This window comes from Zingiber officinale, chromosome 5B (assembly GCF_018446385.1).
Source record: "Zingiber officinale cultivar Zhangliang chromosome 5B, Zo_v1.1, whole genome shotgun sequence".
Taxonomy (NCBI): Eukaryota; Viridiplantae; Streptophyta; class Magnoliopsida; order Zingiberales; family Zingiberaceae; genus Zingiber; species Zingiber officinale.
Genome location: NC_055995.1, coordinates 82,588,320 through 82,660,408, shown reverse-complemented (window position 1 = coordinate 82,660,408; position 72,089 = coordinate 82,588,320). Strand labels below are relative to the sequence as shown.

At 40.8% G+C, this 72,089-nt stretch overlaps 3 protein-coding genes across 7 annotated transcripts; 2 read left to right on the top strand and 1 right to left on the bottom strand.

The window, feature by feature from the left end:
- The first annotated feature begins 20,765 nt into the window (after positions 1–20,765).
- On the top strand, positions 20,766–23,500 carry LOC121984709 (catalase isozyme A). Its single transcript, XM_042537804.1, has 8 exons — positions 20,766–20,906; positions 21,379–21,475; positions 21,559–21,836; positions 21,933–22,709; positions 22,783–22,872; positions 22,947–23,014; positions 23,085–23,178; positions 23,259–23,500. The coding sequence occupies exons 1-8, from the start codon at positions 20,892–20,894 to the stop codon at positions 23,316–23,318; spliced, it is 1,479 nt and encodes a 492-aa protein (XP_042393738.1). The 5' UTR covers positions 20,766–20,891; the 3' UTR covers positions 23,319–23,500.
- Positions 23,501–37,180: 13,680 nt separating this feature from the next.
- LOC121984707 lies at positions 37,181–48,525 on the top strand. Of its 5 annotated transcripts, XM_042537802.1 has the most exons (9): positions 37,181–37,511; positions 37,582–37,669; positions 39,221–39,346; positions 39,440–39,483; positions 41,147–41,445; positions 41,899–44,176; positions 45,122–45,226; positions 45,331–45,505; positions 48,085–48,525. In XM_042537802.1, exons 3-9 carry the CDS (start codon positions 39,233–39,235, stop codon positions 48,280–48,282), a joined length of 3,213 nt encoding a protein of 1,070 aa, XP_042393736.1. In that variant the 5' UTR covers positions 37,181–37,511; positions 37,582–37,669; positions 39,221–39,232; the 3' UTR covers positions 48,283–48,525. The 5 variants fall into 5 exon arrangements, with proteins under 5 accessions (XP_042393736.1, XP_042393731.1, XP_042393732.1 ...); XM_042537797.1 differs by having other exon boundaries at positions 41,147–44,176; XM_042537798.1 differs by having other exon boundaries at positions 37,582–37,754; positions 41,147–44,176.
- Positions 48,526–48,600: 75 nt separating this feature from the next.
- On the bottom strand, positions 48,601–52,170 carry LOC121984708 (protein EARLY-RESPONSIVE TO DEHYDRATION 7, chloroplastic-like). Its single transcript, XM_042537803.1, has 4 exons — positions 51,010–52,170; positions 50,509–50,675; positions 49,417–49,501; positions 48,601–48,972 (listed from the first exon to the last, which is right to left on the bottom strand). The coding sequence occupies exons 1-4, from the start codon at positions 51,930–51,932 to the stop codon at positions 48,783–48,785; spliced, it is 1,365 nt and encodes a 454-aa protein (XP_042393737.1). The 5' UTR covers positions 51,933–52,170; the 3' UTR covers positions 48,601–48,782.
- Between the last annotated feature and the right edge of the window lie 19,919 nt (positions 52,171–72,089).

Genomic DNA, 72,089 nt, shown 5'->3' with positions numbered 1-72,089 from the left:
TATAAATTTTAATTATAATAATTTAATTTTTGGTTAAAAATTCAAACTTAATCAATTATAACCATCTACCTTTTAATTATGACACAATGAATAAAAAATTTAAAAATAAATACCAAAACTCTAGAAAATATATCTACAAATTTCAATAAGCCAAATCCAAATTGAAATCAAATCAAATTAAATAATCAAAACTTAATTAAACTTAACCTTAATAATGGGAACTAATTAATAAATTTCTACCTAATGTAATAATAATAAAATTATAAAAATTAAAATGTTTCAAAGTGTTGACATATTCGTAGGTTCATATGAAATATATTAAATTGAGAATTTGATGCGTTATTAGACATCAATTTAATCTGTTTAACTTAATTAACCCCTGCGTAATTGTCATGAACATGCATATACTTAATTAATTATTTATAAATGTCATGTTATCATTCTAACTTTACTTTCATGCTTAATCTAGAATGACTTAGCTTGTTAGGAAAAAAAATGGTCTGACACTTGCCTAACATAGAACCAGGTAGGATGAGATGATAATATCTTAGGAAAACTTAGTTTAGGTAATCAAGTGGGGGTAAGGAGTACCGTACTTGATTTACTAAGCTAAGTGGAGTTAATCGAAGCTATCTCGTCATATCCTAGACTAGTTAGACAAAGATTTTTCAATAGGAAGGTTAAATATATAATTTTTAAAAAGATTTTGTCTAGAAGTAGCGGTTGTTACGTTCTGATACCCAAGAAGATCCTTGTGCCTTGCCATAACCTAAAAGCTAATTTTTGAAATGTTTATTTAACTGGCTAATAGTTAAACCTAAATTTAATACAAGGTCGAACAATCTATAAAACTCAAATTAAATTAAGTAAAATTGACAAATTATCTCACAAAACAAATAAGTTTATTATGCTTGATTGTACTGAGACACTTAGAACTGGTGAGATGATAAGGACACTTAAATTGAAAATATTTTGAAAAAGTTTTCAAAATTTATAGATTATTTTTCAAAACCCTATTTTTAAAATAATGCTTCAACATATTAGTTATTAATGGAATTCATGCTTCATTGAGTGTACTTATAAATAGTTTTCAAAAACTCATATATCTTCGAAAATTAGTTAACTAATACTTAGCCATAGACTCTCTAGGTCAACACTAAGTTTCATAGGCACCTAGGTAGAGTTCGTTGTGCCTAACAAAATAACCAAGAGATGTCAAGTTAAGGGGAGGCAACTTTACAAATTACTCAAAATGTTTTCTTAAATGTCATTGAAAAATATTTTGAAAAATAGTTTGAAAAACTACTTTGAAAATTCATATTTTGAAAAATATACTTTAATTGTTCTTTTCATTTGGATAATCCCTAAGACACATAGGTAGTTTTTCTTATGGTTAACAAGAATTTCTAAGTGTGTGTCATGTTAAAAAGGAGTCTTAATTGAAAGAGAAAACATACTTTTTAAAATTATTTCAAAAATCAATTTTGTAAATTTTTGAAAGTTATTTGGAAAATCTTAAAAACGGCTTTGAAAAAGTTTTTGAAATTATCTTCCAATGAAAAAACATTTTGCAAAATTTTTAAAATATTTTTTCAAAGTTCACAAGTGCTGTTGGAAATATTTTGAAAGACAATTTTAAAAAAGGACATTTTCAAAAATAATTCATATATTCAAACAAAAAGGGGGTTAAAGAATAATTTTTACTATGGTAACCCTTTATATTATTGGTACAAAACTTAGAAAATTGTCCATTTGTTTTATATCTATCGAAGGAGGAGTATGACCTTAAGTTAAACAATCTAGTAACCCTCCGATATTGATAAAAACCATTAAGACCCAAGTTTAACCTAAGAAAATTAAACTAGTTGTTCAGTTGACTGAACTAATGATTCCATAGATCTAATGGGTTCAGCAGACCAATCCCAAGGATTAGTAAATCAATCGGGTTCGATTGTGGATAAGATAAGACTTGATCTAGATAAGAGTTGATCCAAATAAGAATATGATCCAACTCTATAAAAGGAGATGAAGGTTCTACGTTCAAGAACAACAATTCTATACTTCCCTTCTGTTGGAGATCGGATGGTCGGCTAGAAGGGGGTTAGATAAATGGTGTCCCAAATCACTTTTCTACGTATTCGTTAGCACAGCGGAATACAAAGAATACAAATACGAATACGAAAGCTAATCTAAATACAAAGCTAAATATAATAAGGAAGAATGTAAACCGCTAACACGTTTTCTTTAATGTTGTTCAGAGATTAGGGCTCCTACTCCACGGTTGTCCATAATGTGGACGATTCATATCCGTCAGTGGATTAGTCCCTGAAAATTTCGGCTAGCACAATCCTCCTTGTCGGTGAAGAAACCTCGCCACAACTCTACCAAGAACACACAGATTGTTGTGTAGGCTTGGAGACTCTAATTAGACTTTAACCAAGTCCAATTTCGTCAACCAAAACCAGCCACCACAAGCTCCATTATATAGAGCTTGAGAAAATAGCTAAGCTAAAACTATTGTTACCAGTCGACTGGTCCTTTGTTGATTTCGGCCGTTATAACTCTAACGGCTCGATACCAATCAACTAGTGCAAAGACTAGTCAACTAATCCACTTCGGTTGAGAGAACAGAATACTTCTGTTCTCTCCAGCTCAACTGTCAGTCGACTGGTACATACACTAGTCGACTGATACAATCCTAAACCTAGGGTTCCCCTTCCTGAGTACATTTCTCTTAGCACTCGTACCCTCATGACTCACTTGACTCTTCTTTTGTAGCTTTGACCTCTTGCCTTTAAACCTACTTCCTTTGGCTCTCATCCCTCTCGGATGCATCCAAGCGTGCGGCTCGTCCCAGTCCCATTCTTTGTGTATGCCTCAAGTTGCTTCCATTGGCTCTTGTCCTTGCTGCCTTATCCACGATCCCTCGGATGTTCCATCCTTCAGTACCGGACCTGAAGCCATCAAGTTGAGTCATATGTGTATCCAAACCTGCACACTCATATACACATATTAAATACAAGGATAAATCTAACTTAAATCCTTTGCCCAAACATCAAAACACATGGTTGCACAGACCATTGGGATTGCTCCAACATCTTCTACTATGCGCTCAAAGAAAATCCATTACGAAGCTCTACGACCGGGGAAGATCTAAGAGGGGTGTGTTACACTCAATACTTCCGAATTTACTCACTATTGTTAATTTGTTTTTAATTACAAGTTGTACTTCATTTTATATCTTATTTTGTGCTTGTATTATCAAATTGTAAGATGGGTTTTTTCGTCTCCGAAAAATTTTCAGAAAGGAGACCATTAGTGGACTCATGCTGTGTGCGTAGGCCTTAGACGTACTGATCCTGGGGAATTGGAAACTAAGTAAATCAACAAATGTTATTTTTTTTATTTATTATTATTATTATTCTATTGCATATTAACATTTTATAGAAAGAACGAACGATAAAAATATAATAAAAATTGACGATCAATATTCGACGCGCAACAATTCTACAATAGCAACTATAAATCCTTCTTTTTAGCGTCTTATGTCCATTTTAAGCATCTATTTTGATATTTATTGAATAATCCTCTCTCTCTCTCTCTCTCTCTCTCTCTATATATATATATATATATATATATATATATATATATATATATATATATATATATATATATATATATATATATATATGACAATTAAAAAAAAATGTGGTCATGAGCGCAATCATCATCTCCCGACCAGTTTGATGAAAAGAGGTAACGTAGTGACACCTTAAATGAGGGTTATTTGTCATAATCACGATTCAAATTCTTACCCATTAATATTGTAAGCACCCTGGGTTAATTTTGATGTGATCAACTGAGTTAAGTTAGGTTATATTAATTTGATGTCTTGTGTCTAAGTATGCAGAGACTTAGAGTTATAAGAAGTTAAGCGAAAGATGCAACGAGAGAGAAGGATAACACGGGAAGAGAGTCAATGGGCTCGGTGCATCCAAAGGATGAGAAGATGTGGAAGAGTATACAGGTGGACGAGAATAACGAGCATGGTGCATCCAAGGGATAAGAAGTCAGGAGGAAGTTTACTCGAAGAGAATGTCATAATTATATTTGAGTGAGCTCAACTCTGGATGGTCGGAGTATCACGCACCCAAGTGACTGGATGAGAAAACAGTCAACTTCTGAGTTGATCGTTTCTAAACGCTTGGACTCCAAGTGCTTGGATCCTTTCCAAGTGCCCGGGAAGGGCAGCCACGTTAGCATAGCCATTGTGGAGTAAATTGACTGGACTGAGTAAGGTACCCAGACTAGGTCCAGGCACCCAGAAAGTGTCACATCATTAAACTGCTAGATTCAACTAATAAACTATAAATATTAGAGCCCTGGTGCTTGAAGTTCAAAATAACACACTTGTACTTTAAATTTGTAATTTGATTTTAAGTCTAAGCTTTCAAAGTCTATTAGAAGCTACTCTGACTTCAACAAAAGAGACTTTTTTATAGAGCTTTCACTGTTTTGGATTAGCAATCTGCTTAGTTGTAAACCAAGTAAATTTGATATGCCTCTTAATTTAATTTATGTTATTTGTTTTTATCTTAATTAAAGTGTGTCCTTGCTAAGTTCAATAGCAAGAGAAAATTCTAACTTGATTTGCAGGGCTATTCACCCCGGACCTACAATTGGTATAAGAGCCCAGCCGTTTTAAAAGAACTATTCGTCAATTGAAGTAACAAGGAGATGATCGGATCTAGCATCTACCCGCTAAAGTTTGAAGAGAAGTTCACGCTTTGGAGGTATTTTTTAAAACCGATTTCAATATTTTATTAACAATTAAATATGATTTTAAAGCACCCATGGACAAGAATGGAGAAGAACTCGAAGAATATCGTTGGTCCAAAAATAGAGAGACAAATTTATAGGAAATGTTAAGACTGAGTTCCATCTTATGATCGTACAACTGGCAAAGGAATTCCTTCGAACTTGATAGAATCGGCACATACACTTCCAATAAAGCTCTCTGGTATAAGATTTTGGAACTCCACGAAGAACCAAAAGAAGATGAATCTGATTATTCAATGGATATTGATTCATCTTTAGAAGAGTCTGAGACCGAGGTGATTGCCGAAACAGCACTAATAGTCGAACACCTACCTGAAGACAATGAAAGTACTTCAGAAGAGAGCATCAATGAAGGAAGAGCTTCTACCGACAAGTCCGACACGGTAAGTGAAGTACGTCTTCTATCTCCAAACTAAATGTATGATGATGATCCTGTCCGAACCAGGAGTCAACGGACACTGGGCACGTGGCGCTCCCTGCTGGATCCTCGAGTGCTCCGGCGAACCTGCAGCAAAACCGAGCCGGGAGGGACGCTCAAGTTAGGCGAGGAATAACAAAAAGGTGGCCTCAGGATGAAGACTTGCGTACCTCCGGTGAAGAAATGAAGACCTTATATAGACCTCTCGAAGGAGCCTGGGCGCGCCAATCAAAGCAATCACCTGCTTTCGACCATGCCCAGGTATGGGTCTGTCAGAAAGACGTCCATAAGGCCATACCGCTACTGTATCAACCTCTCCATGATGTGACGGCGAGATCCTCCATCGTGGACTTTTGTGTACGGCGTAATCATCAGACATGCCTTTGCTGACATCCCATATCCTGAGCCGAACGAATAGGCCACTCGGCTAACCCTCGTACCCTCGCCCTTATCCTGGCCGAACGGACCACCCGCTCGGCCCTTCGGTCCCAGCCGGGCAGACGCCCCGCTCGGCCATTCGGTTCTCCCGTCTTGGCGTCGGAAACCCAAGCCCATGGCTGGGTTATCTTTGGTTCCGCTCGGACCTACTCAACCACTCAGCGCGGCCATTAACCGCTTAGTCAGCCCTTCATCTGTCTTCAAGCTGAGACCCTTTAGGAAGTGGATCCCCCAATCTTACCGCCGGATCACTTGCCTTCCCTTCAAGTCTAGTCGAAGGAGGTAGTGAGTCCGACTGACTGGACTATGTGTCCGAGCGGGCGGTCGTCGCTTTACCGTCGCTTATAATATCCCTTGAGCCGTTCGGCTCTCATGCCAAATTCAGCCGCTCGGCTCTTCGTTTTGATTGTCTTGTCGCTCAACGGGGACATTTGCTTGTCTAAATCTTCTCGAAAATCACGCAAATCCTCTTCATTAAGCCGAAGCATGCGCGGTATGGGCGCCTTAATTGCGACTGGTGACAGAGCGCCACGTGGCTCTCCTTGCGTGGCGGTGATGATCCGTACGATGGGACGCCGATTACTTTGAAATGGACGGTTAGATGATGACCTCGTCTTTCGTGACCTGCATCAGACGGCGGAGGCCGACCGGCCTCAGCCGTATAAAGCCTTCGTCTCCTTCCTTCGCCGCATGCTTGCTTGCGCGTTGTCCCTCTGCCTCTTCTGCCGCCGCGACCTCCGACGATCCAGTTCCTGTTTTTCGGCGGCTACCATCCCACCGGTGATCTTTTCCGCCCGTTTCCTTCTCAGTGAGTCTTCTCCCTTTGTTTACAAGGTCTTCCCAACTCGTTTTGCCTCTTTCGTTCCCATTCTTTCGGTTTCTTGTTATCTTTTTGCTTCTCAGAGATGGCAAGCTCCTCCGAACCCGCTGTTGACGTTCATGGCCCTTGGTATCAGACCATGGAGAGTCGATTTGATGAAGAGGGGGCTCGGCGTCTTGTTCGGACGTATGGGATCCCTGATGACCATGAAATAATTATAGCCGACCCGACCGACCGACCCCATGACCCGCCGATCGGCACCGTTTGTTTCTTTTTAGACCAATTCCAGGGCGGCCTTAGATTTCCTACCCATCCATTTATTTTGGAGGTTTGTAATTATTTCCGCATCCCGCTCGGCCAGCTTGTGCCGAATTCCTTTAGGCTGCTGAGTGGGGTGGTCATCCTCTTTAAGCTGCACAGTATACCTCTTGACCCCAAAATATTCCACTTCTTCTTCTACCCCAAACAATCTGATTTGGGCACTTTTATTTTCCAAAGTAGAATAGGCTTTAAATTTTTTGATAATATGCCGACCTCCAACAAGCACTGGAAGGAGTTTTTCTTCTATATCCGAATCAAGTGGCAGACCGCCGTGCCGACCCAGCCGGAGCTCGGCAAATTCAGAAGCAATCCGGCCTACCTTCATGCGGCTAACTGGTTGTCTGGTCAGCGGTACAAGATCGACCAGCTGCTTCTCAAGGGGGTGTTGTATATTTTTGAGTTATCTCCCGTTCGGGCCAATCTCCCCTACCGCATGGGTAAGGACTCTTTACTCCCTTAGCCTTTTTTTGTCTAACTGATTTTAATTTCTTCCACTGCAGCTGAAGTCATGTGGCGCTCCAAGGCTACCGCTCATCTGAAACTGAAGGTCGTGGAAATTGAGGCGACTACCAAAAAAGAGCTCGCCGAGCGGGGTCTCATCCCCAGCCGCCCGGCAGATGCAGGAGAGGGGGGGCGTAGTCCGCCCCTGAAACAGAAGCTGCCCCATCCGCTTCAACGGAGGTTGAGGCGGATCCTGTTTCCTCGGCCCCCGCCGAGCTGGGAGTCCCTCAGGTCGGGGATCCACCACTGGAAGTTCGGCGAAAACGTCGAAGAGACTCCAGCCTTCCGCCGACCCAGGAGGACGAGCCACAGGCGCCGATCGGGGTCGCTTTGCCAGATCACACGCCGTCGCGGATCGGGACCCCGGTGACCTCACCCACCGCACAGCCCTCTGGCTCTCCTCCACGGACTCGTCGCCGCTTACGACGGTTGGGCGAAACTTCCACCATAGGGGAGTCCTCGTGTCAGGCGACCGAGGCTGAAAAAGCGCCGGCCGACCACCCGACCATCAAGACCACCCTCCGATTCCCATCGGAGGAATATCTATAGTCCGCCGATCGGCCATCGAGCCCCGTTCACGAAATAACCCTGACGGGTCCGCTTGCCAAGCTCTTCGAGGACGCCCAGATTCAGGTGGCCCTCATGACGCCCAAGCAGCTGGGCGATAACAACATGCAGCAGGCCACTCAGGTACGTTCATTTTTCTTCCCGTGCCATGCTACTGTTTGGCTCCTGATCTTATTATTTCCCTTATAGCGTTGGGCTGAGCAAATCGCCACTAGCCATCGGCTAGCCGAGTTGGAGGATCTCCTGGAAAAACTCCAAGTGTCGGGAGGTCCAACGGCCGAGCGGGAGAAACAAGCCCTCGAGGCCGAACAGAAGAAGTCCGCCGACCTGTCTACAGAGGTGGCTCGGCTAGAGGGCCAAGTCAAGAAGCGCGAGGCGGATGCCAAACGCGCTACTGCCCGGAAGAAGCGAGCGATAGCTGATCTGGACAAGATGAAAGTAGATGTCCGTGCGCTAGATCAGCGATCCCAGGATCTGGAGGCCCAGCTGAACGCCGAGCGGGAGGTCCGTTCGGCTGAACGCACAAAGGCTGAGATGGACTTGAAGGCAGTCCAAGATTCCTTAACCGCCTCCCGGGCGGTGCTCAAAAAATATAAGGAGGGAGAGCCGAGTCGCTTAGCAGCAGCGCGCCAAGAATACCTCCGCTCGGAACGGTTCGGCGCAAAATTCGGCGACAACGTCTCCTCAACTTTCGCCGAGGCGGTCAAGGTCACCATGGCGTACTTGAAGAAGGGTGGCCACCTTCCTACGGGAATGCATATTCCCGCCTCCGACCTGGCGGCCATGATAGATGATATCCCGGACGCCTTTTTTAATTTTGAGGACCCAGAGTGAGGCGAGCTCTTCTAAGTACTTTCTGTATTTCATCCGCTTTGCGAATATAAAACTTTTGTACGTGCCGTTCGGCATAATTGTGTTCTTTTACTTGTATTTTTGTTTGCCCTTCATTGCCCCTTCTTATTCTGTCTGATGCTCATTCATAGAATCAATTAGGCTCCGCGTGTTTCTCACTAGGCGACCGGTCAGGTTAATCGATTGGCTCGTTTTCCTCCAAATCGTTTAGCGCTTGGCCATACTGTTTGCGTTCAGCGAATATGAAGTATTGACAAACTGACGGCCGATCGGCCTTAATCAATTTAGTACTTGCGAACGCTCGTTATTTGGCGTCCTTAGTTCTGTCCAAGAAGTTCACAGTCGCGGGTTCGGCACTCGATCTTTGACGGAGCTCGTCGGCTTTCCGCTCGGACATTTATAGACGCCGGCTCGTCTCTCGATCTTTAACGTCGGAGCTCGACGGCGCGGATATTTATAGCCGGTCGGTGTGGCTCTCGATCTTTAACGAAGGGGCTCGTCGACTTTCCGCTCGGACGTTTATAGACGCCGGCTCGTCTCTCGATCTTTAACGTCAGAGCTCGACGGCGCGGATATTTATAGCCGGTCGGCGCGGCTCTCGATCTTTAACGACGGGGCTCGTCGACTTTCCGCTCGGACGTTTATAGACGCCGGCTCGTCTCTCGATCTTTAACGTCGGAGCTCGACGGCGCGGATATTTATAGCCGGTCGGCGCGGCTCTCGATCTTTAACGACGGGGCTCGTCGACCTTCCGCTCGGACGTTTATAGACGTCGGCTCATCTCTTGATCTTTAACGTCGGAGCTCGACGGCGCGGATATTTATAGCCGGTCGGCGCGGCTCTCGATCTTTAAGGACGGGGCTCGTCGACTTTCCACTCGGACGTTTATAGACGCCGGCTCGTCTCTCGATCTTTAACGTCGGAGCTCGACGGCACGGATATTTATAGCCGTCGGCGCGGCTCGATCTTTAACGACGGGGCTCGTCGACTTTCCGCTCGGACGTTTATAGACGTCGGCTCGTCTCTCGATCTTTAACGTCGGAGTTCGACGGCGCGGATATTTATAGCCGGTCGCGGCTCGATCTTTAACGACGGGGCTCGTCGACTTTCCGCTCGGACGTAGACGCCGGCTCGTCTCGATCTTTAACGCCGGAGCTCGGGGCGGATATTTATAGCCGATCGGCGCGGCTCTCGATCTTAACGACGGGGCTCGTCGACTTTCCGCCGGACGTTTATAGACGCCGACTCGTCTCGATCTTTAACGTCCGAGCTCGACGGCGCGGATATTTATAGCCGGTCGGCGCGGCGCTTCGATCTTTAACGACGGGCTCATCGACCTTCCGCTCGGACGTTTATAGACGCCGGCTCGTCTCTTGATCTTTAACGCCGGAGCTCGGCGGCGCGGATATTTATAGCCGGCGGGCGCGGCTCTACGGGGTTCGTCGACTTTCCGCTCGGACGTTTATAGACGCCGGCTCGTCTCTCGATCTTTAACGTCGGAGCTCGACGGCGCGGATATTTATAGCCGGTCGGCGCGGCTCTCGATCTTTAACGACGGGGCTCGTCGACCTTCCGCTCGGACGTTTATAGACGCCGGCTCGTCTCTTGATCTTTAACGTCGGAGCTCGACGGCGCGGATATTTATAGCCGGTCGGCGCGGCTCTCCGGTTTAACGTCTGGGCTAGACGGGCTTTTTAAGCCTAATTTGGACAACGTTTACCTGGCCGAACGGCACAGGGTCTTCGGAATTGAGCTTTTGGCTCGTACAATATACCTCCGGCTGAGCAGCTCGGGGCCTTCGATCCTTGTTGACGATGCCTTATATTTGTTTTCTTGATTTTTCATTTCTGCATTTCAAGTATTCAGTCGAAAAAAGTACACAGGATGATTTACATAGGCACACCTTTCACCCTGCCCGGTAAGGCTGGAGGTGGTTCGTGCTCCACGGCCTATCTAGCTGCCGACCTTCCTCATCTTCCAAATAATCGCACCCGAGCGAAGCTTCTCGATGATTTTGAAGGGACCTGCCCACGGAGCTTCAAGCTTGCCGACGTCGCCGACCGGCTTGACTTTCTTCCAGACAAGATCGCCAACCTGGAATGACCTGGGAATGACGCGCCGGTTGTAGTTTTGCTTCATCCGCTGACGGTATGCCATCAGCCGAACGGACGCCTTTGCCCTCTCCTCTTCTACCAAATCCAGCTCCATGTTTCTCCGTTCGGCGTTGTCATCATCGTAGCTCTGGATCCGGGCGGACTCAACGCCGACTTCAACCGGAATGACGGCCTCGCCGCCATATACCAAATGGAACGGTGTGACTCCTGTCCCTTCTTTTGGCGTCGTTCGGATGGCCCACAAGACGCTCGGCACTTCATCCGGCCAACTTCCTCCCAAATGGTCGAGCCGAGCGCGCAGAATACGGAGAATTTCCCGGTTGGCCACTTCAGCTTGACCGTTGCTCTGAGGATAGGCCACGGACGTGAAATGTTGCTCAATGCCGTAGCTTTTGCACCAATCCTCTAACATCTTCCCTGTGAACTGCCGCCCGTTGTCGGACACTAGTCGGCGAGGGATGCCGAACCGACAAATGATGTGTTGCCAGATGAATTTTTTAACCATTTGTTCAGTGATCTTTGCTAGCGGCTCGGCCTCCACCCACTTGGAGAAATAGTCTACCGCCACTAGTAAGAATTTCCTCTGCCCGGCCGCCATCGGAAATGGACCGACAATATTCATTCCCCATTGGTCGAACGGGCATGAAACGCTTGACGCCTTCATTTCTTCGGCCGGTCGGTGGGAGAAGTTGTGATACTTCTGGCATGAAAGGCAGGTAGATAGTGTCCGAGCGACATCTGTTTGTAAAGTTGGCCAAAAGTATCCGGGCAAGAGGATCTTCTTGGCCAACGAGCGCCCGCCCGGATGACCCCCGCATGATCCTTGATGTACTTCCTGGAGGATGTAAGCTGAGTCCTCCGAGCTTACACATTTCAGCAACGGGCGCGAGAAAGCTTTCTTGTAAAGCTGATCTCCGATGAGTGTAAACCGACCGGCTCTTCTTCTGAGGAGCCGGGCTGCATATTCATCGGAGGGTGTGGTGCCCGAACGGAGAAATTCTATAATAGGTGTCCTCCAGTCGCTTGGAAACGTGAGGCCTTGCATCCGGTCGACGTGCGCCACCAGCAGTACTTTTTCAATTGGTTGCTGAATGGCAACTGGCGTTATTGAACTCGCGAGTTTGGCTAACTCATCGTCTGCCTGGTTCTCCGTTCGGGGAATCTTCTGAATAAGAACCTCTCGGAAAGTAGCTTTGAGCTTTTCAAAGGCCTCAACGTAGAGTTTAAGCCGAAAGGTGCCAGAAAGTTGTTGAGCGGCCAACCGTGAATCCGAATAGAGAGTCACCCGACCGCACCCACATGCCGTGCCGCCTGCAATCCGGGCCTCATACTCCGCTTCATTGTTGGTAGCTTTGTAATCCAGGACGGATAGGTGCATCTTTTCTTCTTGAGGTGAGAGCAACAATATTCCAATCCCACCGAGTGGAGGACCCATCCACATATATTCTCCACATAGCTTCCTGCTCTGCACTTCGATCACAAAATCAGCCAAGGATTGCGCTTTGATCGCTGAGCGGGGCTGGTATTGGATGTCGAATTCACTTAGTTCTGTTGTCCACTTAATGAGCCGTCCGGACGCTTCTGGATTCAACAGTACTCTTCCTAGTGGACTGTTCGTCCGGACAATGATGGTGTGAGCCAAGAAATATGGTCGAAGGCGCCGAGCGGCTAGAACCAAAGCAAAGGCCAACTTCTCGAGCCCGGTGTAACGAGATTCAGCATCTTTTAAAATGTGGCTCAGAAAATACACCGGCTGTTCCTCGCCGCTGGACCTTACAAGTGCCGAGCCTACAACATGCTCGGTTGAAGACAGATAAACATAAAGTGACTCACCCCCGATCGGCTTGGCTAGTACAGGCAGAGAATTAAGATATGTCTTCAATTCTTCGAATGCTCGGTCGCATTCCTCGCCCCAGTGAAATTTAGTGGCTTTGCGTTAAATTTTGAAGAAAGGGAGGCTCCGGTCGGCAGTTTTGGAGATGAATCTGGACAATGCAGTTATCCGACCGGTCAACCGCTGTACTTCCCTTGTATTTCTTGGAGGCGGCATGTCTTGTAGAGCTTTCACCTTGCTGGGATTTGCTTCGATTCCCCGCTCGGTCACTATGTACCCCAAGAAACGCCCTCCTTTTGCTCCGAACAGGCACTTCTGGGGATTTAGCTTGACTTCATATTTGCGAAGCGTTCGGAAGGTTTCTTCCATGTCCTTGAAGAGATCGGCCGCTCGGACGGATTTGATAAGAATGTCGTCCACATAGACTTCCAGATTACGCCCGATCTGCTCCCTGAACACTTTGTTCATCAAGCGTTGATAGGTGGCCCCGACATTCTTCAATCTGAACGGCATCACATTATAGCAATATGTGCCGTTACGAAGCTTACTTTTTCTTGATCTTCCCGGGCGAGCGGCACTTGATGATATCCTTGGTAGGCGTCAAGCATGCAAATTAATTCGCAGCCGGCCGTAGAGTCCACCAGCTGATCTATCCGGGGCAGGGGATAAAAATCTTTGGGGCATGCTTTGTTTAAGTCCCGAAAGTCGATGCAGACTCTCCACTTGCCGCCCGGCTTGGAGACCAATACTACGTTGGCCAGCCAGCTTGGGAACTGCACCTCGCGTATGTGGCCGGCCTCCAGAAGTTTCTCTACTTCCGCCCGGATGATGGCATTCTGCTCGGCACTGAAATCCCTTTTTCTCTGCTTCACTGGCCGAGCATCCGGTCGGACATGCAACTCATGCTGCGCTAGGTTCGGCGAAATTCCGGGCAACTCATGTGTCGACCAGACGAAGACATCATGATTTCGTTGGAGGCATTGGATCAGTTCCTCCTTTTGCTTCTCCTCCAGATCAGAGGCGATAAAAGTCGTGGCCTCCGATCGGGTCGGATGGATCTGAACCTCCTCCTTTTCATCATAAATTAAAGCAAGAGGTTTCTCAGTTATGGCGTGTACCTCGATTCGGGGCGCCTTCCGAGCGGAATTAGCTTCTGCTCTGACCATTTCGATGTAACATCGCCGAGCTGCTAGCTGGTCTCCTCGTACTTCTCCCACTTTGTCCTCCACGGGGAACTTGATCTTCTGATGGAAGGTTGAGACGATCGCTCGGAATTCGCTGAGCGCCGGTCGTCCCAAAATGACGTTGTAGGACGAGGGAGAGTCGACCACCTCGAAGTTTGTTGTCCTTGTCCTCCTGAGCGGCTCCTCTCCCAGCGAGGTAGCCAGCCGGATCTGTCCGATCGGCTGAACTTCGTTGCCCGTAAACCCGTATAGCGGGGTCATCATGGGCAGCAACTTGGCTCGATCAATTTGCAGCTGATCGAACGCCTTCTTGAACATGATGTTGACCGAGCTCCCTGTGTCAACGAATATGCGATGAATAGTGTAATTTGCTATTACCGCTTTAATGAGCAGAGTGTCGTCGTGGGGCACTTCAACTCCTTCTAAGTCCCCAGGCCCGAAAGTGATCTCCGGTCCACATGCTCGCTCTTGGCTGCAACCGACTGCGTGGATTTGGAGTTGCCGGACGCCCGCCTTTCTGGCTCGGTTGGAGTCTCCTTCGGTTGGCCCACCAGCAATAACATTGATCTCACCTCGGGAAGTATTGCCTCTGTTTTCCTCTTCCTGAGCGGACGGTCGGGACCGTTCTCTGGACGCTCGGCGATTCTCCTGGCTTAGAGAACGATGACGATCGGGCGTATGTTGATGTCGCCTCTCGGGGCGGGTCCGGTCGGCTTCATGGGTCCTTTGTCTCCTGTCGCTGGGAGGAGACCGTCGTTCGGCATTCTTTGGAACGGGATTAGCCACGAAGGGAAGACTTCAACAATCTTTCGTGTTGTGCGTATCCGTCCGGTGGAAGGAGCAGAACATAGGGGTCCATCTCTTCTTTGGCTTGGGCCGAGCGGCAGCTACTTCTTGAACTTGGGACCTCCCACGAGGGGAGCGGACTGCTTCGGCCTTTGGTCCTCTAGGCGGCTGCTAAGCGTCGTGCTGTTTCCGTTCGGCATGCATAGGTGCCCGCTCGGTTGGAGTTTCCTTTTTCCGGGCGACTTGCGCTTCTTCCACGTTTATGTATTCGTTAGCCCGATGTAGCATGTGATCATAATCTCGGGGCGGCTTTCGGATGAGCGACCGGAAGAAGTCCCCATCCACAAGGCCTTGCGTGAAGGCATTCATCATCGTCTCTGATGTGGCCGTTGGGATATCCATCGCCACTTGGTTGAATCGCTGGATGTAAGCTCGAAGCGATTCTCTCGGCTCTTGCTTGATGGCGAACAAGCTGACGCTTGTCTTCTGATAACGCCGACTGCTGGCGAAGTGGTGGAGGAAGGCCGTTCGGAAGTCCTTGAAGCTAGTGATGGATCCATCCGGCAGCCTCCGAAACCATCGTTGAGCCGATCCCGAGAGAGTGGTAAGAAAGACTCGGCACTTTACTCCATCTGTATATTGATGGAGCGTAGCTGTGTTATCGAACTTACCCAGATGATCATCTGGGTCTGTTGTTCCATTGTACTCGCCGATCGTCGGAGGCACGTAGTGCTTGGGCAGAGGGTCTCGTAGAATAGCCTCCGAAAATTGGCGATTGATCCGCTCGGGAGATGAGTCCGCTCGGGGAGCTTTCCCCTTTCTGTCGTCTCGCCTAGGCATTTCGTCGGAAGAAGATCCTCTATCTCTTCGAGTCGGTACGGCTTCAGGGGTGCGAAATAAGGCCCGATGGAATGCGACGGTGGCTGGAGGTGCTTCCGCTCGGCCACCCGACGCAGATGTTGCTTGTTGCTCCGGCCGCTCGGCCGCTGCTTTCTGTTTTTGCTCCACAAGTTTGGCGGCCCTCATCTCGACCAGAGCGTCGAGTTCTTCTGTTGAAAGCGCCACCGTGTGTTGTCGTCCAGCCTCGTCCATCGTTTCCGTTCGGATACAGGTGCGTTCCCACAGACGGCGCCAATTTGATCCTGTCCGAACCAGGAGTCAACGGACACTGGGCACGTGGCGCTCCCTGCTGGATCCTCGAGTGCTCCGGCGAACCTGCAGCAAAACCGAGCCGGGAGGGGTGCCCCGGCGACGGCCCTCCGACGCTCAAGTTAGGCGAGGAATAACAAAAAGGTGGCCTCAGGATGAAGACTTGCGTACCTCCGGTGAAGAAATAGAGACCTTATATAGACCTCTCGAAGGAGCCTGGGCGCGCCAATCAAAGCAATCACCTGCTTTCGACCATGCCCAGGTATGGGTCTGTCAGAAAGACGTCCATAAGGCCATACCGCTACTGTATCAACCTCTCCATGATGTGACGGCGAGATCCTCCATCGTGGACTTTTGTGTACGGCGTAATCATCAGACATGCTTTGCTGACATCCCATATCCTGAGCCGAACGAATAGGCCACTCGGCTAACCCTCGTACCCTCGCCCTTATCCTGGCCGAACGGACCACCCGCTCGGCCCTTCGGTCCCAGCCGGGCAGACGCCCCGCTCGGCCATTCGGTTCTCCCGCCTTGGCGTCGGAAACCCAAGCTCATGGCTGGGTTATCTTTGGTTCCGCTTGGACCTACTCAACCACTCGGCGCGGCCATTAACCGCTTAGTCAGCCCTTCATCTGTCTTCAAGCTGAGACCCTTTAGGAAGTGGATCCTCCAATTTTACCGTCGGATCAGATGCATTAAAGATGTTATCTAGATCAATATGTAAATTACTAACCAAATATGTGAATTTAAAAGGATAATATTGAGTTAAAAATTAACTTAGTTAATACATGTCCAATAGAATACTTTGACAAAATTCAAACTTAAAATGTAAAACTGAAAGATAAAATAGAATTATTAGAATTTGAATTTTTTCTGAGTTTTAAATTTTATAAATTATGGAAGACTTAATTGGTATTTACGAAATCATATGGACCAAATTATAAAAGTACCTAGAAATTATATTTCTAAAAATTATTTAATTAATCCAATATGTAACAATTTATTTTAATCCGAAAATCAGTTCTAAACTATTAAATTAATTTTTATATGCATGCTTGAATTTATTATAGTTGATTTTAATTGCTCGGTATAGGTTTTAATTTTTGAATTTGTTATCTATCAGTATAAAAGGAATTTTTATACCGTTAAATAATTTTCTATAAATTTTTTAACAAAAAATATATTTCTAAAATTAAAAATTTTAAAGGATTGATTTAAAAAAAAACTTAATTTTTCTATAGGTAATCATTATATTTTTAATGTTAAGAAAAATTATTAAGATTTTTTTAAGTCAAATGTTTTTAAGTATTTATATTAAAAAATAACTATTTTTTACAAAGATATTTATTTTGGTTAAAATAAAAATATTTTATTCATTAAAATTTTTATCATGATAAAAATGCTTCAGTTTGACATTGAATAAAATTTTTAGGATTTTTTTGAAAATTAAAAATATTTTTTCAAATTAATTTTGGTAAAATTAAGCTTTAATTGTTAAAAATTATTTTATGTGAAAAATAATTTGGGTAAAAATATATATTCTTGAATATTCTGTGTACAACCCCTAGAATTTTTTATTTTGTTTTTTTTGCTTTTACCCTTTTTGTTGGAATGATCACATAGAGAAAAAAATTAGAAGGGTTAAGTTGAGGGAGAATTTGTAACATTATTTTCGTAAACATGAACTTTATTGTAAAATTTAATATTATACTTTTTATAATTTAACTATCATTATTTGCTTGTTAGCCCTAACTTAACTTAGATTGATAGTTGATACACATTAAAAAGAGAGAGATTGTAAGTATCTTGAGTTACTTTTTGATGTGAACAACCCAGTTAAGTTAAGCTCTGCGAATTTGATGATTTATGTCTAAGTGTGCAAGAACTTAGGAACTCAAGAAGTTGAGGGGAAGATGCAGCAAGCGAGAAGGATGACACGAGAAGGGAGTTGACAAGCTCGGTGCATCCGAGAGACGAGAAGCTATGGAAGAGTACACCGGTGGACGAGAATGACGCGCGCAACGCATCTGAGGGACGAAAAGTTGGGAGGAAGTTTGCTCGAAGAGAAGGCCAGAGTTGGGTTCAGCTAAACTCAACTCTGTATGGCCAAAGTATCATCCAAGCGACCAGACGAGAAAATGATCAACTTCTGAGTTGACTTTTTCCAAGCATCTGGACTAAGTCTAAGCGCTCAGACTCTAGATGTCTAGATCCTTTCTATGCACCAGGAAGGGCGACCACATCAATATTGTTGTTGTCGAAGAGGATCAGCATGGGATCCAAGTCAGCAGACTCCAAGCACTCAGACCGGATCCAGGCGCTCGGACCGGGTATAAGTGCCCGAGAAGTTTAGAATTGTTGGAGAAAGTCGTTGTGGAGTGGATCAACTTAATTAAGTCCAGACGCTCAGATCAGATCCTAGTGTCTGGGAAGTGCCACGTTAGCAAACAGCTAAATTCAATCAGTAGACTATAAATAGAGCTCTGATACCCGAAGCTCAAAATAACACATTTATACTTTTAATTCATAATTTAATTTTAAGTCTTAATTTTAAAAGTATGTAAGAGACTATTCCGCTTTTAATAAAAGATACCTTTTTAGTGGAGCTTTCACTATTGTAGACTAATTATTTTTTTTAATGGTAAACCAACTAAATATATTGTGCCTATTATATCTAATTTATGTTATTAAGGACCGAAGATATTTATATGAGACAACATTTAATGGACCCAAGAAATCAAAAATTTTCCCACTCTTTATTAAAATGACGCCTAATTCACCTCTCTATTTCCCTTTTTATTTATCTATTTATTATTTAGAAGAAAAACCAATTAAAAGTTGTGTCATGCACACTCTGTTTTAGACAATAATCCAAATTTGATTGATCTCCAACCCTCTTTGTCTATATTTTTCCTTTTTTTTTGAAAAAAATATATGGAGGTGGTGTCACCCACATGGACTTGTAAAAGAGATGGCGATTGGCATGATTGATATAGATGCCAAGGAGCTATTCTTCTTACTAGTTCAACTAGTCAATTATCGTGTTTTACTTTATTAGTAGTCTTATATCATGCATTAAGGAAATAAGTGGTGTAATCCATGTGTCATGCTCATTCAATAATCATGTTAAAGTGATATCTAAGTTGGCATCTAACCTCCCATATAAACAGCCGTTGTGATATGTCAAAGCGCTACCAATCTTTACCTATATATATATATATATATATATATATATATATATATATATATATATATATATATATATATATATATATATATATATATATTATAGAAATTATTTTTGTTTATATTGTTATTTGTATTGTTATCTAGAATCATTCGAGTGCATTTGCAATTGGTAGCTTAAGGATAAGGCAGAGGCTCAAGAGTCATTCAGATAACGATTGTGTGGAGCATCTCATAATTAGTTATTTTATTAAACTTTAATTCCAATATGAAAAAAAATATCACACAATTGGTAAAATTCCAACAAGAGTAACTCAAAAATTACAAGGAGCTCTTTATTATTATTTTCGTGAAAAATCACTATAATTTTTAAAAAATATTTTTATTTTTTATCCCTCTTATTTCATTATTATTATAGTAATTTTATTCAAAATTATTATAATATATACTAATATTATAATAAGGATATTTTTGATAAAAAAAAATTTATTTATATATTTTTAAAATTTGGATTTTTTTTATGATAATAAAGAAAATAAGAGGTTGATGAGATATAATCTTATAAAATCTCATCTCAATCAAATCTAATGAAATCTACCGCTAAAATAATTTTGTCTAGTCAAGATCAAGAAAATGATCTAATCAACCCCATCCTAATTTTTTTCTTCTTGTTTTTTTCCCCCTTGACAATTACCTTTCATAAACTTGACTTATCTCCTCATCTCTCATTCATGTGGGTGTAACGGTGAGAAATATGATGAGAATTTTTATCAAATCTAGAACACTGGAGCCACTTGGGACGAACTCATTAGCCTAAGAGTTAGAACATATTGGAAATGACAAGAGATTTGGAGAAATGTCCTTGTCAGCTTTAGTGGATGGTGTGGCCAATTTCAAGTTGATGATAGATCAGATGTAGATGGTGAATCAATAACATAATAAAATAATCTATATAGTACAATTTTGATAAAATCTACCCTGCTTTAATTCAAAGCAATAATGATAAATAAATAAACAAAAGTAAGAATGCATGATTGACACAGTGATCAGTGCCAATAATTGAGGAGACATGCGGTCATTGTGTCAAGGCCAAAAAATAAAAGATACCTGATTAAATTTATACTACAACAAAGAAAATATCTTTATTATTTATACACTTATTTTACAAGAGATGAGAATCTAGTTGAAAAGTATAAGCTGCAAGAATTTTCTTGACAGGAATATCTAACCTAATTTGATCCATCAATTGCCCCTTCTTTTGGGTAATTAGGTATCAAAATCTCCCCTTTGAATTGTCGTCCAACAAGAAGATAAAATTTGCTTTTGCCCTTTAGTTGGAAAAAATCAGAACTTGACATGAAATTAATTTCATATTAATTATTTTTTTAGTTTTTTAGGGTAATTAATGAGTTGGCATTCTTGATCATATCTATCCTTCACTGGACTTGGAACGTGCAGTGGACTAACTACAGTGAGACAGACACTGCCAATGCCTAGCCTGGTCCCCAATTAAGTGTACCAGATGATAATGTTGTCACATGCATTTTCCAAAGTAATATTCTAAGAATATTTTTTTATTATTATTTTTATATCAATTAAGAAAAAAATTATATTTAGCTTCCAATAAAAATTCTTTATTTGATTTGTCCTTTAGGAAAACAGGGCAGTAAGCTTATCGGTACTCTCATGCTGGCTGGCTGGCATGCATGCACACTACAGAAATCCGTCAGCATCTCAATGAAGAAGGAAGAAAGAGGGGCCAAGACTAAGCGGTGCAATCACCTGGCGGTTACGAGAACCACGGCTCCCTTCTATTTAAAGACCCAAAGGAGCTCTTCAAATCTTGTAAAGGCACTCACAACTCTTACCTTTTTCTCTCTCAATGGATCCCTACAAGGTAGGCAATCTTAATGATCTTTAATTTAGCTATTTTTTCTCACTTGGAAAAAAAATAATTTCTTTCAATTTCATTAATTTTATTTCTTTGGGATGTGTAAATCAATCGTGCATGGGAACGTTGAATTCTTTAATTTCGTATGTATGTCTCGATGCTTACGTACGATCCGCTGTGGTCGATGATACAGGAAGGATCGGGAAGTAACAGCTCATTGGTCCAAACAGGGGCCCCACAATCCTAAACCGAGAGTATAGATCGTGCGGATCGTGGATCCTCGTGTTTGGACCAATGGCTGCCGCGCCCGATCCGCGACGGGAACCGAACGCTCGTAGTTGTCGTAGTAGACTTCGTAGTCGTCGTTGGTCAAACAAATTTCAAATTTGTATTTTTTAAAAAAAAAAATTACTGGAGATTGTAAGTATTGTTTATTTATTTATTTACTTAATTAATTTATTTTAAAATCTGTTGATAGTTCCGTCCCTCGAGCTCCTTCGACACCAACTTCACCACCACCAACGCCGGTGGGCCTGTGTGGAATGATGACGTGGCGCTCACTGTCGGATCTAGAGGTATGATTGTCTACTTTCTATCAGTATTTTTTAAAAAAATTATAAATTTTTTATAATTTATTTATTTATTTTTGAATTTTTAGGCCCGATTTTACTGGAGGACTACCATCTGATCGAGAAGATCGGGCACTTCGCCCGGGAGCGGATCCCGGAGCGGGTGGTGCACGCGCGCGGCGCCAGCGCCAAGGGCTTCTTCGAGTGCACGCATGACGTCACCAACCTCACCTGCGCCGACTTCCTCCGCGCCCCCGGCGTCCAGGTTCCGGTCATCGTCCGCTTCTCCACCGTCATCCACGAGCGCGGCAGCCCCGAAACCATCCGCGACCCCCGCGGCTTCGCCGTCAAGTTCTACACCCGGGAGGTCTGCAGTCGCGCGCCAACTGTTCGATGGAGTGTCTGAAAGAATTTTTTAACCTGATTTTTTTTTTTTTTTGTTTCTCTGCTCGTCGTCGAACAGGGGAACTGGGACCTGCTCGGGAACAACTTCCCGGTGTTCTTCATCCGCGACGGCATCAAGTTCCCGGACGTGATCCACGCCTTCAAGCCCAACCCCAAGTCCCACATCCAGGAATACTGGCGGGTGTTCGACTTCCTGTCGCACCACCCGGAGAGCCTCCACACCTTCTTCTTCCTCTTCGACGACGTCGGCGTTCCCACCAACTACCGCCACATGGAGGGCTTCGGCGTCAACACCTACACCTTCATCAACCGCGAAGGCAAAGTGAACTACGTCAAGTTCCACTGGAAGCCCACCTGCGGCGTCAAGTGCCTGCTCGAGGACGAGGCCATCGTCGTCGGCGGGAAGAACCACAGCCACGCGACGCAGGACCTCTACGACTCCATCGCCGCCGGAAACTACCCGGAGTGGAAGCTGTTCGTTCAGGTGATGGATCCGGACACGGAGGAAAAGTACGACTTCGATCCGCTGGACGACACGAAGACGTGGCCGGAGGACCTGCTGCCGCTGCAGCCGGTGGGCAGGCTGGTGCTCAACCGGAACATCGACAACTTCTTCGCGGAGAATGAGCAGCTGGCCTTCGGGCCGGGCCTCGTCGTGCCGGGCATCCACTACTCCGACGACAAGATGCTGCAGTGCAGGGTGTTTGCCTACGCTGACACGCAGCGGTACCGGCTCGGCCCCAACTACCTGATGCTGCCGGTGAACGCCCCCAAGTGCGCCCACCACAACAACCACTACGACGGACTCATGAACTTCATGCACAGGGATGAAGAGGTGCTCGACTATATCCAAGATCCATCTTTAATCTTCAGCAGATCCTAAAATTGTTCTTGCTCTTGTTGTCCAGGTGGATTACTATCCTTCCAGGCACTCTACGCTCCGGCATGCAGAGAGATTCCCAATTCCAAACCGCATAATTACTGGCAGGCGTGAGAAGGTCAGTCTTTCTTTTTTCTTCTTGTTCTTCTTCTTCTTCTTGCAGAGTATCTATATGTTGTCTCATGAACGCAGACTATTATTCCCAAGCAAAATGATTTCAAGCAACCTGGAGAGAGATACCGCACCTGGGCACCTGACAGGTAAAACTGCTCAGTGATCTTTTTGTTTTCTGCAATCAAAATCTAAGCTTTAGTTCTCGCCATGCCTCAGGCAAGAGCGTTTTGTCCAGCGATGGGTAGAGGGACTATCCCACCCCAAGGTCAGCCACGAGCTCCGCAGCATCTGGGTCAACTATCTGTCACAGGTAAGAACTCCCACCTCAGAGCAGAGATGAATTAACAGTTGGATTTGCATAGATTAACACTCTGTTAAATGTGGTTGCAGTGCGATGCGTCTCTGGGGCAGAAAGTGGGAAATCGCCTCAACATCAAACCGAACATGTGAGGAGGATGATACAGAGACATCATGAACAGCACTTTGAGCATGTGAAGCCAGGGGAGTGGAGAGACAGTCTTGCTTGTTCCATTACGAATAATATTACTGCTAGTTCCGTGTAATCAGCCAAGCATGTTTACTTGGCTTTATTTGTACTATGAAACAAAATGATCATAATAATGTTTATATAATTACGGTCGTGGTTGAACTTGTCCATTTCGTAATATTACTTAATTCAATAATCAACCATTTCATGGTTCCTTGAGCAACTCCTGAAACAATGAACGGTTTCCAAGAGCTGTGATGTGCAATCCGTCCCTGCACATACGACAATTCAATCGAGTTAATCTTTTTATAACATTCTGAATTGAAAGTGGGAAGTAATAGCTTAAACACGATGGAGGCCGTCCATTATAAGAATTTGAGGAATGAGATGAATGCTAAATGTCTTCTCCCAGTTTGAAAATTGTTGTATCTTCGTCCGTATGTCAATGAGGCCAAATTGTTTGGCGACGGTACTGCATGCTCTTGCGTAAGTTGCCGTGGCTGGATTAACTTTTTCTGGTAGCACGGCTGCATTAACTTTTTCTGGTAGTCCTGATCTGTTTCTATAAGGGAATCTGTATGAAATCATTCGATGATATTGCAGAAATTTTTAAAAAGATAAATAGTTGCAGACGGTAGATGTAGAATATATAGTACTTACCGGAGCAGTGTGATAAGAATCACTAGAGCTGTGTGATAAATGCCTCGTGTGATATGTCATTAGAGTTTTGTCCCTCGGATAGCGCATGAAGTGTTATTATTATGAAGTATGAGGTTTGAATGTCGATAAAATCAAAGTAAATATCTTCCTTATGTATTAGTCATTATTCCAAAGGTTAATAATCACCTGTGATTTACCTCCTCCATGTTGACCCTGAGACGGATTGACAAGGATGCTAAGAGTAAATGTATTCATCTTTTACCACCACTAAAACTGTGTGATAAGAATCACCAAAATCAAGGCCATTTTGGCTGAAACGACATGCATGATCATGATTTCTGACGATTAATGATTAAATCCATCAATAATTTTTTTTAGAATTTTCAATATACCATATTAATAATACATCATAAATATAAAAATTTCTTAGGACATTCTCAATAGTTAAACTTATCAATGATTTTTTTTATAATTTTTAATATACCACATTAATAACATATCACATGTATAAAATTTTACTATTCTCTCCGTAATTAAAAATCTTCATGCAATTTTTTTTATGTATCCCACATTATAAATCACATATTTTTATTTATTATTTTCTCATTTAATATCTTTATATAATTTTTATTTGATATTTTAGTTAATCAGGATCTTTAATTTTATTTATTTATTATTTATAATTTATAATTAATAAATTAATTAATTTTTTATTTTAAATTTAATTAAATATATAATTTTTATTAATATTTAATTTACTTATAAATTTAATTAAATTACAATAATTTGTATATATTTTTTAACTTATCTCAAATGTATTTATTTTCAAAAAAAACCATTTTAATTATTACTAACTACTTATAAAATAAAATATTATAATTAAATATTTTATCAAATAATTTATTTTTTAATTATTTGGAATGAGTTAATCATGTACATTAATTACGGACTCCACAAGAGGAAAAAAATAAGTTTAAAAATTTAAACCTGCTCTTGAATTAAAAATCTCAAACCTCTTGTACACAATTATAAAAGTTTTTGTATTAAAATTTTTTAATTTTATAAACTTTTGACAAAGCTTACATTAGAGATGCTCTTGCTCTGATTTAGGTTAAGCAAATTAAAGGCATCTAAAATAAAAAGTTAAACAAAAAAGTTCTAATCATTGTTGGTGCAATATTTGAAGTTTGTATTTCAAAAGCAACAATGAAATTTTAAAGTTACTTTTTTCTTGAAATTGATGTAATATGTATGTAATTATACAATTATATGTTATTAATTAGACCATTAAAAATTATTTAGAACTTTGACTAGAGATATTTTTTTTAGAATATTAATGTGCTCTGATATCATATATTAGAATCATATTTTTTTTTTTTTTGAATTCTAACAAGGATAATGCTAAATGGCCAGAATCTGGCTAGTTAAAATCAATACATACAAATGTACACATGGGTATTTTAGTAATATCATCTGTGTATATTAATTACATGCATGTACATGTATATATTTTAATTGAAGGATAAAAAATTTTAATTGATCAGATTCTTACCAACAACAATTACTCAAACCTTGCGTGAGGGAATTTAATAGTGTACTCAAAGAGAGGGTGTACTCAAACCTTGCGTGAGGGAATTGCTAAACAAAACCACCTCGAAACACGACGCCATCTCCTATGGCTAACTTCTGTTTTTTACCATTCTCAGATTAAAAATTCAAGACACGCCAGTCAGCAGTATATATATAAATTATAAGCTCGAATTATTCGAATTAGTAGAAACGGACAATGCCTTCTTAAATCACACAATAATTACAGTTAGAATTAGAATTGGAAATTAATTTTAAATTATAATGTGTACAACTTTTAAATAGGAGAAAATCAACTCTAATTGAAATAATTACTATTATAAAATCAACTCTAATATTGTGAATAAAGACCTATAATATAACATATTGTGAGTGACTCGAAAGGTAAGATGGACTTGATAGTCAAACTGATGTGACGATCAAAGTGAAACTAAAATAGTAGTTAAAGTTAGGGTATATGTATCAAGATGAACCATCTCTCAGAAGTAGATATCTCAGCATGAACTTGGGTGGCCCTAGAGCCGGTCGAATATACGGGGTTTAGATTCCCACTTCTCCTGTGTAAGTCTCTCAGCTTACAATAGGTCGGGTCCTAGAGCCAATCGGACATACGAGACTTAGATTCCCACTTCTCCCGTGCAAGTCTCTTAGCATACAACCTTTCGAACTCTAGAACCGGCTATACATACGAGGCTTAGCTCCCCACTTCTCTTGGGCAAGTTTCTCAGCATATAGCCAGACATAGGAGGCTTAGCTCCCCACTTCTCTTGTGCAAGTCTCTCAACATATAGCCGGTTGGGGCCTATTTTTAGCCGGACATATGGGACTTAGCTCTCCACTTCTCCTATGTAAGTCTCTCAGCAAACAGTCGATTGAGCCCTATAGTCGGTCGGACATACGAGGTTTGACTCCACACTTCTCTTGGATGCGACTTTCAGTTATATCTGTCTAGTCCTAGAGCCAGTTGGATCTTCTCTAGAAGGCATTGTCAAAGAATCATAATAACTTGTCAGGGGATAACAGTTAGTCGCCAGAGAATATTTCCTTATTTTTACATATACATGCAATGGAGCCTTCTTCTACCTTGAGGAGGACTACTATACATACTTATTACTCGACATATTCTGACACATGACGTTCTCTGTCACCTCATTATTACAAAGGTTACGAGAAGCAGTATAAAAAGGGGTACTCTCCATTAGCCAGGTACACGGAGATACTCAAACGCTCACGCGTACACACACACACATCCATACTACTGTTCTACTATTCATCTTCTTCTGCATTCTGCTCAGTTACTGTTCTGACTTAAGCGTCAGAGTACTTGTTGATGCAGCGGGACTGACAAGAGGGGGTGAATTGCCTATAAAATAAAAATTAACCTTTCTTGATCTAACAACTCGGATTAGTAGCACAATTATAACAATAGAAATTTGAACAACTAAAAATAGAAGAGGCCAAGAAATTAACACTACTATAAATGAGCCTAAGGTATTACTTTGGGAGCAACACTTTAGTAAATTATTATCATATATCAAGTTTTAGAAAAAACATGCAATACTTTCAAATAAATGTTGCATTATAACTAAAATGCAACACATTTTTTAGAAGTGTTGCAGTTGATATTAGAAAAGGCAACACTTTTGTAAAAGTGTTGCAATAGTGCAGGAATACGTAACACTTTTTAAATGTGTTGCGGTAGTAGTAATATCTATAGCAACCGGGATGAATGGCATGTTTATTTTTCGCAAACTGCCAGCAACTATTTTTCACCAAACAGAGCTCCCATGCGTGAACAAAACTCGTGACTCCCTCCCTAAACTTGCGACCTCCCTCACGCGAACCTAAACCCGCAACCTCCCTCACGCGAACCCTAGAATTGTGTGTTCCTCCCCTCCATCCACCGAACTTCTCTGCTCTAACCCTAAACTCGCAACCTCCTCCTCATGCTCACTCGATAAATTTTTTCTGTTGCACACCAACCTAAACTCTGTCTCCATTGAACATCTCTGGCGAAGCCCTCTCCACGAACGTCTCTAGCGAATTGAACATCTTCGTCAGGTGTATAATCGTGTGAGAAGTGAGGGGTTTGTGGAAAATTATTATTTGTGGATTTTTCATGGAGATGATCCATTATCATTGAAAACTACAAGAGATTTAGATGATGATATTGTTAGGACCTTTGTGTATGGCTAGAGGAGGGGTGAATAACCTTTTTTTGATTTTTCACCTATAATTTGTTAGCGGAAGCACAAATAGAAATGAAATTGAAAAATAATAAGAGAACAAGGCTAACTCCTCGATTTACTTGGTCTCCACCTCCTTGAGGTGACTAATCCAAGGCACGCACACACCCAATCAAGTTTTACTAAGACCTTCTCCTTTTCAATCCAAGAGTGACAGTGGAGAAACCTTTACAAAATGATCTCCTCCTTTTACAAGATTTTTAATGAGCTTAGGGAGGAGAGAATAAGAGTAGTAAGGCTTGGAGATCACTTGGAAAGCTTAAACAGTAATTTTGAATCGGTTAAGTTGTTCTCTCCAAGCTTCCAACTTTATATACAGTATGTTGGAATTCCTGATACCAGTCGACTGATGAAACATACAGTCGACTGGTAGCACACAACGACTACTGTTTTGTTTAAATCTGTGGAGATCCTGTGCGTCATCATCCCAACGGTATTATACCAGTCGACTGCTAAAACATGCAGACGATTGGTGCAGTCGACTGCATGTTTCAGCAGTCGACTGGTGACTGTGGACTAAGCGAACAAAGACATTCTGTTCGCTCCCAGTCGACTGCATCAGTCGACTGGTGTCCGGAGTTGCCCTTGAAGTCTTCCTCCTCAGCCTTTGTCCCTCAGATGCACTCAAGCTTGCAGCTATTCTTCGTGCCATCCTTCACATTGCTTTGAGGTTCACTTCCCTTCACTCCGTTTGTTTCTTGTCCATGGTCCCTCGGATGCACCATCCTTCACCAATCTTCAAGAGCCTGAGCCATGAGACTTTCCAAGCTTGTGCAATCTACCAAGTCCTGCACAACTTAAGTATATATTAAAACCAATATAAAGCTTAACTTAAACCCTTTGACACACACATCAAAAACAAAGATCACCCTATTTAATCCTAGGTCGATTGTATCAACAGATATTTCAAGAATTCATGAAAATATTAATGAATTATTACAAGATACGATAATTAAATAATAAATAGTATTAATGAAATAAATTTATAAATTTTTTAAAAATATTTTAGAGATTTTTAGAGATTTAAATAAAGTTACTAAAACGTGTCTCGAAAGAAATCTTATTTGAATAATAATTAAATTGGAATTAATTGACTTCATTAAATTATTTAAATCTACGTATGTATATAATGAAAACTAAGTTCCATACCCTAATTCCTCTCCCAATTTCCCTTTCTCACTCGACGTTGCCATCCGTCCCTCTCTCTCTCTCTCTCTCTCTCTCTCTCACTCACCGCGCCACCCCTATCGTCGACGTCACTGCCCTTGCAGCACCACTGATCATCGTCTCCGGTTATCACCCAGCCCAAGTAGTCGTAGGCTGTGTCCTAGCTTCCTTTCGCCGCACTGCCACCATCCCTTCCTCCTCGAGTCAATACCGCCGACCGTGGTGTGAGCGTCGTTGCTGACCCCTCTTCGGCCACAAGCGAGAGCCGCCGGCCTCCCATGTGTGATGCCCTCTCTCCCTCTTGCGCGGCGCTCATCGCGCCTTCGAAGTCACCTATGCCCAATCTCCCGACAAAGTCGTCGTCACCGCTTCGCCTACCTCCACCCTTTTTACCATCACGGAAGGGGGCTACAGACGACTGTTGTGGGTTGTCATCGGAGAGCCGAGACACTGTAGGAAGGAAAGCCACCATCATCTCATGACACGCCACTTGACATCACCATCGCCTCCCCACAACCGATCTCCTCGGAAGTCTACGGGCATCGCCTTCACATCATCGAAGTTGTCATAGCTAGATTGCTCACGATGCAGTTGCCCCGTCGGCCACAGTGAGCCGCCACCATAGAGGAAGGAAGTCGGCTGTCTAATTTGGGTAACAAATCTCTTAACCTAATTTTTGTTGATCTATGTTATCTCTGATTAGAAGTTGAAATTTGGTTGTAGTATATTGATTTGGGTAAATATGGATTGATCAGTGGGTTAAGGATAGACTTATTATCCAATTGATCGTGTTGATGAATTTGGTATGTTTTCATCATGAAAGATTGCTATGATTTAGTTGCTTGAAGGTAGCTTTAACTAATGTTCTCTTGGAATTGTCATCACCTACTACTTTTCAATCCATCTATGAACTAAATTTTATCTTTCAACAATATGAGTAGCTCTAAAATTTTGAACTATCCCTTTCTTTTATCCACCTGTTATGTATAGGACTTATTTTTATTTTTTTCACTAGTTGAACTCTTAATGATTGGACATGATTATTTAGTTTTTTAGTGAAATGTGATTGTTTATTTGAAAAAAAAATACATATGAATGAGCTATACCTATTTACAACGGTTCAATCATGCATGTGTTTGGATATAATACATATTTTTTTATGTTTTGAATGACTTCCAATGATTCAATATGTAATGCAAGACTTCATAATCATAGAAAAGCGTTTCATTTTGACTATGGAAATTACCCACTTGCTACAATTTGATGCTTGAGGTTTAGTTCTTCCTGATGTGGCTTTGTTGGTAGCCATTTATTATTGCTATTGACTTTGCAAGTTTGATGCTCAATTATATAATTTTTTGCTCTGAATTATGATAAGTTTAGCGTCTAATTGCAAATTTATAGCATGAGAGATTACTTGGACTAGTAACATGTGAGTCTTTCGTTGTGTTTATATATATTTTACCTCTTGCTTTTCGCTAACACCCATTTCACTACTATTTCCTTTATTTTCCAAAATTTCTAAGACCAATGTGCTTTCACATGCATTTTTCTCATATAATAGTACTTAGTTTATCATTCTTTATATGGTTGGTTCCTAGTTGTGCTATGAGGTTTGGTACTTCTTTGCAGTTGAGCACAAAGGTTATTTTCCAGTTGAAGGTTGGTGGTTGGATAAGGTGTGTTTAGATATATTGTTAGTTGAGCACAAAGGTTATTACTTTTGCTACATGATCAAATCTCTATTCTTAATTTTATTGTCCACATTGTGATGTTTTTCTTGTAGGCGGCAAGCATTTTGGATAGCTAAGCAGCCATTATAGTTGCGAATGGGAATGAGTGTTACATTTTGGATACTTATGTGATTTTTTTTAAGACAAGCAAAGAGTTTGTATTGTTGGTTTTTTGTAAATGTATAGTTACCTTATTTGGGGGATTCATGAAGGTATTAATTGGTGGCTTTTGTGTAGTGCTTTAGTTGGTTATATATTTGTAGAGGTTAGTTGTTGGGTTTTTGTAAAATTCTTAAGCAGAATATAATGTGGTACAACTTTTGTAATATAATGATCATATTTTGAATAATCTATTTTATATAAATGTGTTTGATTGGATAATAAAATTGCATTATCAATAATATATTGATGAAAAAATAAGTGTTACTACTAATGGGTAAACGTATTACATTTAAAAAAAACACACAAATATAAGTGTTGCATATGAATGAAAAGTGTTGCATATTAGGTTAAAAAAATTATAAAAAGTGTTGTTATTAATAGTCAAAAGTGTTGCAATTGTTTAAGAGTAACAAAAGAATAAGTGTTGTTGTTGGAAGAAAAAAGTGTCGCATATAGAGAAGTGTTGCCTTTGCTATATATCACGACAGTTCAAAAAAGTATTGCATAAAATGATAAAAGTGTTGCATTATATCTACCATGACAGGACCTGATAAGATAGAATGAAAAGCGTTACCTTAGGTATAATGCAACAGTTATATGGTCAAAAACAACACTTTAGGGGTGATGTCTTAACCTCAATTTGTAGTAGTGTAACTTGGTTACAACCTAGATGGTTGTTAATCTAAGACAATGAAGAGTACCAGTATATCTCCTTCGTTGCAGGCGGAGAAGCCTCCTACAGACGTTGACAGCTCAGAAAATAGATTAGGAAAGATTACAAGAGTTGTAGTTACAGTTGTTGTTTATTTCCTAGCTCTAAGGGTCATTTTATAGCTCATGAAAAATCTTATCCAAAAGTGGAAGACGCCTTTAATCGGTTAAGTTTTATCTGAGTGAAGATAAAACTTTATCTTCGCTAACGACTGTCGGAAGGCGCCTTCAAGGGCCGGAAGGCGCATTCGTACTGTTCATTGAAGGCGCCTTCCAAGCATTTGAAGGTGTCGTCCAAGCATTTGAAGGCACCTTCAGTACTGTTCACAAAAGGCTCCTTCAAAGCCTTTGAAGGCGCCTTCAGCACTGCTCATCCGGAAATGGTTAACTTCCCTTGTTAACCATTTTTCACTCCGTTCGCTTGCTCCGGCCATCCGAAATTTAGCCCACCCTAACCCAACTCCGGCCTTCTCCTCGAACAACCTTTCTCCCCGACTTCTCATCCCTCAGACTGCCGCACACGTCCTTCTCATCCGTCGGTGTAATCTTCCACAGCACTTCGTCCTTCGGATGCATCAAGCCTGTCGACTCCCTTCCTGTACCATCTTTCTCGTTGGCTGCGTCTTCCGCTCGACTTCTTGTGTTCCTAAGCTCATGCACACTTAGACACAAGGATCAAATATAACAGAACTTAACTGAACTTGGTTGACCACATCAAAGCTACCCGGGGTACTTACAATCTCCCCTTTTTGATGTGCATCAACTCAAGTTCAAGTTAGGATAAAAAATTATAGTAAAATAAAAGTGATAACAAATTACTTGCAAAATAAGTAAAAAAATAAATTGATTGAAAACAAATAAATAAAAATTCTAAATCCTAACTCCCCTTGAACTTGTACCTGCTTCTCCCCCTTTGATCACATCAAAAAAAAATTAAGAAAAATAAAATAAACTTTTTAGAAAATTTGAAATATTTCTCTAGGGTTACTTTACGCAAATGATCCTGTCCGAATGCTGAATCAACGGACGCTGGGCACGTGGCGCTCCCCGGCTGCTGACGTTGATCTTCGATTGGTAGCGTGAACCTCCGGCGATCCTGCACAGAAGTCGGGTCGGGAAGGGGTTCCCGGCGGCGACCCTCCGACGATCAAGTCAGGCAAGCAAATAGTGAATGAGTGGCTCCCAAAATATCAGAATGCATACCTCCGACGAAGGATGAGGGCCTTTATATAGGGCAGCGGAGAAGCGAGTGTACACATACCAAGGTGTACACGTGTCCGCGGCCCATACCCCAGTGAGGGCTTGTCAGTGAGCTTACCTGACCCATACTGCTACAGTCCAAGTATGTCCTCGATAAGACAGAGGAACCTCCTGTCATAAGATTCGGAGTATGGCCTACATGTGGAACATACCCGCTGTCAGGGAAAGATCTTTTCCCCTTTGCTCGCGATCTAGCGTCCGGCCGGCCAGCTTCCGCTACATCCGGTCGGACGTATGCGGTGGTTTACTTGAGGAGATTCTCAATCACACGATTTGTGGAAACTATTAGCAGTATGCTACCTTATGGCTTTGGCCAAGCGTGCAGTCCGTTCGGCCCTGCTATCTTGTCCACTGAGCGCCGGAACCCTGTTTTTCGACAGGGCGCCTTGAACCATCAACCAGACACCGGCTGACCGGCCGGCCGGTCGGACCCACCCCTCTCCGGCCGGCCTCCTGCCACTTTGACTTCCACATGGCGTTGACTCCACTGGACGGGGGTCCCCTGTTCTTATAACCGAATCAGCAAATATCTGGAAAGAATTTTCAGTAGAAGTTTAAGGGAGAGAAAAAAATCAAGAAGTTTTTAGAATTTTGAAAAAAATCTGAAAATTTTTATACCAGTTGAATGACCATAAAAAAAATTAAACAATATTAAAATTATTTTAAGAGAAAAATAAAGACTGAAAAAAAATTTCTATTTCAGTTAGTTAATTAAATATTTATTTCAATAATTAACTTCCAGGCTGTTGCGAGACACTAGACCTTCTTGGATATTGTAACAACAACTATTTCTATACACAACCTTTTAAAAAAATTAAATATTCAATTTTCCTCTTGAACATTCTTGGTCTATTTCTCAAATATAACACTTTAATCTAAGCATATTTTTGGAATCCAATATAAGTTCCTACTAATTAAAAATTTCTTATGGATATATTTCTGTGATATTTTTCTAATTTAACCTGTGATTTATAATGTACCAGTTGATTTTATCATAATTTCTAAATCTTTATTTTTTTATAGTAATTAGAACATGCATGATTATCTTTCAATCTCTATATTTGTATTTTTAATTTTTAATTTTCTAATTTTAAATTATTAAACAATTTTAGTGAGCATTCATTGGCTAATTGTCTTGTTAAGTCCATATATATTTTTTTAATTTGCACATGTTTTTAGAAAATATTTTGATAAATTCAAAAGATTGTTTGGGAGATAGTGCACGTGCCTTCACTTACCTCGTGTTCTGATGCTCCCCTTTCATCGCAACTTTTCTCTGATGATCCTCCCCTTCATCGATGCTCATCTCTGAGTTACCTGCATCTTCAGGTAGATATTCGGCTATGAGAGTTGTTCCGGTAATTTTCTTGATCTTGAATTCTTCTGACAACGACTCGGTGTCTATCAAGGAGTTGGATTCGACTTTTTCTAGTTCTTAGTAGAGTTTCAAGAACTTTTCCTAAAATTCTTTTGCACTCTTGTATTTATCAATTTTGTCGAGATCTTGGGCAGGCATAACGCTTAGAAGGTGGAACTCAGCCTTACCATTTGCCATGAAATTATTTTGCTATTTTTCAGTCCATCGATACTCCTTAAGGTCTTTTCCTTCTTCACTTTTGGGCATATCAAAATCATACTTGATTGTTAGTAAAATATCGAAATCGGTTTTAAAATATTCCTCCCTCCAAAATGTGAACTCCCCCTAGAACATTGGTGGATAGATACTTGCATCGACCATTTCTTGTGCTTCAGTCGGTGGTTAATCCTTCTGAAATAACCTTGTTTTGATATCATTTGTTGGTGCTGCAAGACCGACAAGAGGGGGTGAATTGCCTATAAAATAAAAAAATAACCTTTCCCGATCTCTCAACTTGGATTAATAGGACAATTATAACAATAGAAATTGAACAACTAAAAATAGAAGAGACTAAGAAATTAACTTGGTTACAACCTAGATAGTTGTTAATCTAAGGCAGTGAAAAGACTAGTAGATCTCCTTCGTTGTAGGTGGAGAAACCTCTTGCAGACGTTGACAGCTCAGAAAATAGACTAGGAAAGATTACAAGAGTTGTAGTTACAGTTGTTTATTTCCTAGCTCCAGGAGATATTTTATAGTTCTTGAAAAATCTTATCCGAGGGTGGAAGGCGCCTTCAAGAGGGTTCAATGCTCCTTCAATCGGTTAAATTTTATTCAAGCGAAGATAAAACTTTATCTTCGCTAACGGTTATCGGAAGACGTCTTTATACTGTTCATCGAAGGTGTCTTCCAAACCTTTAAAGACACCTTCAGTATTGTTTACAGAAGGCGCCTTCAGCATTGTTCGTCTGGAAATAGTTAATTTTGCTTGCTAACCATTTTCGCTCCGTTCTCTTAGGTGATGCTCCAACCATCCAGAATTGAGCTTACCCCAACCCAACTCCGGCCTTCTCGCGTGTCCTTCTCGTCCGCCGGTGTACTATTCCACAACACTTTGTCCTTCGAATACACCTAGTCCATCGACTCCCTTCCTATGCCATCATTCTCGTTGGCTACGTTTTCGGCTCGACTTCTTGTGTTTCTAAACTCCTGCACACTTAGACACAAGGATCAAATATAACAGAACCTAACTGAACTTGATTGACCACATCAAAACTATCTGGAGTACTTACAGTACCTGTACTAGGGACCCCCTCCCTAGTTCTTGCTCTAACATTTCTATGGGCTGTGTCTGTGGTGTGTATGAGTCTACAACTCGTAGCTCGAAGTCTCTCTTCTGTCAATATTCCAACTACCTCATCGGTCCCTCCGTCTACTTGGCTTCCGAACATGATCAGGACTTGTAACCGAAATTTTTTGAACTCCAGAGCTGCTGTCTTTTGGAAATCAAATCCTAATTCAGCTGGAATTGGAAATGGAAACTAATTCCAAATTATAATGGTTACATCAAATTAAATTCAATGAAATTGATTTTTGTCAAATTAAATTAAATTGAGTGTTCTGGGAACGAAAAATCTGATAAATTTATGCTGCGTTTGCTAATACCATTCCAATTAAATGAAACGAGTTTGGTGTCACCTAACCATTCCAATTAGTTAAACAATGGAGTGTTTAGTCTATTACTCTCACAGATTGATTATGGATAGAAAAGAGTTCAAAGAATTGAGATGATTCTAAAAAAATGGATTCAGACATCAAACCGAATCAACCTAAACAATTCAAGATTAAATTCAATTCCTTCATTGAGTATGATTAAGAGATGTTGAAGATAAATTCATGTTATTTTTTTATGTGTTTACTGTTATTGTAATATAAGATAAATTCGACTAATATTACATAGCCGTGGGATTATAAAACCACTCGACCAAGCGGCTGTGATTTTGCAACAAGTGTCTTAGGATCTAACGGTGATCATCTAATCACACTTATCACAATTTAGACGACTTTGAGAATTAATTAGTTTAAATAAATGACATTTGTAGTTATTAAATTAATTTAAAAGTAATCGTGTTATTTAAAACATTCGATATTATTTTTTAAAATGATAAAATATATTTTTGATATTTAATTAATTTTAACTAAAATTTATTTAGTGTCACAAGAAGTATTTTTATGGCAAATGCTTAAATAAATAAATAAATATTATTTATTTCTACTAAAATTATATTTTTCTTGGACAATTATTTGTAATTTTAATTACAATAGTTATTTATACAGTAACCAATCATAAAAAACTTTATTCCTATAAAGTTTTATTTGTTTCAATTTTTTCATGTAAATATTATTAATTAATTGTCCTCAAAATATACTAAAATGAATATAATTTCTCTTAAAATCAGCACGTTATATTAGAATCGAGTATATTTTCTATTAAAATTACCTAGTACAAATAGTCTAAAAATAAATATAATTTCTGTTAAATTCAACACTTTAAACTAGAATCGAATATATTTTCTATTAAATTGAGCACGATTTTTATCCTGTTTAATATAATTCTTCCTAAATTCAACGTCATTTAAAGAAAATCTAATATATTTTTCATTTAATTGAGTACCATTTAAAAAAAATTTAGTATATTTTCCATCCAATTAAGAAAAAAAGAATCGTGCTCAATTTAATAGAAAATATATTAGATTTTAATTTTATATACTAAATTTGAGAGGAATTATATTTATTTTTAAATTTTTTATATTTAAAATATCAGAAATAATTAAGTAAATATGTCCTACTAAAAGCGAAAACAAAATTTTTTTCTATATCTAAAATTTTGTTTCCCACAAATTTTCTCATATTTATACTATATTTTAACTGTATCGGGGCCGCATGAGATTATCGAATCGGCGTGACCTAATTCACGGCCACCAGCAAGAAGGCGATCTCCCCATGGATGGTGCTTTCCTTTCCCAATTTTATTTATACTGCAGATTCCTACCCGCGGGATTACCATGCCGTTGGTCTTGGCGGGGCCACGATTGGCATCGACGTTTATCCAACTAAAATCTAGGCAGAGTGTGGGTAGAATGTAATTGTAGTCGGTCACTGCGATCCCCTGTGCCGTCTATTCGTTCTCTTAGAACATCCTCTACCTCGTCGTTCTTTCTGGGAATCCAGAGCCCGGCGATCACGGAGCCGCGCTAATCGCTCAAGGAAAAGGTAAGCTTTTCGTGCTCCTTCTGACATCGTCAGCGATCTCCCGATTGCTTATCGGTTGCCGGAAGTGCAGCAACGGTGGAGGGAGGGAGGAGCAGGGAGTCATCAAAAGCTCGGCCTTTGGGAAGGAGAGGTGCGGCCTGTCGGATTCGCGCTCCAAGGTGTCGTCCTCGCTCTCTTGCTTTTGTCGTGGTTTAGTATGGGTCATCCTGCCGCGTCTTCCGGCTTTCCCCTGCGCTAATTTCGGTACATGCTTTTCCTATGTGCGGTTCGATGATTCCGGTTGCTACTGTTCTTAGTAAAGTCGTATAGCCCGTCCGGGGCTGTCTTTTTTTTCTCTTTTCCTTCTTTTTCTCCTCTTTTCCGTGTCTTTCTTCGGCGATTGGATGTGGTTTGTGCACGCCATGCCGCTTTGTTTTTCGTTCGAATGGTTGCCGTGAGGTTGTTCATGGATATTGTCGCCGCGCTTTCACCGCAATTATTCGATATGCTTACTTATATCCCCTCCTAGTGATTGCTTGATGGAAGAACCTTCGATTTATTGTGGCGTTTTTCTGGGAGTGCAATTTGTGGACTGCCTTTGACTATGGTGCTATGGGTAAGGTTGTGGTTAGGCCGATTGAGTCTGATGTTTCTTCTCCAAATTGAATTGACGTTTTGACATAAAAGATAATTCTTTTTGTCTTTCTATCTAGTCTTCTTTGCCAAATCTATAAGTCAACATTTGGGAAGATGGCATCTTGGATACAGTTATAGGGGAGTTTCATCTGCAGTGGACTGATGACAAGTTTTGCCATTTTATGTTATATCTAAAGTAGCGAAGCTACGTGCTTAGGATTGAATTTGAATTTGATTGTGCAGATACCCATCCTTCTTCCACAGACCTTATTTTGCTCGAAGAACATCCAATCTTAGGTTCTACCCACTTATTTGTTGACACATCCATTTAATATGGAATAAATGTGACGGGCAATAAGGCTTCTGAGAACATGATTTAGCTCTTTCAGAGAATCCCTTTGTAGAAACTATCGAGATTGCTTGTTATGATTCATCTTAATGGAGAGCTCCTTTTTTTACTCATTAAAAACCGATTCAAGTTTTCCTCTTTTTGTATTCATAGTCACTCTTATCCTTTTTGAGGATAGTTCCTTGAATAACTAACTCTAATCTCATGCTAACATCTTTAACTCTTCAGGATACCTTTTTGTGGTTGTTTCTTCTAACTTACATGATATGTCATCATATCATTGAGACAGAAGGCATATGTATTATAAACTGTCCATTGGACATTTAAGTTTTACATTTTATTGGATATGCATTGGGTCGTTAGAATTTTTCAGAAAATTAAGTATTTTTTTTGGACTTTTGGTGCTTGAAGACACTTTTTGTTAATGCTTTTCACAGATATGTCCCAATGAACTTGTCTATCTTTCTATTGATTGAAACTTTTATGTGCTTCCAGTGTTTTATTTAATAGGAAAAAAATATTAGGCCAATGAATTAAAATAGAAATTCATTACTATGTTTTACTGGATACTGTGCTTCAACAGCAATAAAAGATAGTAAGGTGGCATGTTTTCTTTTTCTTCAAAAGAATTATGCTACTTGAATGTGCTCTTTTCTTGTTGCATTTGCGACTGAATCTCAACATTATCATATGATCCATGTGATTTGTTAGTGTGTGTTTATTTTTTCTTTTTGTACATATATAGGCATAGCCGGCAATGCCGTATGGACATGGCAGGAGAAACAGTGTTATTGAAAAGTTTGCTTATGGGAGAAACAACACGTTATCAAGGAGATTAATAGATCGGACCAATAGCCATACATGTCCAAAAGTAAGTGGCTTTTCTGGAATCCGTAGATTTGATTATCTGAAGCTATGTGTTCGTATAGTAAATTTCTACTAATGTGTAAACGCTTTTCTTCAGGACCTTCAACCAGTTAGATTTGCCCCAACATGTTCTGAACTAAGGTATTCTTTGTTTCTTTTTGGCCATTTATTCTAACAGCTTAGCAATTTTCAGGATGTAGTCACTATTTTTTGGTTAAGAGTTTTGTTCCTATTTGAATTTTCTAATTTTTTTTATAGAAGTTCTTTGCTATTTTATTTCCTCAAATTTCAAATGTATTTTATAACAGTAGTATTCATTTTATCTTTGTGTTGATATTCATGGGTGTCAGGATGCAGGCTGATGCCTAATAATAACAGCTAAAGGGAATTCTGATGCTTGCGTTTTATTCAAAATGATATATATACTGGCATGTAATTGGATATATTGGAAATATTTATCACGCTTAAGTGCAATTGATATTGATTTTTTTTAGAATTGGTTTTCAGATACATACATGATATAATGAATTGAATTATTTTTCTTCTAGGTGTCTCTTTTCTCTCCTCTCTTCTTCTCCGAACTCTTCCTTTTCCCCTCTTTTCTCTTCCTACTTTCAACTTCCACGTGTTTCGTCTTCATTCTCTTACATTTCTCTTGTCTAGCTCATGATGCATCAGTTAGACATTACCTGTGGACCCACTCCACATACTACTTGTATATAGGTACACTTGTTTTCTCTAATGAGGATGACTTTGTAGGTGGGATTAAAGTAAGAATGACTTTGTATCCCTCGCCTATTGGATTCTATGTTCTATCGAGTTGGATTTAGTGGGTTGAGTGGGCTAAACCAAACATCCATCGTTGATAAATTATTTTGTCACTTACTACTTCTAGATAAACCCTGCAAAAGAGCTACTTTTGTGACATCCCACAACATCAGTTAAAATGAAAAAGCATCTACATGTGACATGCCTTGGATCCCTGCATAATGAATATGCAATATGCCTAGAAATCTGTGGTCACATATATTCTTACTTTTAAGAAATTATTAACATTAATTATATTATGAAAATATAATTTAAATAAGCTATCTATTTTTCTTGCAGCTACCAGGTAATCATAACAAAATGCGAATAGGTTTATAATACAAAAAAAAAAAAACTTCGAATTTGAAATTTGTAATCTTTAAAAGTCATATTCATGACTCATCATAATCATAGAGTTCCTAATCATCCCATTACTCATCACTTTCTTCTTCAGAGGTGTGTTATGATTCATTAATTTTCACTGTGAGGTATAAGTGAACGTGATCTACTCTTTTTTTTTTCCCATTGTGATAGTTCATTACATTGTGAAAATGTTGCCACTAATCGCATTTCAAAAGGGTCTGTCAAGCATGACTCATTGTTATTCTTACCCATTAAAAGCATTTAACACTCAATTTGTTATTTTTAGCCATGGAGTTCTTTCCTTATTGTTCTGTTGATTCTCTATATTTGTGTTACAGTACATCAACTACGTTAGTCATCTTTTTATATTTGGTTTGTTCCCAGAGATTATGTTCGCCTAAAAAATAATCTAGTTCGGTATGAGTGAGTCAATGGAAATGCTAAGTTGGGGATGTATATCTAAGCATATATGATATGGTGAAGCATTCCAGATGCATATGCTGATATATGGCTTCACAGACAAATTCTAGAAACAATGGCATTATTTCTTCTGTAGTGACCATTCTGGACTGTGCATTCTCTTTTTTCACATTTTCCTCCTATTCTCTGATGTGTCTCTTTCATTATTTGTCAGGTTACCATTATTCACAGTCCTCTTTGTCGACGCTGATGTGTTTAGGAAGTCATCAAATTTCCCTTCTTTTTTGCCAGACACTACTGTTCAGAAAAAATTTGATCTACATTCACCATCTAATATGGATGGTCACAGGCCATCGTCTCCGGGACTGTTAATGGTTGGTCTCCAGACTGCAAATACAGAATTTTCAAGGTCAACTTATATTTCCAGTGAAGCAAGTAGTTCAGGGAAAAGCACAAAGAATTTGTCTAGTTCTCTAGCCAGTTCAAGTACTCTTTCTTGCTGTTTTACATCAGGTAATTCTTCTGTTTCAATTTGTGATAACACAAATGAAGTTAGCTCAGGTTTCATGGTTAATGACTTTCCAAAAGTGGATAAGAAAGTTAAAAGGAATTCAAGAAAAAAAAGTAAAAAGAAGGGGAAGCAGTATAAACGAGTTGCTTCTAGAACGGGTTCAATTGAGTCTAGTGTTCAATGCAATGGAAACATTTATAGGGCTTCTGCGTCTGAAACATCTACCCCCAGCTCTGTTTATTCTTCAGAAAAAAATCTCTCAGATAATAACTTGTCAGATGAAGCAACACCACATAGATTGTTGGGTACTGATATTATTCTAAACAAGGATGATTGTGAAAATAATAATGAATTTGTAGACTGTCAAAATTTGTCCTCCTGTACATCAAACAGTGCTGAGATGGTTGATACTGAAACAATACCTTCACCTGAAACATTTGCTGGTGACGATTCAGGTCGTGACACTACCATTTCTGTTAATTCATCCTGCACTACTGATGATGCTGCAGTATTTCCATTAACTACTGATGGAAGCGCAAGAGAAGGTCATTGTAAAGAAAATAATATCCACGATGGTAATCCCTTGAACATTCCCATTAATAAAACTTTAGAATGTTGGAACAGTGACATTGATGAGAACTCAAGTGATGACACTGCAATGCAGTTACCTGTCAAGGAGGAAATCGGACCCAGTTCTTCAGAGGGTGAAATAGTTTCACCTTGCAGAGAGATTGCTCATGGCACCTTGACTGATACAACTGCAAGTTTATGTGATTTGGATGCTGAAATATCGAAGGATTGTTATCGCAATAGCACAGATTTGTCAAATGATGTCCTTGATGCTTATAGCAGTACTGAAAGAGCTGATTGCAGCAGCCAAGCTGGGAGCAGCAATGGCTTCCATGTAGTTGTATCTGGGAAGCGAGGTAGAAGATCTAGAAGAACAATTGACAATAGTGGCTTGAGTGGAGATAATAGATCCAGTAATGCAAATATACATAATCATGGGGGCAAAGATAACTATTGCTCCATATGGCAGAAGGTCCAAAAGTTTGAAAAGGGTTGCTCCAAACCTAATGATAGTTTTTCGTCTCCTCACAGAGAGGTTTCAACAAAGGATAATAAGATGAAAACAAAAGGAAATAAATTTATTGAGCCCAAGCAAAAACAAAGTGGAATAACCTACAAATACCCTTGTCCAGATGCAAATTCTACAATAGAGGCAACCCAAGTGGTTCCTAGAGGGTCTAAGACAGGTAAAACACTTTTTAAATCTGCAGTTGGAAATTCTGTTAATGATGTAAAAAGCAAATCTAATACATTTGTTAAACATGCAAAGCATAATCATTGGAGTGGAACTTACACTGGTAAAACTGATGTGCCCAATGGCCAAAAGCATCATTTCCAGCCAAAAGAAGGCCTGCAGAATACACCAGTTGTAAATATTAACAATCAAAATAATACAGAAGTAAAATCACCTCACAATAGATTTTTGGGAAGAAGTTTATCTAAGTTGACAGATAGTTGTATGACAGAAATAGAGAAGGAAACACATGTTCGTCTGGAGGATGAAAAAGAGTCAGGAAATGCATGTAATGGAGTTTGTCATAGTGAAATTAGCTGTATTCCAACGACGTTAAATCAGTTTGCTCCAGGGCACATTGAAGCTATTTCTGGAAATGATACCAAAATGTTCTTTAGAGATACATTAAGTCACTCTATTGGAAGTACTGAAGGCCAAGAATTTGGAAAGCTTGATTTTGGAAGTCACAAAGAATCAAACAATTTGAACAGCACTAAAACTACAATGCAGAAGTGGGTCCCAGTGGGGAGGAGAGATTCGACTGTTTCAGATATAAACCCTTTAGAGTTTTTAAAGATTTCAGTCAACAATAAGGAACTTCATAATCAAATCTACCGTGAAGTTGTTGAAATGGATGATGTAGTATCAAATAGTTCATCATCATTGGGTAAGGTTACAGAGTTCTCATATGCTAGAGCTAGTGCATCAACTAACAACTTGAGTTGCTACCATCATTCAACTGAAGTTCTTGATTCATGTGCTGCAATCAATTGCCAAAATTCTGAGATTACAGACAACAAAACTCTTGGATTTGAAACTGATTTAGAAAAGATAATAATAGCTGTTAATGATGCCTGCAAATTACAAACTGCAGTAGAAGATGCTCAACTCATGGCTGGTAGTACGGTTGCTGACTTTGAAAAATTTCTATTTTCTGCTTCACCAGTAATTAAACAATCAGAACCTGGCAGAACTTGCAATAGTTGCAAGAAAGAACAACTAATTGGCTCTTTATGCTGGCACCATGCTTATAATATTTCCTTGAAGAAGATTTGGCAGTGGTATGAAGAACCTGGTTGCTTTGGGTTGGAAGTAAAGGCACATGAAATTTGCAATTCTAGAAGGCTGCAGAATGGCCATTTGGAATTCACAGCCTATTTTGTGCCATATCTCTCTGCTGTGCAACTATTTAGAATGTCTAGGAGTAGCAAAAATTGTGATCTAAATTCTCAAGTGAATAAGACAGGAAATTCTTCACATTCTTTTGCTTCTCTTCCAAGCTTGTCAAAGTTGCTGTCAAAACCATGTAACAATGCTGACGTATCTTCACCAGAGTTGTCATCTTCTGATAAAATTCAGGATCAGGAGGAACTCATATTTGAATATTTTGAATCTGACCAACCTCCCAGGCGCCAGCCATTATTTGAGAAGTTAGTGATTTTCTTCTTTTTTCACCTAAACTAATCAATCTTGTTATACTTTTATCCTTTCTATTACACCCTTGAAAATGTGAACCGAGTAGATACCAATCACATGTTTGGTCAGAATTATGCTTCAAATATGATAACTTTACAACCCCCAAGCCTGGAACACATTTATTTTTCTTTGAACAAGATAGGTCACATGATGCTGCACTTTAACTAGGCATGACACTGTTTTTGTACTGCATGATCTTAATTTTATTGAAGAATGATGTGTTAAGGTGACCATTTTTGTCATCTTTCTAAAATATGTTTTAAACATTAAATCGTTGGATTGGACCAGTACCTGTTTAACTTTGTCTGGATTTGCATGTAGACATGACTTTATACTCGTGAACAAGATGCATCACATATATTTTAAGAACATAAGGCTTCAAGGAAGATATGTGATAGGACTTATTGATTGCATGTATCAAAATATATGGAACATTTACTTACTGCAAAGATATTTTTGGATAACTAATTGATAATCAATTGCCTTCTAGTTTTAAATTATTTTAGGCTGCCGGTGTCCTGTTGTTTAGCATGCCTATTAATTCCAATAATGGGTGTATGGCTATTTTCAAACTTAAATTTTGTAGTAATGTGTTTGTTATGCTGCAATCATGCAAAACATGGGCCAAGTGGCCACTGTGTCAGAACAGATTATTGAAATCAGTAAAACATTGGCCAATGGATATTAGTATGAACTAACTCATAGATATTAGTATAAACTAACAGATATACATTCCTCTGGTGTGGATCTAACTATAGCTATCATACAGTTTGTCCATATCCATAGGCAGTAGGCTTTGTAGGAGATTCTGTTTCTTCAGTTCCTAATTTTAGTTTCCAAGCACATGAGCTTGATGTGCATGAGTCTTTTTACTCATTGTCATTCTTTAACTAACACAGAATCAAAGAACTGGTGACTTGGGGTACTTTATCTAATGGTTGCATATTTGGAGACCCATTAAAGCTGGAGTCTACTAAACTGCAAGATCTTCATCCTGCTTCTTGGTTTGTCCAAATTTACTACTTCATCATCTAAATTTGCAAAGGCATCTGAAATTTCATGCTAGTTAGTATATGTTAGTCTAATGACATTTTTTTTTCTTTTTTAGGTACTGTGTTGCATGGTACCCCATATATCGTATACCTGATGCAAATTTCCGTGCTTCTTTTTTAACATATCACTCTCTGGGGAATTTTGTTTGTCGAAGTGATCCAGAATGTGTTGATGATGCTTTTAGTACTCTAATCTCCCCAGTTGTAGGTCTCCAGACATATAATGACAAGGTACATCTGATCTTGTTTATATTTTGGCCTTAAATTGTGCAACTTTTTTGTCTATTGATTGAGAAATGAGAACCTGTCATTTCTTTATGTGTACTTTGGAGTGGTATGCCATTAGTTTGTATTGATTCATGATCAGTCTTCAAGCTTTGATGGTTTGACCTACTTTTCTTAATTGGAGCTTTGTTCAAGGAATTGTTGTGTCTCACCCCACCAGATCCTGAATGATAGATTTAGCTCTGCATGCGATCCAAAGTGATGCCAGACCAAAAGAAAAACAGAAGTATACGACATGCCTCGATCAAGAAATAACAATCAACTATGATTATTTAGCAGAACCCACTCCATAGAAATCAAGCAAGGAAACTAGGAAAGTCAGAAGGCCTAACAACAATGGAGTTTTCACAAATCATGCATAAACACCAAAATAAATGTTCAAAAGAAACTATGAATATGTATTACTGAGGTGCAAAACAACATAATCTACCACATGAATATACAGGCACCAAACAAACAATGCAACGATTAACTCTTAAGAGATTAACGTTTACTAAATTAATCCGAACTGTTAACAACATAGCACTGGCTTACTGCTAAACTATAATAATTGAGCAAAATGTTAAAACAGATTTTGCATGTGAATAACCATGATTGAGTTGAAATTGCAAGTGGACAAGAATCACATAGTAGAACTATATTTTTTTTTAGGTTCTAAAGAATGTGAGATGCAAAGTATGAATTGGAATCTAAGGTTTGAATCAGAGGAACAATGGAGTTAAAGTTGCTACAATCGATGTTTCATACATAGAGGAAGCTTGATCTTTGTAGACAATTCAAACCATCTTACAAAATTTTGCAAATTTCTTTTGTTCTTGAATATTAATGGGCTGCAGAAGTGTACTGGATTTGATTTTTTTTTAATGTTTTATTCAATTTACAAAGACCCTAAAGAACTTAAAGAAGAGATGAGGGCAAGGACCATAATCTGAATAGAAAGATTCTAAAATTTTACCGAATTAAAGGAAAGAGTTGAGTCTAACAGCTGTAAAAGACTGGCCTAAGTGGAAAAGTACTAAATTATCACGAGCTTTAGGAAAGAGATGAGTTTGAATGCTATAAAAGGCAAACATAGAAAGTAATATCTTGAATTCTCCAAACTGAAGGAAAGAGGTGAGCCAAAGGGCTGTTAAAAGGTCTCTCTAAATAAAAAGGTCCAAGTCCTCACTGAATTAAAGGTAAAAGGTAAGTTCTAAGGGCCATCAAGGTAAACTTAAAATGGAAAGATCCAAGTTCTTGCTAAGATGCCAAAAAATTATTAGAACCACTCCGTGGTCTATGTAAACAGACAAAAATTATTACAACTATGAAATAACCTACAAATGACCTTCAATCAAACTGATACGATCTTGACCGACAACTTTCTGCCCAACATTCAGTTGCACAGTTGGTACTCAACCGATTGCGCTGGAAGCTGGCCTAATGGACATTAATCAATAATTAACATTCTGCCAGAACAAAATTCATTTGAACTATTGAGAACATACTACTTGCTACCAATGGTTGGGCCATAAAAAGGGTTGTTGTATGGTTACACAACTGTGTGAGAAGAGGGCAATGACAATGGCATCAGGGAAGGTGGGAGAGGGCAATTGTGATTACAGATATTAAGGGGTCTGTGGCTATCATTGGAGGACTATAACCACAAACGAAGAGATGACAAAAAGGTTGTATGATGTCCTTGACATGGGTTGTTGGAGAAATAGGAAAATGAGAAAACTTGTTGGCAGAGGAAAGTATATTTGTTGCCGAAGATGTAAGTTTGGGGTTTGCTGCTGGTACTGTAATTAGTTTTTTGGTGAAGAACTAAGACATAAGGAGACACAAAATGCTGCTTCAGGAGCTTCTCCTGGAAGCAACTAATTGTAGACGCAAATGCTGCTTCATCTTAGCTAAATAGTGCCAAATTCATCTTAAGCTCATTCCCCTTGTCCTCATGTATCATTTACACTTATTCTTAATTCTCCTGGTTTTAATATAATTGATTGACATATCTTTTGGCAATAATATGTTATGGAAGTGAGGTCATCAGCCAAAGACTCGTATTTACACATATTAACTGGGGTCCTTGCAGCTCCATTTGGTATGATCATTTGTCATGATGAGCACTTGTAACTACTGTCTCAATGTTCATTTTATTATATTGTTTTTGCTTCAAATGCATTGAAGTTTTTCATACTTTCATGATCAATTTTATCATATAAAAACAACAATTCAAGTGAATTTCTCAACCCCCGTTTGCAAATTGCTTCACTCATTTGAGGATCTCCATTTTTTTTCTCCTGTTTCAACACAATTCATCCTCTGCTTTTCGGCAACGCTTCAATAGTGACTCATATTGGCACAATTCAGAACTGTGGCTAGTAGCTGTTATCTTTGGTCATTTTTTTCGATAGCGTTTTAATAATTGTTTAACTTTGTTCTGATCAGTCATGGTGTATCTCCATTGATGCAATTCCACGTTTTTTTTTGGTGTATCCTTCCGCAAATCTTCTAACTGGTGGTGATGCATTGTCTGATTGCAGGGTGAGAACTGGTTTGAACCAAGGGACATGAGCCCAAATGTTCGATCTAGTCTCTGTATCTCAGATTTGATAAAAGAGAGATTGAGGACGCTGAAGAAAACTGCATCTACAATGTCAAGAGCAGTAGTAGCAAAAGGCGGTCGTAGGTCTGTGAACCGCCACCCAGACTATGACTTCTTTGTATCACGGAGTTGGTAGAGGTTCCAGATAGTTTTCGATAGTTCTGCAACGATGGTAGAGAAAGCCAACACATGTTTTCTTTTGTAAATTTTGCTTCTTTTATCCGACTCGAGCAGTACCGCAAAGTGAAACAAGGAAAGTAAGTTCTTGGCTTGCTTTTGTTTGTTACTCTAAAGTAAGAATTGCCCTTTAGTTACAGTTTAACTAGTAGATGTTACATTATGCTGGTTCTAAAGCGTACTTGATGAGTCGAGCTGACTACTACATGCTTTACCTTTACAGTATGCTACACAAGGATGGACACGTGATACGTAAATCTTGTTTTAGCATTAGCTATGAACCAAAAAACATAGGTTTGTGTAGTTATTATTCATCTGCGGATCAGTTACATCAAACATCCAAACAGAAGATCAAAAAAGAACAAAACAAGCCACTCAAAGCATGACCAAGAAAGGTAAGATCTCCAAGTGCCATTGCAGGGTGTCTTCCTACTAAAACAAACTAGGAATAGCCCATTGTCATTTCCCTTTGCTAGCTTTCACTTCTTTTGCGGCGGCCTTGAGGCCTGATTTGGCCAGGGTTGATGGCTTCATGGCGCTCTTAGGATTAAGTGCTTTCCGGATCTTGAAGACTGCCCATGCAGTACCGAATGCATGCCCTGCAGCACCAAGGCCATCATGTGTAATTTCAGCTGCTTGATCGCCGTACCTAAAAAAAAAAAAATCCAAGAATCAATTTATCAGATAAAATGACAAGAACAAAAAACAACATTTTGGAGTAGGCAAATGTTGTAACTAGGATGCTCTACCCCATTAGTCTTCTATAAACAAATAAAGTGGTTCAATGTGTTTAAATATTATCAGGGTTTTCTTTCTCAAGTGATCAGTCAGTGATCAAAGAGGAATCTACAATAGGCAATTATAGAGGATGAGCAGACATTTAGGAGTGCAAAAATCATGAGTAATGCCTTAATCTGCGGTGATAATAACTATGGTCTTCCTAAGATGATGTTGATAGGGTTTTTAGTCTACTTGAATTTATCCTTTTTGCTTGGGCATGTGCCCCGTACAAACTACAAATGAACTACAAGACAGATGATAATATAGTAAATTGAAAATTAAGAAAGCTATTCAATCATAAATATATAAATACCTGTGTGACACAAGTCCAGTTGTTACAACTGAAGATGTTTGGAAGACATTCTTGCCAGCCACTTCAACTGCATCGCAAATTTTTCCTGTTGACATAAATCCCAGGACAAAATAAGTAAATTCTGTTAGAACCAACATAGGCATCGAGGCAAGGAGGAAGCTTATAATTTCAAATTTAGGCTCTAGTTGTAAATGCTTGATAACACATCTACAAAACTGCAAAGCATTACAAATAATAATAGCAAATAATTAACTTGAGAAAAATACAATAGGATTGTAATTCTGTAGAACTTAAAGTATCTTTACATTCTCTTAGATTTTGATATTTAATAGAGTGCTAAAATTAAAGAGACACTACCAAAGTTAACCATTCAATATCTGACTGGGTGATGAGAATCTTGCCCACTGTTCATATAAACTGTGTTGTTCCGCTGGTATTTGCTATAGATCAAAGTGAAACCTACTGCTGCAATGACATCGATAGGAACACCTAATCATACTGTAGTTTCCTCTAATCTGATTAATTGGAAAATAGTTTAGTTAATATAAAAATTATTTTATTAATTAGAGAAAAATATCATCCTCTAGCATTCTAGTGATGGGACACTGCAAGAATCATTCAAATAGTTCTTCTAGAAATCAACGTAGTATAAGGACAACAGGTTAGAAGATTGCTAACTTGCTATCAAACTTCAGACCAGGCTCAGCTTATATATAAAATAAGCAAAAATAACTATGAAGTCCAATCACCATCGATAGATAGATCGACAGGATGCATGCATAGGTAAATGGAAAATGCATCCAATCTTCTTGCATGGCAATACTATGAACAACATTGATGCGCAAGGAACTCTTTTGGCAAGAACAGTATAAAAGACAAAGAACATTGATGATAAATATGGCGTTCAAATGAATACAACAATACAAATCAAGTTAAGAAACAAAACTGTAACCTATTTGGCAATGATAAACAACAAAACAAAATTCTCAAACCAATATTAGTTCTGACTATGAGCTACAGGACAAACTAACTAATACTGAGCTAGAAAATCAAGCAAGCAAACAGAGAAGTAAAAAAAAGATAAAATCATACCAAAACCATCTAAAGATGCAAGGACGATTTCCCCGGGCAAAAATTCAAAGAATTTCTTGCCTACTTTTGAATTCACAACAGAACTTGTGAAAAAACCAGAAACCTTCACAACTCCAGATAGAATTCCCGTGGCTACCTTCTCTGACATTTTTGTGACCCTCTTCACCCTGGAGGATAATGAACATGTCATTAAGTGAAAAAACAACTGGTAAAGTTGTGTTTACAGTAGTGAAATACCATTGGTTACTGAAAGGGAAATGTATGAAAAGCATAAGAACAAGTACTACAGCCTTAGCCTAGGATCTAGAACAAAAAAGGAACATAACCTCGGATTAAGTCCATTAAAAATTGTTATCATTTGAGGTTAAGTCCACTAAAGAAGAAATTAAGAATTGGATAAATTTTGATTACTGGGGTTTGATATGGTGAAAATCAATTAAAAGGGGCATATATTGATAAATTTTACTAAAATACTAAGGAAAATGACACCGCAAACCTAACCTTTTCATCCTCTTCATGGCGTCCTTGCTGATCTCTACGGGCTTTGAACCTGGTTCTATTCTTCTCTTCAGAAGATCCTCTCCCCGCTTGAGCCGTTCCACCGTCACGTCCCCGCACCATAAGATGCCCTTGATGAGCTGCGTGGAACCCTTGGCGATCATCTTTGCGACCGAGCTGCTATATTCCTCCACGTTCGGCGCGAGAGTCGTCCAGTACGCGGCCGATCGTTCCTCCAGCATCTGTTTTTTCGGCCCCATCCCCTCGGCCGCCGTCACCCCCTTGGTCACCGATCCATCCAGCACATCCGCCGAAGGCAAATCCTTGCCCTTAACATCAATCTTCTGCACGGAAAAGCTGCTGTAGTCCTGGAGGTGACGATCGAGTTTCATGAGGAGGCCCTCCTGCCCCTTAGAGGCGAAGGTGAGGCCATAATTAAGGAGATCACTGCCGCCGTCCTCCTCTTGATCGCCGACAGAGGTCGGCGGCACGTGGAGGGAGAAGAAGTAGTGGGCATCGTCGAGTTTGACGGCAGCCTCATCGCGAGCGAGCGGCCATTGGACGAGACCGTCGCCGACGCGGGCGAGGACAGCGAGGGTGTTCTCTCCCTGGCGGAGGCGGACGAGGGAGAAGTCGCCGGCGCCAAGCTCGACGCTCCGCTGGGGGTCGATGAGGTGGAGAATGGCGCCGGGGATGCGAATGAGGGTTTCCTCGACGGGAGGCGGGGTGTGGTTGTCGTTGTCGTCGCGGGCGATGTCGGGGAAGAGGTTCTCGACGGTATCGGCCATGTCGACGGAAGGGTAGAGGGGAGGGGCGGAGGGGGGAGGGGAGGGAGTGGGAAGGTAGGGCTTGGAGGAGGAAGGCGAGTGGAGTTGGGAATCGGATTCGACGAGTTGAGGGTAAAGCGAGGGCTTCCGGGAATCCATTGCTTTGGCGTTTCGGTAAGGTGGCAATAAATAAACACCGGCGGAGACTTTGGAGCGAAGAAAAGAGGGGAAGGAAGGTGACGCGTTGCGTCTTATGGTGGAGCCGTGGAGGTGGAGGAAGGAAGGAGAGCGAGATGGGGAAGGAGAGCGATGGTACGGAACGGGCTCTTGTTTGAATGTCTCGACTCTCGAGCGGCGATTTAGACGCTGAAGCCACAACGCAGGAGTCGGCGACTTCGCTTTTGTTATTTTATTCTGGCTAAGCAACGATGCGCGTTTACTTGGGTGGGCGGCCCGTTGAGACGATCATTTTGCTTCCAATTTTGGAAAATTTATGATGCTCTATTTACTTTCAAGGATAGATTTTTGAAGAATGAAAGCATAATGGTGAGAATTAAAAGAGCATCTCATATTTAATGCCTCTCATGCACATTCTGGCCGCTACCAAATTACAGATGATATAATTATAAATTTAATTGTAAGAGATCGGAACTTTTAACTTGGTTTAATCTACGGGATACATCATATAAAAAATCAAATATCTTTGAATGAGTTTCAATTTGATATATTATATATTTCATGATTCAAATTAAATAAAAAATTATAACATTTCAAAATTTATAATATACATGAAGATCATAACAACGTTAGACCTGATATGGAATTATATCATACTCACATTGAGATTTAATGTCGATTGTTTTAATAATATTTTAATACACCTGGAGAAGTCCAAATAAGTAATGGAGGGCATCGTTGGACACCTTACAGACTCAAAAATCTACATGACCTAAAATGAGTCAAATCAGACTTGTTTAGGTCCATAAATAGATTTTAGTCGAAACTCACTGATGGATTTTGATTTACGGATCAAATAAGCACTATTGGAGGGGCCTCGGGCTGTTAGAGGTGCCACCAACACTGTTTATAAGGAGGTCAGTGGCAGCACTCAAAGCATTAATCTTACGTTCTCGTGTCGTTGCTATTCTACTACTCATCTACGTTCGAACGTTGTCGGCGGACCAATGTCAACACTTGAGCTTCCACACTTCGACAACATTGTATTGGATAACGTTAATTTTAAAAGTCATTTACTTTATTACTAAGAAAAGTGTAGGGTTGTTACATTTTTCTATTTCTTTATTTGTACTCGATTACTCTATCGAGAATTTACTGGTAAAGGATATTAGTGGATTGCATCGATAAGTCCAAAGGGTCTGAGCCTTGGAGTAAGAGTCGCCGAAGGTTCTGAACCAAGTAAACCGATCGTGTTACTTTCAATTTTTCATCTCTACTCTTTCTTTCTTAGTTTATTTTATTTTGTTGGCCACTCACACTATTTTTAAAAGGTTTCGAAAAATAAACAAATCTTAAAACACAAGTGATTAGTCCTCTTCTCTCTCATGTGCTTACGATCATACACTATATTCCCCCTGGTCTCGAACTAGCGATATCTATTAGTAATTTTCTTTTTAGGGTTCAATCTCTCCCGACTTGGATATAGTCGCGGATCGAGCCCTTATATTCCCGTTGGTTTCGGACCAACATCATCCATTAGCAATTGTCTTTTTCAATGTCCAATTTCTCCTGACTCGGACATAGTCGCGAATCAACCTCCTATATTCCCCCTCGTCTCAGACTAGCGATGTCCATCAGCAATAGCCATTTTAAGGGGTCAATGTCTCCTGACTCATATATAGTCACGAATCAACTTATTAATCTATCTTGACTTAGACATAATCGAGGATCAAGCTTCCGTTCCCCCTATCCAGATGGTCATTGACATTTCATCTTCTCTGCCCCGAGTAGAGTTGGCATGCCCAAGTCTTATATGCTCATATTATTTCTAATAGTCATATTTCCATTAATAGTGGAAGACTTCCCCGATCTTCGGTACCGACAATCTAGTCAGTCAGATTCCCATCTCCTTCAACTAAATTTGAGAGGATGCTTATGATACGAAAGTAAATAAGGGTCCACATAACGGGTCCTTAACTTGGTCAACATAGACACCACATGACATGTCAACTATCGAGCTGACTCGACCAGTCAAGTCGTTGATCTCTCTTAAGAAGTCTTCCCGACAAAAGTTGACTTCTTCATCTCAGTCACTCGGCTCAACCTCCTACATCTCAGCTAGTTGACTCAACCTCACTGAATCAACATTCTTGCTCAATCAGCTCAGCTCTGCTGAACCGACACTCTCACTCAGTCGACTCAACTCCATAGATCCGATACTCTTGCATAGCCAGCTCAACCTCACCAAACCAACACTCTTGCCCAGTTGGCTCAACTTCACAAATCTAAACACTCTTGCCCATTCGGCTCAAGCCTCGCTGAACCAACACTCTTGCCCAATTGGCTTAGCCTTACCAAATTGACACTCTTTCCTAGTCGGCTAAGCTCCATGGACCCGATGCCCCTCGACTTAGCATACCAAACCCTTAGCCCAACTACCTTAGCTTGCTCAATAGCAAGTGGGATATCACATGGGCTGAGATAGCATGTGTAATGACAACACATGAAACAACATGGGTAATATAATGTGTGATTTTGTTAGGACCGGTTGAGCTAGAGCGGGGTGGGGGGGGGGGGGGGTAAATAGCTTGATTCAATTTCTTGATCTTCTTTATTGTGCAATGGAAACTTGGAAGCAATGCTAACTCATTGTATTTACTTAGTATCCACCTCCTTGAGGTAATAATCCAAGGATCCCCACCATGGTCATAACATCCACTATGAAATTTCTCATTCTCAGAACAACGTCGAAGGTGGAGAAACCTTATACAGTTTATAGTTCTCTCTCTCTCTCTCAAATGAAATAGCTCACAAGGAAGAAGAAGAGAAGAGATTACAGTTTTGGTATAGCTTCTCCTTCTTTGAGTAGCTCGAGGATGTAACAAGGATGAAAGCTTGAGAACTTGAACTTGAGCACTTGTAAGCAATGGAACAATTGTGAAAAAAGTGTCTTCAATCATGTTTGAAACTCTTCTTAAACCCTCTGGAAATGAGTCATTTTTCTTGTTATTTTATGATTGGTAATCGCTTAAGGTTGCTTTTTATCGCTTAAGAATCTCTGATTTATCCATTGAATAGTCACTTACCCCAAATCGATGATGAAGATTTATTTATTTGAATCTTAAGCGATTCAGAAAAAGAGCTCAATCACTTATAGGCCTTAAGCGATTAGAGTAATCGATTTGGTGCATTTTTGCTCGAAAGCGACTTCTCAAAATCACTTACCCTAATCGCTTAAGCTTAGGGTAATCACTTATCCTAATCGATTTAGGAACCTTCCATTTTGTCACTTATGATCTCCAAATCGATTAGAGCAATCTGTTAGGATCAAAAGGAATTTAGATATCTTCACAATGGTATGATATTGCTCACTTTGGGTCTAAGCCCTCGTGGTTTTGCTATTGGGGTCTACCTAAAATGCCTCATACTAATGAAGATATCTTTTTGTTATAAACTCATGATATTTCCCATGTGTTTTCAATATGGGACTATGTTTGCAACCTTGTAATCCCAACAATCCTCCTCTCAAATAAAGGACCACAGGGTCCCCCTCAAGTATCGGGTTACTCTTGACCTGCTCAGAGTCTCTCCTCGACCATCAAGTCACTCTTGATTGTTGGTGCAACCTTAGGTCAAGGTTGACCTGGTTGACCAGACTCGAGTTGACTTGACTCGAGTTGTGTTTTGATGTTTGACGAGTTATGTTTGACAATGTTTGACGTGAACAGAAAAGTTGTATCTTGATGTTTTACGAGGATACAAGCTTGGGAGATTGTGGGTGCAACCCGTGGTCAAGGTTGACCTGGTTGACCTGAGGTGAGTTGACCTGACTCAGAAAAGTCCAAGCAGGGAGCTTGGCACGGGAAAAGTCCAAGCAGGGAGCTTGGTATGGGAAAAGTCCAAGCAGGGAGTTTGGCATGGTGAAAAGTCCAAGCAGGGAGCTTGGCACGGGAAAAGTCCAAGTATGGAGACTTGGCACGGAGAAGTCCAAGTATGGAAGCTTGGCACATGGGAAGTCAGAGAGGGCTCGGTAGCTCGGTCTCCGGACTGTGGTCAGAGAGGGCTCGGGAGCTCGTTCTCTGGACCGGATGGAAGTCGGAGAGGGCTCGGTAGCTCGTTCTCCGGACTGTGGTCAGAGAGGGCTCGGGAGCTCGTTCTATGGACCGGATGGAAGTCGGAGAGGGCTCGGTAGCTCGTTCTCTGGACCGGATGTGGAAAGTCCTGGTGAGTGAAGCTAGACAGTGGGAAAGTCTTGGTGAGTGAAGCCAGGCAGTTGTGAAAATCCTGGTGAGTGAAGCCAGGTGAAAACCCTAGTGAGTGAAGCTAGGTGAAAGTGAAAGTCCTGGTGAGTGAAGCCAGGCAGTGGGAAAGTCCTGGTGAGTGAAGCCAGACAGTTGGAAAGTCCTGGTGAGTGAAGTCGGGCAGATTGGAAATCCTGGTGAGTGAAGCCAGGTGAAAACCCTAGTGAGTGAAGCTAGGTGAAAGTCCTGGTGAGTGAAGCCGGGCAAGGGAAAATCCAGATGGATCAAGGGTGATCGGACATCTGGTATTGAGAAGGTTTGAGACTTGGTTTGGGCAAAAATCAAGCTCTGGATCGATCAGTGGATCGATCCAGTGATACACTGGGTATCTGGATCGATCTGGTGACCGATCAGTAACCAAAAAGTAGCCTACTGAGTGTTATCTGATCGGTCTGCAGACCGATCAGGAAACAACGATCAGAAGGCAAGAAAAGGAAGGGACATGCCTGCTGATCGGTCCCTGGACCGATCAGAGGAAGCTCTGATCGGTCCCCATGACCGATCAGCAGCACCCTGGACCGATCAGGGTGGAGCCTGATCGGTCCAGGCCTAGCCGTTGTGACTCAACGGCTAGGCTATTTCGGGCTTCTGTGTTCTGGTCTTTTACCTTGCAGGTTCGCAGGTTGGCTCAGGATATCAGAGGTTATAAAAGGATCGAGAGGCACTGCAGAGCTTCTTCTTGCTTCTACTTCTTCCTTCTTCTTCCTCCTGGAAACTGAGCTGCTGTTTTTCTGAAAGCTGTGCTCTTGAGCTTTGCTGAGCTCAGAAGCTTCGCGTGAGCTTCCTCGACTTCTTTGACTGGTTTCAGCTGCTGATGTGATTCTGTGAAGTTGGTGCTTCATCTACAGATTTCAGTCGACGACGAGAAGGCAAGCAAGAGTTGTTACATTCATCTTTATATTTGTATCTTGCTGTGCTTCTTGTACTAGTACTCTGATCTTGCTGTTGCAAGAGTTTGTGGTGAGGTTTCTCCACCCAGAAGGAGTTCTTATTAGCCGATTTTCCGGGGACTCATCCACCGATGGATTGATAGGCTTCGTCCACCTTACGGACACGCCGAGGAGTAGGAGTTTCATCTCCGAACCTCGTTACATCGTTGAGTTCGAGTTTGAGGTTTGATCTTTCCTTTTTGCGTTTCTATTTAGTTATTTCCGCTGCGCTAACCTTGATTTGTAGAAAGAAACGAACGATTTGGGGCGGCTATTCACACCCCCCCTCTCTAGCCGCGATCATCGATCCTAACATTGATTTCCTCAGGGACTCCCCTACTTTATTTAAGGTTTCACCCACATGGTTCATCTTGGATTATGGTTCTGGCTCGTGCTTCTTCAGGAGATTAGTCCGATGAAGAGCGACCTCACTCCGATACCAATTGTTAGGATCAAAAGGGATTTAGATATCTCCATAATGGTATGATATTGTCTACTTTAGACCTAAGTCCTCATGATTTTGCTATTGGATTATATCCAAAAGGTTTCATACCAATGGAGATATCTTTTTCTTATAAACTCATGATCAATCTTATGTGTTTTCAATGTGGGACTATGTTTGTAATCTTACAATCCCAACATAATCGATTTGGAAACCTTCTGCTTCGAACAGAAGGTTTCATAAGCGATTGCTCCAATCACTTATGGTATCCAAATTAATTACAACAATCAATTTGAAAAATTTCTATTTTGAACAGAAGGTTTCTTAAGCGATTGCTTAATCGCTTAATACTCCCTTAAGAGATTAAGGGTTTTGCCAAATCGATTGACAAACTGTACCATTTACTACATTTGTACCGATACCAAGTACCTGAAGCAGGACGAACCTCCTGTTCTCTAGACTTTATGCTTGAAGGTTCCTTATCTCCTGGTCTTCAACTACCCAGCATCTGATCTCGCGATTTGCTCAGGTTTTACCATTGCCAAAAATCCAATTCTCGACTTTCTTGGACTTCTTTTGTCTTATATATGGTTTTCCGATCTGCAAGGGGTTCTCTTGCCAAGGATCTTATCCCCGACCTTTTTTGGATTTTTCTTGCTTTGCATCCGGTCTTCTGACCTGCAAGGGTTTCTCTTACCAAGAATCCGATCTTCGATCTTCTTGAACTTCTCTTGTCAGGCACACTTACAACTCATGTTAGATCCAACATTTTAGTCTAAACTTAAACAATTGCCAATCATCAAAGCTTCTTATTTAGGACATGATTGCATCAACAATCTCCTCATTTTTTATGTTTGACAATCTATTTAAATTTAGACTAATTTCCAGCATAATATAAATAATATGTTTCATGAAACTTAAATATAATATTTTCTCTCCCTTTGGCAAATATCAAAAAATAGATACACAAGGGAAGAAAAATAAAAGAAAGAAGCGAAGCTCCCCCTTAAGTCATACATGCCCAAAGGAATATATGCATATAATCCAGATCTCTACAAGGAAAACAAGAAATGGGTACCCACCCTAAACAAATGCAAGAAGCATAAACACAATAAGGGCACTCTCTTTAAGCACATGCAATCAACCAAGAAAGAAACACCAGGGTACTCTCCCACTAAAAATCTATAGATAAAACTAAAATATATATAGAAACAGTCACAGAGAAAATAACGTATCCAAATAGACCACATACATCCAATAGTCCCTATCATCCAGATACAAAAAACTGCATAACATCATCGTCGACTACATAATCACCACCATCTATCGAAGAAACAACTGCTTTTGAAATACCATCATCGACAGCGGAGGCACCACTAGCCGGAGGAGGAGGTCGAATTGGTGGACCGACAATCCAGGAACAGACCATATCATGCAATGATGTGATATATGATCAAATGTCGGCAAAACTTGTCTGTGTGACAGCCTGGCCCTGTATAAGAGTAGCAAGCTACCCATAGATCTGTGTCATCTCTAGATCACGCTCCACCCGTTACTCCTCAAACTGAGTTTCCATAGTCTCCTCAAACTGAAGGAGCTGAGCCTAGACATCATCCTCGGACTCAAATGTGCCAGACCTAGCCTCCACCTTAGCATAAGCTTTTGCAGGTCGTGCTGTCTGTTGCCTTTGCCGATGCACACCCTAATGAAGATGACTGTCCTTGGACATAATGTGAGCCAAGGAGAAGGAGTGTTCGGAGATCCTCAAATACTTATGCGTTATCGAAAATTGGCGACCACGTGACACATCGATTCCCACATACACCAGCCACTTGGTAATGACATGACCAAAGGGCATGTGAATTGTCCCGTGGACTAGCCGAGTGAAGTGGATGATGCACTATAATATGTTTAGTGCGATGTTGACGTTGAGGGACTGGCTAAGGGCATATAACATGAACATATGTATGAGTCTAATGGATGTTAGGACCCTAGTGTGCATGGGTAAAATACAGTTGACTATGACCTTATACAAGGCATAGTCAACTGGAGAGATCTCCATAGCAAAAAATGTAGTGATGGAAACTATAGGTCCATTAGGAAATGGTTGTGAATAGAAATGTTGATGCATGGAGTCAAGAGAGACATGCTCAAATGGTGGGGATAGAAACTCAGGCCAAGTGGGATATATAGAATATTAACACGTCGGTGGATGACCGACACTCCAGAAATATCTGAATAATGAAGGGAGAAAAGTCCAAAATGTATTTTGGCAATGTGGGTTCGATAGTGGTTTTCTTCACCATAAGGGTATAAATTGTTATAAAATTGAGACGACAAATCCTCATGGATATCGCACTCAAGGTACAAGAGTTTTTCCAACTGATAATGACGTATGACGCGTAATACATTGGAACAATGATCATAAAAGAATAAGATCAGTGGACCAAGCGTGAATGAGTTTGAATTTATGTGTATTGAACTTATGTTACAAGGATGTATTTGGAAATCTAGAATCTATAGGCAGCTGAGGTTGAGGAGAATAAGAAGGCCCCTCATCAGCAGCAACATTTCTATATGTTCTCCTAACTGATTTGGAATGTGAAGGCACCAACAATGCAAATGATATGATGAATGATGCATGAATACACCACCAACAATTGATTAGTAATTGATTTGACCTAGACCAATAAAGTGAAAAATAATTCAAGTTCACAAAAATAATTCATCTAACTTTACCATTGACAAGTCCCTTGAAACCTTATAGGCATCCACCATTGATGATTATAATGAATTCCTTAGGAAGAATTTTAGTACATACCTTATGAGATCTCGATTCTCTATACTTTCTCCAACTGAATGGAGATCATTTAAGAGTTCCTTGAATCTCCTATGTAATGAACTTACCGTTTCTTTATCCTTCATTGTGAAATTCTGCGGTTGGTTTATTAGAAGACCTCTCTTCGCAATTCTTAAATCCTTGGTGCCTACATTTAGCTCAATGAGCTTGTCCCATAAATCTTTGGCACTCTTAAAATGTCCAATCTTATTGAGTTGTTTTAAACTCAATCCACATTGAAGAGTCATGATCGCCTTGGCATTAACTTAAGCCTTCATTTTTTGTTCAACAGTCCATCTTGAGGATTGAAGTATTTTTCCATCCTCGATTAGTAGTATGAATCCTTCCGTGATTGAGAACCATATGTCAATTTTCATCATGAGATAGTGCTCCATGCAGCTTTTCAGTAAGCAAAGTTATTGCCTTTGAAGAATGGTGGTCGAGAAGTGTTGTGTTCCTCTTTCAATGACATCTTGTAGCTCTAAACTTGTGCTTTCTTGGATGTGAGTCCTCAAAATCCACCCACCTTTAATACCACTTTTTAGGACCGATTGAGCTAGATGGGGGGGGGGGGGGGGGGGGAATAGGTTGATTCAATTTATTGATCTTCTTGATTGCACAGCGAAAACTTGGAAGCAATGCTAACTCCTTGTGTTTACTTGGTATCCACCTCCTTGAAGTGACTAATACAAGGATCCCCACCATGACCACAACTATGAAACTTCTCATTCTCAGAACAACATCGAAGGTGGAGATACCTTACATAGTTTACAGCTCTCTCTCTCTCTCTCTCTCAAATGAAATAAATCACAAGGAAGAAGAAGAGAAGAGATTACAGTTTTGTACAACTTCTCCTTCTTTGAGTAGCTTGAGGTTGTAGCAAGGATGAGAGATTGAGCACTTGAACTTGAGCACTTGTGAACAATGAAATAGTGTAAAAAAGTGTCTTCAATCATGTTTGAAACCCTTCTTAAACCCTTTGGAAATAAGTCATTTTTCTTATTTTTTTGTGACTGGTAATCGCTTAAGATTTTTCTTTTGATCGCTTAAGAATCTTTGATTTATCTATTGAACGGTCACTTACCCCAAATCGACGACAGAGATTCATTTATTTGAATCTTAAACGATTTAGAAAAAGAGCTCAATCGCTTACAGGCCTTAAGCGATTAAAGTAATAGATTTGGTGCGCTTTTGCTCGAATGTGATTTCTCCAAATCAGTTACCCTAATCACTTAAGCTTAGGGTAATTGCTTACCCTAATCAATTTGGGAACCTTCTATTTTGAATAGAAGGTTCCGTAAGTGATTGTTCTAATTGTTTATGGTCTCCAAATTGATTACAACAATCGTTTGGAAACATTCTATTTCAAACAGAAGGTTCCGTAAGCAATTGTTCCAATCATTTATGATATCCAAATTGATTACAACAACTGATTTGGAAATCTTCTGTTTCGAACAAAAGGTTTCTTAAGGGATTGCTTAATCGCTTAAGACTCCCTTTGGTGATTAAGGGTTTTAGCAAATCGATTGGCACACTGTCCCATTTATTACATCTGTATTGATACCAAGTACCTGATGTCAGACGAACCTCCTATTCTCTGGACTTTGTGCCTAGAGGTTCCTCATCTCCGAGTCTTCAACTACCCAACATCCAATCTCGTGATCTACTTGGGTTTTATCGTTGCCAAGCATCTGATCCTCAACCTCCATAGACATCTTTTGTCTTACATCCGATCTTCCGACCTGCAAGGGCTTCTCCTGCTAAGGATTTGGTCCCCAACCTCCTTGGACTTCTCTTGCTTTGTATTCAATCTTCTGACCTACAAGGCCTTCTCTCGCTAAGAATTTGGTTCTCGGCCTTTTTGGACTTCTCTTGTCTTGCAAACTTGCAACTCATGATACATCCAACATATTAACCTAAACTTAAACAATTATCAATTATCGAAACTTCTTTTTATGGTATAATTGCGCCAACATGATTAATGCATCATGATCCTCTATAGTGTAGAACATGGGTTCCATGACTACAGATGCGTCGACATGATAATTTTCCTACTGGGTGTTGGAACCCTAAGGTGTTTTGATGTGATCAAACAAGTTAAGTTAGGTCCTGCGTTGTCTAACCCTTGTGTCTAAGTGTGCAGGAGCTTAGGAATGTTAGGACCGATGGTCGCGGCTAGAGAGGGGGGGTGTGAATAGCCGACCCCAAATCGTTCGTTTCTTCCTACGAATTAGGTTAGCGCAGCGGAAATAAACAATAGAAACGAAAATGAGAAAGACAAACCTCAAACAACCCGATGTAACGAGGTTCGGAGATGATGCTCCTACTCCTCGGCGTGTCCGTAAGGTGGACGAAGCCTATCAATCCGTCGGTGGATGAAACCCCGGAGAACCGGCTAATGAAAACTCCTTCTGGGTGGAGAAACCTCACCACAAATCCTTTGCAACAGCAATAAGGAGTACAACAAAATAGAACAAAAGAACAAGACTAGAAGAAATGTGAACAACACTTGCTTGCCTTCTCGTCGGAATTTGTTGATGAAGTAGCAGCTTCACGGCTCCTAGAATCGCTAGAAAACCAGCATGAAAGCTCACCCGAAGCTTCAGCACAATGAGAGCTCAACAAAGCTCTAGAGAAATAGTAGCAGCAACCAGGAACAAGGAGGAAGAAGAAGGCACTGTAGAAACCCTTGAACTCCTTTTATAACCTGTGAAGAAGACACAGCAGAAACTAGCCGTTGCTACGCAACGGCTAGGACCTGGACCGATCAGGCTTCAGCCTGATCGGTCCACAGAGCTCCTGGACCGATCAGGCATGCTCCTGATCGGTCCAGCTTCATCCTGATCGGTCCAGGGACCGATCCCCTTCCTTTTCTCCCGAGCTTTTTGCCTTCTGATCGTTGTTTCCTGATCGGTCTACAGACCGATCAGATAACACTCAGTAGGCTACTGTTTGGTCACTGATCGGTCACCAGACCGATCCAGATACCCAGCGTATCACTGGATCGATCCACTGATCGATCCAGAGCTTGGTTTTTTGCCCAAATCAAGTCTCAAGCCTTCCAAACCAATATCCGGTCAACCTTGACCTATTGGTATCTCATGCTTAGCATCTGGTCACTCCCTTGACCTGCTAAGACTCCCTACCAAGTGTCCGGTCAATCCCTTTGACCCACTTGGACTTTTCTCTTCGTGTCAAGTATCCGGTCACTCCCTTGACCTACTTGACCTTCTCAACACCAGATGTCCGATCACCCTTGATCCATCTGGATTTTCCCTTGCCCGGCTTCACTCACCAGGACTTTCACCTAGCTTCACTCACTAGGGTTTTCACAACTGCCTGGCTTCACTCACCAGGACTTTCCCGTCTGCCTGGCTTCACTCACTAGGACTTTCCCGTCTGCCTGACTTCACTCACCAGGACTTTCCACATCCGGTCCAGAGAATGAGCTACCGAGCCCTCTCTGACCTCAGTTCGGAGAACGAGCTACCGAGCCCTCTCCGACTTCCATCCGGTCCAGAGAACGAGCTCCCGAGCCCTCTCTGACCACAGTCCGGAGAACAAGCTACCGAGCCCTCTCCGACTTCCCATGTGCCAAGCTTCCATACTTGGACTTCTCCGTGCCAAGTCTCCATACTTGGACTTTTCCCATGCCAAGCTCCCTCCTTGGACTTTTCCCGTGCCAAGCTTCCTGCTTGGATTTTTCCGAGTCAGGTCAACTCACCTCGGGTCAACCTTGACCACGGGTTGCACCCACAATCTCCCAAGCTTGTATCCTTGTCAAACATCAAGATACAACCATTGTCAAACACAACTCGTCAAACATCAAAACACAACTCGAGTCAAATCAACTCGAGTCTGGTCAACCAGGTCAACCTTGACCTAAGGTTGCACCAACAATCTCCCCCTTTTTGATGTTTGACAAAACCCATAATCAAGTTAGGTTAACCCGATAACCTAACTTAGGTTTTCCAATGTTCTTCCCTGAACATTCTCTAGACATTCTCCATTCTCCTTTCTACTCTCCCCCTTTTTGACACACATCAAAAAGAGTGAATCAAGGTCAAGAGTTTCTTCCTAATGAAAGTCCCATACCTTTCATTGAAACTCTTAATCTCCCCCTTGACACTAGAGTTAATAATTAACTTAGTGATAATCTCATATCACTCAAGTCTTTTAGGAGTAAAAACTCCCCTAAAAGTCAACTCCCCCTTGACTAATAGGTAAAACTCCCCCTAAAGGTTAACTCCCCCTTGACCATTGCACCAACAATGTCTTGGTGAGTTTCAAACCTTTAGAAATCCAAAACACCAACTCCCAGCTGAAATTTCAGACAAAACAGTCGAAAAATCAGCATTTGGCACGCCCTGATCGGTCACCAGACCGATCAGGGATTCCCTGGATCGGTCACAGTGACCGATCCAGCATCCCCTGGACCGATCAGGCAACCTCCTGATCGGTCCACAAGTCTGATATCAGATTTCTGATTTATTCTCCTGAAATTCAGAAACCTCTAGAAAATCACAGAAAATTTCAAAAATTGTAAAATTTTGAGGATACATTCCTCATAACATACACTATCATGGAAAAATAATTTTCGATGAAAATAACTTCCATTTTCAAATCTTGATACAAAGTTCAAAAACTTTGAAATAGTTCAAAGTTAAGTCAACTTTGTATTACAATGTTCAATGATGAATGCTATCACTAAAATGGCTTCATCAAGGTTTTTCAAATCAATTTCAAAATGATTTTAAACCTTTTAATTTAGGACCATAATCTTAGGGCTAAATGTACATGACTTGTACAAATGCTTTCCCTATGATCCTCAATTTAGAATTAGGCTCATCTAGGTACACGAGCTATGCACCTTGATCCTAACTCATCATCCTAATATCTCACACACATCTAAAGTGTATCAAACACATCCAAGTCAATTTTGATGTGAGATATGGGTTTAGGTCAACTTAGGCTAAGTTCTCATGCATTTTCTAAACACCAATTTGATCTCAATATCAAATTGTGTTTTTATCCTTAAATCAATTTCATTGATTATTAATGCAAGAGATGATGACATGACATAAAATGATGTCATAAATAGAAGCATGTTCCAATTTCATGATGTCATGGCATAAAGTATAAAACTTAAAATAAGCATGACATATAATTAGCCTAAGCATGATCATGACATTTCGAATGATAATAAGTTAAACATGATGTCATGGCATGGCATATGGCAAACAACCATGGTAAGTTAGCACAAATAAAATACCTAGATTACCTATCTAAGTATCCTTAACACCTTAGCTAACTTAAAATCTAAACCTAGATTGCTCAAAGTGCTTCAAGAAAATGCCCAAACCTAAGTTGGCATTCCTATTTTTCTTGATTAATTTATGCCACTTAACATTAAGTATATCCTCAAATATTGGCATATTTCATATTTCCTCAAGAATAGCACCTTTTTAATTAAGGCCTAGATTGTCTTAAATTCCTAAGAGAGTACCAAGACCCCAACTTGGTATTTCTCTAGGTTTTCCTAACTTGTGCCAATAAAGATTAAAGTCGATATATTTTTTTTTAAATATGGCACAATTTACTCTTCAAGGAGTAAATGATAAATCCATTTCATTTTCAAAGATTCACAAAACCTTGAAAATGTTCCTTGAGTGTCAATTTCCTCAAAGTTGGGTTAACTACCCTTCTAATCGGAGTTGACACTTTCTAACCCATCTATGGGGTAGAGAAGATGCTCCTAGGAACCCAATACCTATTAGAGCTCATTGGGTTCACTAAATATTCACTAGGGATAACTTCTCTAGCAACCCTCCTAATGACCCTCTTAGGCTTTAAAGCCTTGGCCATTTGGGACTCATCAAGATCAACTCTAGGGGTGACTCCCCTTGTGACCTTGGTGTTGGTCTTCCTAGCCCTAGGTTTTGTTCCATAATCGAATGGAACATTGTGATAAGTGGGCTTGACCGTTTGGGACTTAGGTTTGTGACCCAAACCTTTCTTGTCCTTGGACTTGGATTTTTGACCCGTAAACCCTAGAGATGACTTCTCCAAGTTCTTAAGAGCCTTTTCCAAAGTATCAAGTCTTGACCTCAAGACTTGATTCTCCTTTTCTAATACCTCAAGTTTTAATTTGTCATTGTTCCTTGAGGTACTCCTAGGCATATGTCGAGTAGTTTTGGGATTTCTACCTAGATTTTCCTTAGCCTTAGATGAGTTGATCCTAGGGTTGGCTTTCCTAGTGTTATCCTTATCTAGGCTAACATGTTTAGCACCTAAGCACATATATTGGTTCCTAAAGTTAACATGCTTATCATTATTAGCAATTGCAATAAAACTACTAGCATGTGTCTTATTAGAATTGCAATAATGAGCTTTAAATGTTACCTTAGGGTTTGCCTTCGCTCCCCCTATTGACGTGCTCGGTCTCTTGTCCTTGTGAGGTTGCCTCCCCCTCGGACATTGACTCCTATAGTGTCCCCTTCGCTTGCATTAGAAGCACACCACGTGCTCCTTGCCTTTGCGTATCGGGACTCCGGCTTCCTTGACCTTTGGCGCCGGTGGAGACTTTCTAATCCTCTTTGGACACTTACTCTTGTAGTGTCCAAACTCCCTACACTCAAAACACATTATGTGTAATTTGCTTGAAATTAAAGTGCTTGAGTTACCTAGGGTTGAGGATGAATGTAGACTCTCTCCTTCATCCCTTCCGGAGGTAGATGCTTCTTCTTGCTCCAATCTTGAAGAAGTGCTCTCCTCCTCTTCTTCCTTAGATGTTGAGTAACCCTCAACTTCTAATTCCTCTCTTCCATGGTGTGAGCTACTTAGCTCACTTGACTCCTCTTCATGGCTTGAAGTGGAGCTCTCCTCATGGAACTTGACCAAGTTGTTCCACAACTCCTTGGCATTGTTATAACCACCTACCTTACACAAAATGTCATTAGGTAATGAAAATTCAAGAATTTTCGTTACCTCATCGTTGATTGTGGATTGGTGGATTTGCTCCTTTGTCCACTTTTTCTTCTCTAGGGTTTCTCCGTCTTTATCCACCGGATGAGTAAACCCTACCTGCACACAACTCCAATTTTCAAGGTTAGTCATAAGAAAATACCTCATTCTTACCTTCCAATACGCGAAGTCGCAGCACTCGTAGAATGGTGGAAACGTGATGTCTTCTCCGAGTCGATCCATTCTCTAGCTTGTGCTCCCCCGGGTGTTAATCCGACGAAGAGCAACCTTGCTCTGATACCACTTGTTAGGACCGATGGTCGCGGCTAGAGAGGGGGGGGTGTGAATAGCCGACCCCAAATCGTTCGTTTCTTCCTACGAATTAGGTTAGCGCAGCGGAAATAAACAATAGAAACGAAAATGAGAAAGACAAACCTCAAACAACCCGATGTAACGAGGTTCGGAGATGATGCTCCTACTCCTCAGCGTATCCGTAAGGTGGACGAAGCCTATCAATCCGTCGGTGGATGAAACCCCGGAGAACCGGCTAATGAAAACTCTTTCTGGGTGGAGAAACCTCACCACAAATCCTTTGCAACAGCAATAAGGAGTACAACAAAATAGAACAAGAAGAACAAGACTAGAAGAAATGTGAACAACACTTGCTTGCCTTCTCGTCGGAGTTTGTTGATGAAGCAGCAGCTTCACGGCTCCTAGAATCGCTAGAAAACCAGCACGAAAGCTCACCCGAAGCTTCAGCACAATGAGAGCTCAGCAAAGCTCTAGAGAAATAGTAGCAGCAACCAGGAACAAGGAGGAAGAAGAAGGAACTGTAGAAACCCTTGAACTCCTTTTATAACCTGCGAAGAAGACACAGCAGAAACTAGCCGTTGCTACGCAACGGCTAGGACCTGGACCGATCAGGCTTCAGCCTGATCGGTCTGGGCCTTGCCTGACCGGTCGTGGGGACCGATCAGGCCCTGTACTGATCGGTCCCCAGACCGAACCGATCCCCGTCCTTTTCTCCCGAGCTTTTTGCCTTCTGATCGTTGTTTCCTGATCGGTCTGCAGACCGATCAGATAACACTCAGTAGGCTACTGTTTGATCACTGATCGGTCACCAGACCGATCCAGATACCCAGCGTATCACTGGATCGATCCACTGATCGATCCAGAGCTTGGTTTTTTTGCCCAAATCAAGTCCCAAGCCTTCCAAACAAATATCCGGTCAACCTTGACCTATTGGTATCTCATGCTTAGCATCTGGTCACTCCCTTGACCTGCTAAGACTCCCTACCAAGTGTCCGGTCAATCCCTTTGACCCACTTGGACTTTTCTCTTCGTGTCAAGTATCCGGTCACTCCCTTGACCTACTTGACCTTCTCAACACCAGATGTCCGATCACCCTTGATCCATCTGGATTTTCCCTTGCCCGGCTTCACTCACCAGGACTTTCACCTAGCTTCACTCACTAGGGTTTTCACAACTGCCTGGCTTCACTCACCAAGACTTTCCCGTCTGCCTGGCTTCACTCACCAGGACTTTCCCGTCTGCCTGGCTTCACTCACCAGGACTTTCTACATCCGGTCCAGAGAACGAGCTACCGAGCCCTCTCTGACCTCAGTTCGGAGAATGAGCTACCGAGCCCTCTCCGACTTCCATCCGGTCCAGAGAACGAGCTCCCGAGCCCTCTCTGACCACAGTCCGGAGAACAAGCTACCGAGCCCTCTCCGACTTCCCATGTGCCAAGCTTCCATACTTGGACTTCTCCGTGCCAAGTCTCCATACTTGGACTTTTCCCATGCCATGCTCCCTGCTTGGACTTTTCCCGTGCCAAGCTCCCTGCTTGGATTTTTCTGAGTCAGGTCAACTCACCTCGGGTCAACCTTGACCACGGGTTGCACCCACAATCTCCCAAGCTTGTATCCTTGTCAAACATCAAGATACAACCATTGTCAAACACAACTCGTCAAACATCAAAACACAACTCGAGTCAAATCAACTCGAGTCTGGTCAACCAGGTCAACCTTGACCTAAGGTTGCACCAACAAGGAACACAGGAAGTCGAGCGGAAGACGCGGCTAGCGAGAAGGACGACACAGGAGAGCCGACGGGCTCGCTGTGTCCGAGGGACGAGGTGACCGCGGAAGTGTACACCGGTGGACGAGAAGAACGTGCACGGTGTTCGAGGGACGAGAAATCGGGAAGGAAGGCTGCTTGAGGAGAAGGCCGGAACTTGGGTTCGGGTGAGCCCTATTCCGGATGGCCGAGATCACCCAAGCTAGCGGAGCTGGAGCGAAAGACCCGGACCGAGGCGGGACTGAACCAGAGAAGAGGTCCCGGACAAAAAGTCAACAATTGTTGACTTTTTGCTCCGGGGCGCCCGGAGCAGCCTGGGGTGCCCGGAACCCTTCCGGGCGCCTGGAAGTGGATTTTGACCAGGATCGAGGTTTGACTCGATATGAATGTTGGGGGATAATATTTATCCCCCCTAGGGCGCCCGGAACCCTTCCAGGCGCCCCGACCAAGGCTATAAATATAGCGTTTGTCCAGAAGCTAATTAATTCATTAAGAACAACAACTTGTAATCAGTTCTTTCATTTCTACTTTTCTGTCTGTGCTCTCAACGCTGTAAAGAGGCTACTCGGCCCAAAGGAGATCGTCAGATAGTGCGCTTACTTTCCTTGGATTAGCAATCCCCTGATTGCAAACCAAGTAAATCCTCTGTGTCTGATTTCTGTTTATTTAGTCTCTGCTTTTTTAATTACAAGTTCTTTTAAATTAGTTGAATATCCGAGAAAAGTTTTTGGTTTAATTTTTGTAGGAAAATTCACCCCTCCCCTCTTGCCGGCCTTCAAAGGGACCTACAAGTGGTATCAGAGCAAGAATGCTTTAGGAGGACTAACCGTCGATCGAAGCAACAAGATGGCCGGACCAAGCATCGTTCCACCAAAATTCGAGGGAGACTTTGCAGACTGGAAGCGTCCTATGGAGGTATTCCTAAGAACTGATTTCGGAATTCGATTTATTATGAAGTATGGTTTTGTAGCTCCGATGAATCAAGATGGAGAAGAAAAAGAGGAGAGCCATTGGACAAAGAAGGAGCAGAATGAATCTGTAGTGAACAGCCGTGCGGAATATCACCTACTGAGCGTACTGCTGCCTAAGGAAGTCAACCGCATCGGAAGCTACTCGTCGGCCAAAGAACTTTGGGAGAAGTTCCTGGAACTCTACGAAGGCACGTCCGAAGCGAAGCTCGCTAGAAGAGACATCCTCCGGAACAAACTAATGAACATCCTTCTGGAAAAAGGTGAGAAGGTAGCCGGTATACATGCGAAGGTAAAAGAATTAATTACTGGTCTCGAGAACCTCGGTGAAACGGTAACAAACTGGGACACCATACGCTACGCACTCAACGCATTTCCTCGATCTCCGGAGTGGACATCAATCGTCGACGCCTACTATATTTCAAAAGACCTGGAGGTAAGTACTTTAGAAGAGGTGTTTTCTACTCTTGAGTTACATGAAACTAGGTGTGCAGCTACAACAAAAGACTCAAGTTAGATAATGGCGCTGAACGCAACCAAGGAGGATGAGCCCGAGTCAGACTCCGAAGAAGACCAAGAAGCATATATGGTAAGAAACTTTAAAAAGTTTTTTAGATCTAATAAATTTAAAGAAATGCAGAATAAAAAAAATCCAAGAAATAGAAGAAAAGTGCGTTGCTACCAGTGTCAAAAGGAAGGACACTTAAGAGAGGATTGCCCAGAACTAAAGAAGGACAAAATGAAGACACCCAAGAAACACAAGAACCTAAAAGCCACTTGGGACGACACTTCATCATTTGAGTCCGAGATTCAAGAATATGCCGAGATAGCACTAATGGCAAGCTACGAAGGACAAAGTACATCAGAACCCAGCATCGATGAAGGGGGAGCGACCTTAGATGGAAGTAGCGAAGCAGGGGAGATTCAGGCTTCAAGTCTGATATGGTAAGTGAAGTATGCCTCTTACCCCCTGATGAACTTTACTTTGGTATTAAGGCAATGACAAAATCCATGTATAAATTAGAAAATAAAAATACCAAATTAGAAAATGAAATTCTAGAAACAAATTTTTTTTTAGCAAAATCATGTCTTATAGAGAATTTTGAAAAATTGAAAATTGAAAATGAAAAACTAAAAGAATAAATAAAAAGATTGAAAAATCTAATGGTTCAAATATTTCTACTTTTAGAAATTATAGAGGTTTAAATTGGTATTATAGATTTCATCAAAGTCAAATTAGAAATATATCAAAAGTCTATGTACCTAGGAAATACTTGGTTAATCCTGTAGGTAGGAACCTCTACTGGGTTCCAAAAACCTGTTTAATTTAAAATTAAAATTAGACTTAGAATTTTCAACAAGGAAATTAAACAATTAATTTCTTTATGAGGCGTTGTCTAAGGAAGTGGTTGTTGCACCAATAACCAAGAAGGCCTAGTGCCTTGCCACGACCTGGAAGCTAAGTATCGAAATGAAAAGTTTAATTGACTAACTGAAAAAGCATTAATTTAATTTACTTAATGCTTTAAAAGAGTTATTCAATTTGTGTTAGAAAATATTTAAAATTGATTTAGAAATTTTTACCTTAGAAATTTTTTTATGAAAATTACCTTTGATT

Excerpts from the sequence above, each read along its gene's own strand:
- LOC121984709 (XM_042537804.1), top strand. Across the intron at positions 22,710-22,782 it reads TCATGCACAGGGATGAAGAG|GTGGATTACTATCCTTCCAG; the intron begins GTGCTCGACTAT and ends CTTGTTGTCCAG. Across the intron at positions 23,179-23,258 it reads GGGTCAACTATCTGTCACAG|TGCGATGCGTCTCTGGGGCA; the intron begins GTAAGAACTCCC and ends ATGTGGTTGCAG.
- LOC121984707 (XM_042537797.1), top strand. The coding sequence starts at position 39,233 with ATGCCGTATGGACATGGCAGGAGAAACAGTGTTATTGAAAAGTTTGCT. Across the intron at positions 44,177-45,121 it reads CGCCAGCCATTATTTGAGAA|AATCAAAGAACTGGTGACTT; the intron begins GTTAGTGATTTT and ends TAACTAACACAG. Across the intron at positions 45,227-45,330 it reads GATCTTCATCCTGCTTCTTG|GTACTGTGTTGCATGGTACC; the intron begins GTTTGTCCAAAT and ends TTTCTTTTTTAG.
- LOC121984708 (XM_042537803.1), bottom strand. The coding sequence starts at position 51,932 with ATGGATTCCCGGAAGCCCTCGCTTTACCCTCAACTCGTCGAATCCGAT. Across the intron at positions 50,676-51,009 it reads GCCATGAAGAGGATGAAAAG|GGTGAAGAGGGTCACAAAAA; the intron begins GTTAGGTTTGCG and ends ATTATCCTCCAG. Across the intron at positions 48,973-49,416 it reads ACTGGACTTGTGTCACACAG|GTACGGCGATCAAGCAGCTG; the intron begins GTATTTATATAT and ends TTTTTTTTTTAG.